The sequence below is a fragment of the Eleutherodactylus coqui genome, chromosome 7, assembly GCF_035609145.1.
Source record: "Eleutherodactylus coqui strain aEleCoq1 chromosome 7, aEleCoq1.hap1, whole genome shotgun sequence".
In the NCBI taxonomy this organism is placed as follows: Eukaryota; Metazoa; Chordata; class Amphibia; order Anura; family Eleutherodactylidae; genus Eleutherodactylus; species Eleutherodactylus coqui.
In genome coordinates, this window is record NC_089843.1 from 208,254,605 (window position 1) to 208,326,164 (window position 71,560).

General features: G+C 46.6%; 6 non-coding genes and 2 pseudogenes across 6 annotated transcripts; all 8 read left to right on the plus strand.

The window, feature by feature from the left end:
• Positions 1-3,787: 3,787 nt before the first annotated feature.
• LOC136573899 (U2 spliceosomal RNA) lies at positions 3,788-3,975 on the plus strand. Its single transcript, XR_010786111.1, has one exon. It is a non-coding gene; the product is annotated as a U2 spliceosomal RNA (small nuclear RNA).
• Positions 3,976-12,275: 8,300 nt separating this feature from the next.
• LOC136574123 (U2 spliceosomal RNA) lies at positions 12,276-12,452 on the plus strand (annotated as a pseudogene).
• An 8,085-nt stretch (positions 12,453-20,537) lies between these two features.
• On the plus strand, positions 20,538-20,723 carry LOC136573855 (U2 spliceosomal RNA). The gene has a single exon (XR_010786072.1). It is a non-coding gene; the product is annotated as a U2 spliceosomal RNA (small nuclear RNA).
• An 11,929-nt stretch (positions 20,724-32,652) lies between these two features.
• On the plus strand, positions 32,653-32,849 carry LOC136574021 (U2 spliceosomal RNA). Its single transcript, XR_010786197.1, has one exon. It is a non-coding gene; the product is annotated as a U2 spliceosomal RNA (small nuclear RNA).
• An 8,285-nt stretch (positions 32,850-41,134) lies between these two features.
• Positions 41,135-41,319, plus strand: LOC136573904 (U2 spliceosomal RNA). Its single transcript, XR_010786115.1, has one exon. It is a non-coding gene; the product is annotated as a U2 spliceosomal RNA (small nuclear RNA).
• An 8,276-nt stretch (positions 41,320-49,595) lies between these two features.
• Positions 49,596-49,787, plus strand: LOC136573954 (U2 spliceosomal RNA). The gene has a single exon (XR_010786153.1). It is a non-coding gene; the product is annotated as a U2 spliceosomal RNA (small nuclear RNA).
• Positions 49,788-58,142: 8,355 nt separating this feature from the next.
• LOC136574116 (U2 spliceosomal RNA) lies at positions 58,143-58,319 on the plus strand (annotated as a pseudogene).
• A 10,036-nt stretch (positions 58,320-68,355) lies between these two features.
• On the plus strand, positions 68,356-68,549 carry LOC136574113 (U2 spliceosomal RNA). The gene has a single exon (XR_010786240.1). It is a non-coding gene; the product is annotated as a U2 spliceosomal RNA (small nuclear RNA).
• The last annotated feature ends 3,011 nt before the right edge of the window (positions 68,550-71,560 follow it).

Here is a 71,560-nt window from a genome sequence, read left to right on the forward strand (position 1 = left end):
AGCCCCCATGGAGATTCCGGAGGTGATCGAGGCGATTTGGGATCTTACGCAGATCCCTCTCTCGGGCACCGTAGGGGGCCCACTAAGTGAGGTAGGTTCCTCTCCAGCATCACCGTTCACGATAGATTCGGATGCGGGGGGGTGTGAGAGTGCCAGCGAGGTCTTTGGCTTGCCCGGAGACTTCTAAGGAAAGGACCCACGCATATCCCTAGTCTCTAATGGCTGCTCTATCGGGACTCACTTTTAATGTCAGAAGCATCGAGAGCCACGTGAGGAGGGTCGCCCTCTTCAGCTATCTGACTATTTTTGCTGCTTCCGTTTTTTTCCTACAGGAGTGCGGGATCCCGCATAGGGCCCAGTATAAAAAATACCAAGATGACTGGGTACATGGACCGTCGGTCTGGTCCGGCTCTAACGAGACCAGATCGGCGGGGGTCACCATTCTTTTTAAGGGTAACGTTTTAATTGACGTTATTAATGAAATTTTACCAGGCAGAGTTTTATTGGTCAAAGCTTTTATCAATGGTATTAAGTGGCAGTTTTTAAACTTTTATGGTGCAACAGACAAAAACACGCGAGCAGAAATGCTAGAGATTTTACCCCTTTTTATTAACGATTCAGAACCCCTGATTTTAGCAGGTGATTTTAATTGTATTTTAAAGGGGGAACGCCGGCTTTCTAGCTCAGTGAGCAGGAACTACGACAAGACCTCTTCCATACTAAAAAATGTGATTTTAGACAGTAAGCTCACTGATGCTTTTAAAAAATGTAATCCTAACGCATCAGAGGAAGCCGGCGTTACCTGGAGCAACAGACTGTGCAGCTCCAGGATAGATTTTATGTTCTGCTCGTACCAAGTACTGCCTTTTAGATGTGACCTTTTTACCAATGTTTTCTCTGACCATAAGCTTTTATATTTTAAAGTTGATACCGTTTTTAAGAGAAAATCCGGTAAGAATGCCTGGAAGTTTAACGTGTCCCTTTTAGAAGATCCGCAGGTTTTATCTGATTTTATCACTTTTTATAAAGACTGCAGGCGAGTAAAGGATCCCAACACTCCCACCAGCCAGTGGTGGGAGATGATGAAGCTAAAAATTAAAAACTTTTTTATCAAGGTTGGGATCAATAAAGCAAAAGAAAAACGTACATTTTATTCTAACCTGAACACTCGCCTGCAGACCCTGTATAAGTTCCGTGAACATGACATAGAGGTGGACCACGAGATCATCGAGGTGAAGAAGGAGATCGCCCGGTGCCTGGAGCAGAGGGGAAAAGAAATCATCTTCCGTTCCAAAGTACAACACCTAGAGGAGAACGAGACCTGCTCCAGGTACTTCTTTAAGAAGATAAGAGACAAGCGGACAGTCCTCGATGATCTCGATGGCACCAAGGACATACAGGGTATTTTAAAGAAAGTGTATGAGTTTTATGCGGATCTTTTTAATACTAAGTCTGTTGACATTGATTTTATGAATGACTCGTTGAAGGAGATCACTGACGTTTTAGATCCTGGTTCTCGTGAGATTTTATTAAGGGACATCACAGAACAGGAGATTTTAGACACTATTAAGAGTTTTAAACCAGGCAAGGTGCCCGGGCCCGATGGTATACCCATAGAGTTTTATGTCACCTTTTTTGGTATTTTTAAGGATGACCTCTTCTCCCTTTTTACGGAAGTTTTTATGTCTAAAGCCCTCCCGGGGTCCTGGAAGAAGGGTGACGTGTCTCTCCTGTACAAAAAAGGAGACAAGACCGACATCAAAAACTGGAGACCGATCACCCTTCTGAACAGCGACTACAAGATAATGGCAAAAATATGTGCGAACAGAATAAAGACCGTAGTAAGCAAAGTTGTACACCCCAACCAGGTCTGTGGGGTGCCCGGGAGGGCAATATGGGAGAATCTTAACCTTTTAAAAGATTGTATTAGCGACACAAAGTCCAGGAACGGGAAAATGGCTATATTAACTATCGACTTTGAAAAAGCCTTTGACCGTGTGTCCCACTTTTATCTTTTTAAGGTTTTAGAGAGAATGGGTATACCGGAAGGTTTTTTATTGTCTTTAAAAGCGTTTTACAACAACTGCACGAGCAAAATTTTAGTCAATGGTTTTAGGACACAGGAAGTACTTTTAAACTCCGGGGTGAAGCAGGGGTGTCCCTTGTCCCCACTACTTTTTATATGCGCATTAGAGCCTCTTTTATGCACCATACGTCGGGACAAGCAGATCCGTGGGATCCCCCTGCCCGGCGGGGGGGGATCGAGGCTAAAGTAGTGGGGTACATGGACGATGTGGCAATACTTGGAAGGGACACCCTGTCGATCCAGAAGGCTGTAAGGCAGATTGAGTTTTATTGCTGCGCCTCGGGTTTTAAGGTAAATCTTAACAAAAGTAGTATTTTAAATATTGGGGACCTGCCCTTGCCAGATGTCCCCATTCCTGTGTCCGACTCGGTGCAGATTTTAGGTGTCTCCTTCAACGAGGACAACAGAGGTCTTAACAGCTGGGACTTGGTGGCACAAAAGATAAATAAGAAAATCTGTATGTGGAGCATGCGGCAGCTGACCATGGAGGGGAAGGTTTTAATCACAAAGTCAGTGATTTTACCTATTTTATTGTACCTGAGTTTAGTGTTTCCCCCTCCTGGCAGAGTTTTTAATAAAATTGTAAAGGCATGCTTCACATTTTTATGGAACTCCAAGATGGAAAAACTAAGCAGGGAAATAGTGATGAAGCCAAAGACAATGGGCGGAAAAGATTTCCCTGATTTTAAAGCTTTTTTATATACAAAGTATTTTAGTATGTGTATTGGTGCTCTTTTTAAAAACCACTATTGGTCTTATTTTATACGATATAATACTGGCTATTTTATGAGGAGGAATGGATGGTTTAAAACAGTTTTAAATTCCCCTTATTCTTTTAATCTGTCCCATGAGTACAAGATTTTAGAAAAAATAGCCATTTTATATGATTTTACTGGGAAAAGCCCACAAGTTTTAATGAACAGTAAAAGTATTTTAAAGAACATTAAAGAAAGTGGTTTTTATGTGCAAGTAAGCAATTTTAACGAAAAGAAAAGCAAAGAGACCTGGACAATGGTTAACCATTATATTTTTAATTCACAGAAAGACCTGGCCTGGAGCTGCGTCCATGACTGTCTTCCATGCCCGGCATTCCAGCATCGTAGAGGTTTGACCAACATTGCCGCATGCCCAAGACCCAGATGTGGAGAAGACGAGACGACGACCCATCTGTTATGGACTTGTTTTATTGCCAAGAGAGTTTGGACCAAGATGTTGCCGTTAATGGACAAAATAACCGGAATAAAGAGACTTACGCTGGACGCTGTTTTATATGGATGCCTGGAATGCCCCACACAGACGCAGAGAATTATGGCATGGAAGATGGTCAACTCGGTCAAAGCAGCTCTATGGAAGGCCAGGAACATTTTAGTTTTTAAACACGAGATTTTATCTGTGAAGGACATTTTATCCATCAGTCTTAACGAGATGCACCAATACTACATAGTGGATAGGAAAAACTTTCCAATTTTAGCAAGGAAATGGTTTTTATCAGAATGGAGTTCCATAATATGATGTCACCAAGTGCCCTTTTACGTGAATTTTAAACTGTTTTGGTATGGTTTTTACAACGTGTATTATATGTAGACAGATGTTTTAAATGGTATGTTTTAAAGATGTTATTTAATGTGTTTTTAATGTACTATGGACAAACACTTGGAAAAAAAGTCTATGTATATATATATGTTGTGTAAATAAATACACCCCCCATTTGGAGGGTTTGTCAACTTAAAAAAAAATCTGTTCTTATCAGTTTAATATCTGATACGTCCCCTATCTGGGGACCATATATTAAATGGATTTTTAGAACAGGGAGCTGGAAAAAGAGCTTGCTCTGTCCACTCCGCGCATTGACCTGGTATTGCAGTACCTCCAGGACCGGTGCACCCCCTTTCCTACAGCAGTTTCCAAAAGCAGAAAAACAAAACTGACGAGCAAGAGGTGCAGCGCAGCTGTGGCTGCTTCTGCTGCTAACAAACGAGCACTTTGATTGACACTCAGCCCGTCTGCTGCCGTGGAGCTCGCAACATTGTATCCACTGAGCAGCTGCGTCTGCCAGAGTGTGCACAGCACAGGTACAACTGGAAGCAAAACAACACACACCAGTTCATATGCCAGCCGCACTCTATAGTTCGTACCTACCGCTGCGCTAATAGCCAAGTTGGAAACATCGGGCAGGCACAGCGTATCCTGGCAGCCTGCGTCTGTATGCTCCACGTATTCGGGTCATGGGTGTATGTGCTGGGGGTGCGGTCGTACCTGGGGCCCGGAGCCCTAGGGGGCCCATAAAGTCTCTCTTCCCCACATTGTAAACCAATGCTATCAATGAAGCTTTATAGTTTGGGGGCCCAGTCCCAGACTTTGTACTGGGGCCCCGCAGCTTCAAGTTACACCTCCGGATCAGGATAATGCTAGGCCATTCCAACCAGCCTGTGTGAGTGACCTGCAGTCGCTGGTAGTCGAAAAGCGGCCGGCCGGCCCCGGATGCGCGCTTCAGAGTGGACAGACAGCAGTGGACCCCCAATCACACAGGCCCGAGGCTTGCTATGCAGCACGGAATACCTCATTGGACTGCAGCGCTCCACGTGGGCTGAGATACACGCTCCACGTGGGATGGGCAGTATTCCGTCCATGAAGATCCAGGCCAACGCTTACAGATGGAGCAACACCCGGGGAGCAAAGAACTCCAACGAACGGACGTCTACTTTAAAAGGATGTATTGCTTTATTCAATGCATGGACACAGAAACAGTTCAACCGCTCGCTAAAGACCGCAGTCAATACAGTAAAGAAAGAAATGTGTCTGTTTAATGTAAACTTGCACGGATCTCGTTTGTGAGCCACTGACTGAATGAATGCTGCTGCTGCCGCAGCTGCATGTCTGAAACGTGGTCTGACGTTACATGCACCAGCAGGGATAAGGCCTTGCCTATAAGCATTCCCCAGCTGGCAAAAACGGAACCTCCCTGCCTATTCCTCACCGTGGAAGAACGGAACCTACCTTTTTTTTAAAAAAAAGAAAGCCACAGCAGCAGCCAACTAGATTTTGGTAGGCCGCTGTCTCCCCCTTGTGTGCTGCATTAAAAATGCACTCCGCTAAAAATAACTGATCCACGAAATAGAGCGTAGGGAGAGAATGAGGCTTCGAGATGAGCCGTCAGGCTATGATAAATTGTATCACACCTGGGCGATATGGATAGATGCCCGGAGCTCACCCCTATTTACTAGGTGGTTACAGACAGGGACATGTGAGTAACACGTTTAAACCACAATCGTAAAGAGAAACAACAATCCCGGAGCCCGCCCCCCCCCTTTTTGTTTTATTTTCTCTTTCTCCCGTGTCATAGATACCTACCCTCCCTTACCGCTCCCCCCCCCCCCTTCCCCTGTTTGTAGACCTTATAAAATATCACAGACAAACATGATATAGTTCAACTCGAAATTTATTTATTAAGTTTCATTGTCAAAGTTATTTTTACATTGCTTTGAGATAAGGCAAAAGTTTCCCCCCCCCTCCATGAAACCAATAAAACCTATATTGAATAAAATAAAAATGATGCAGTTACCGGTAGTTCTGCAGTTGCCGGTAGGTAGTTCTGCAGTTGCCGGTAGGTAGTTCTGCAGTTGCCGGTAGGTAGTTCTGCAGTTGCCGGTAGGTAGTTTTGCAGTTGCCGGTAGGTAGTTCTGCAGTTGCCGGTAGGTAGTTCTGCAGTTGCCGGTAGGTAGTTCTGCAGTTGCCGGTAGTTTTGCAGTTACCGGTAGTTCTGCAGCTTCTTGGTAGAGATAAAGACCATCTCCCGTCTCCCAGCTGCAGCAGAGACTGACTAAAATCGCTGCCAAGCCTGGTATTTATGCTTCTAAATTGATGACATCACAATGGAGTGACATCAGCCTGCCATACACCTGGCTCATGACATCACAAGGGAGTGACATCATCAGCATTCCAAACAGCTGGCTCATTTGCATACAGTATGTATGTATGTATGACATCACAAGGGAGTGACATCATCAGCATTCCAAACAGCTGGCTCATTTGCATACAGTATGTATGTATGACATCACAAGGGAGTGACATCATCAGCATTCCAAATACCTGGCTCATTTGCATACAGTATGTATGCATGTATGTGTCTATCTATCCTATCCTATCCTATCTAATCTATCTTTATTAATTACGTAGAATATAGATATGGATTATTTCTGAATTATAGATTTTGTAGATATAGATTAAAGATAGATTTAGGATTGTGTGTGTGTGTGTGTGTGTGTGTGTGTGATATAGATATATATATATAGATATATATATAGATATGTAAAAAAAATATAAAATCTGTAGTTATGTATGTATGGCGGGAAAAAAAGGCCTGCTGTATGTTTTTAAGTTCTTCGGATGACCATGCCGTTCTAGTATTCTCCTTACTAGGGTCTACTAATGCCGGCCCAGGGAAAGGCAATAAAGCCCTATGGGGCCGAAGCCAATTTCCCTCATTTCAGGTAAAAAGTTTCCATCCGTCCCCACTCGAAATGCGGCCGGCCGAAGAGATCCCTCCAACCGACCGGCCGACGCACCTTCAGAGACAAAATAGTGCTTGCTTCTAGTGTCATCGCCGGCTTAACCATCCTGGGTAGGGAGGTGACGAGTCCTGCAGCAGCAGCAGGCTCTACAAGCCTAGGATGCGTGAGCACGGTGCAAGAGGAAGGACTGAGGGGGGGAGGGCGCGGTTGAGAAGGCGTGGGGCGGGGCTATGCAAAACTCTCCCAGCTGCCTGGGTGCATTGTGGGTGCGCCCAGAGTGCCGGCTGAGCCTGTTGCCTCAAGCCTTGGAAGTGGAGTTGGGTGGGCCGGGCTGCAGGTGAAACCTATTTCGGGTTATCGCTTCTCGGCCTTTTGGCTAAGATCAAGTGTACCTAGTACAGGCGGTCTTAGTCAGGAGGTAACTCGGGTACCCCTCTCCTTTGCCTGGCGGGATCGCCCACTTCGGTGGGCTTCACCCGCCTGCTGCCATCAGGGAGAGGGATTAGTCCCAGGGTAAACGGGTTGCGATCCCCCTGCCTCTTCTGGTCTCCGGGCCAGAGGAGGGCGCTCACCAACAATCATCACAAAAGCGGTTTTTGTGATACCCACCAAAAATGGGCGAGGGCCCACACGATATACGCGGATCAAGAACACTGTACGTGTTTCTTTTACAGATAGTGCGGACACACGTGGTCTGAAGTATGTGGTCGAGGACGTGCTACAAGGAGTATTCAAGGTACAAAAGCGAGAGATCCTTGCGATCCAAGATTACCCCAAGCGACGGATCTATGACGTGACCCTGACCGAGGCGGGCATCTTCAGAGACTTGGTCTCCGCCATTCCAATCAGAAAAGATCCGAAGCTTGAGGGTGTCTTGCTGGTCGAGCACGTCCTCGACATAACCAAACTCGTGGTGATTAAAATGTATTCTCCCTACACTGATGTAAAAGAGGTCGAGGACTTCCTTTTACGTTATTTTAAATCGGTCAGATGTATGGGAAAGATTATGAACGAGTTTGGTATTTGGACCTCGAAGTGGCGATTCCAGGCCACGTGTGTAAGTGACCCCAGTTGGCCCGGGGGAGTGATCTTACCGCCCGCGCGTTTTAAATTGGGGAAAGTGAATGGCGACCTGTACTTTGCGGGAATGCCTGACTTCTGCAGGATCTGCTCACAATACGGTCACCAAAAAGAAAATTGCGCAAGTACATGTAAGAAATGTGGGGGCACAGACCATGAAACAAGTCAATGTAAGAAAGGAAAAGGGTGCTTTTTTTGCAGCGGTGTTGGTCACCTCTACTCGTCTTGTCCCCACAGAGCACAGAAAGCGGAGCAGCAAGGGCGACCCAGACCCGAGGAGCGGCCAGGGCAGCCAGAGAACCGAACAACACCCCCCCAGGGAGAGGAACCTGAGGAGATGGAGGTCTCCAGTGGACCCCCCAAGAAGGACGGTTTAGAGCAGCGGAACATCAAGCGGAGGGTGAGTGACCGGCGGACAGGCTCTCCCTCCCGGGAAACCGGTGGAGGTAGTAGGGCCAAGGAAGCCGGTCCGGACCCTCCCAAGATGCCCGCTCAAGCGGTGCCTGAGGCGGAGGACCCGGGGGGCACGGCGGCAGCAGCAGCAAACAAAAGGAGGAAAGGCTCGGGCGGAAGGTCATACTCGGAGGTGGTGCAGGGGGGAACTCCGGAGATCCCGGCGGAGCCGGAGGACCCGGAGAAAGTACCCCCTGCGGTGTCATCACAGAGGGCCCCTCCCCCTCCCCGGCAGGAGGGGGCGGGGGGAGCCACCTCCGAGAACGGTGGATCAGGAACGAGCCGAGTACCCACCCCGACAGAAGGGGAAGAGATGGAGACGGGAGCTGGCCTGCTAGCCCCCTTGGAGATTCCGGAGGGAATACAGGCGATATGGGATCTCACGCAGATCCCTCTCTCGGGCACCGTAGGGGGTCCACTTAGTGAGGTAGGTTCCTCTCCAGCATCCCCGCTTACGATGGATTCGGATGTGGGGGGGTGCGAGAGTGCCAGCGAGGTCTTTGGCTTGCCCGGAGACTTCTAAGAGAAGACCCTCGTTATCACCTAGTCTCCAATGGCTGCTCTATCGGGACTCACTTTTAATGTCAGAAGCATCGAGAGCCACGTGAGGAGGGTCGCCCTCTTCAGCTATCTGACTATTTTTGCTGCCTCCGTTTTTTTCCTGCAGGAGTGCGGGATCCCGCATAGGGCCCAGTATAAAAAATACCAAGATGACTGGGTACATGGACCGTCGGTCTGGTCCGGCTCTAACGAGACCAGATCGGCGGGGGTCGCCATTCTTTTTAAGGGTAACGTTTTAATTGACGTTATTAATGAAATTTTACCAGGCAGAGTTTTATTGGTCAAAGCTTTTATCAATGGTATTAAGTGGCAGTTTTTAAACTTTTATGGTGCAACAGACAAAAACACGCGAGCAGAAATGCTAGAGATTTTACCCCTTTTTATTAACGATTCAGAACCCCTGATTTTAGCAGGTGATTTTAATTGTATTTTAAAGGGGGAACGCCGGCTTTCTAGCTCAGTGAGCAGGAACTACGACAAGACCTCTTCCATACTAAAAAATGTGATTTTAGACAGTAAGCTCACTGATGCTTTTAAAAAATGTAATCCTAACGCATCAGAGGAAGCCGGCGTTACCTGGAGCAACAGACTGTGCAGCTCCAGGATAGATTTTATGTTCTGCTCGTACCAAGTACTGCCTTTTAGATGTGACCTTTTTACCAATGTTTTCTCTGACCATAAGCTTTTATATTTTAAAGTTGATACCGTTTTTAAGAGAAAATCCGGTAAGAATGCCTGGAAGTTTAACGTGTCCCTTTTAGAAGATCCGCAGGTTTTATCTGATTTTATCACTTTTTATAAAGACTGCAGGCGAGTAAAGGATCCCAACACTCCCACCAGCCAGTGGTGGGAGATGATGAAGCTAAAAATTAAAAACTTTTTTATCAAGGTTGGGATCAATAAAGCAAAAGAAAAACGTACATTTTATTCTAACCTGAACACTCGCCTGCAGACCCTGTATAAGTTCCGTGAACATGATATAGAGGTGGACCACGAGATCATCGAGGTGAAGAAGGAGATCGCCCGGTGCCTGGAGCAGAGGGGAAAAGAAATCATCTTCCGTTCCAAAGTACAACACCTAGAGGAGAACGAGACCTGCTCCAGGTACTTCTTTAAGAAGATAAGAGACAAGCGGACAGTCCTCGATGATCTCGATGGCACCAAGGACATACAGGGTATTTTAAAGAAAGTGTATGAGTTTTATGCGGATCTTTTTAATACTAAGTCTGTTGACATTGATTTTATGAATGACTCGTTGAAGGAGATCACTGACGTTTTAGATCCTGGTTCTCGTGAGATTTTATTAAGGGACATCACAGAACAGGAGATTTTAGACACTATTAAGAGTTTTAAACCAGGTAAGGTGCCTGGGCCCGATGGTATACCCATAGAGTTTTATGTCACCTTTTTTGGTATTTTTAAGGATGACCTCTTCTCCCTTTTTACGGAAGTTTTTATGTCTAAAGCCCTCCCGGGGTCCTGGAAGAAGGGTGACGTGTCTCTCCTGTACAAAAAAGGAGACAAGACCGACATCAAAAACTGGAGACCGATCACCCTTCTGAACAGCGACTACAAGATAATGGCAAAAATATGTGCGAACAGACTAAAGACCGTAGTAAGCAAAGTTGTACACCCCAACCAGGTCTGTGGGGTGCCCGGGAGGGCAATATGGGAGAATCTTAACCTTTTAAAAGATTGTATTAGCGACACAAAGTCCAGGAACGGGAAAATGGCTATATTAACTATCGACTTTGAAAAAGCCTTTGACCGTGTGTCCCACTTTTATCTTTTTAAGGTCTTAGAGAGAATGGGTATACCGGAAGGTTTTTTATTGTCTTTAAAAGCGTTTTACAACAACTGCACGAGCAAAATTTTAGTCAATGGTTTTAGGACACAGGAAGTACTTTTAAACTCCGGGGTGAAGCAGGGGTGTCCCTTGTCCCCACTACTTTTTATATGCGCATTAGAGCCTCTTTTATGTACCATACGGCGGGACAAGCAGATCCGTGGGATCCCCCTGCCCGGCGGGGGGGGGATCGAGGCTAAAGTAGTGGGGTACATGGACGATGTGGCAATCCTCGGAAGGGACACCCTGTCGATCCAGAAGGCTATTAGACAAATTGAGTTTTATTGCTGCGCCTCGGGTTTTAAAGTCAATTTTAACAAAAGTAGTGTTTTAAATATTGGGGACCTGCCCTTGCCAGATGTCCCCATTCCTGTGTCCGACTCGGTGCAGATTTTAGGTGTCTCCTTCAACGAGGACAACAGAGGTCTTAACAGCTGGGACTTGGTGGCACAAAAGATAAATAAGAAAATCTGTATGTGGAGCATGCGGCAGCTGACCATGGAGGGGAAGGTTTTAATCACAAAGTCAGTGATTTTACCTATTTTATTGTACCTGAGTTTAGTGTTTCCCCCTCCTGGCAGAGTTTTTAATAAAATTGTAAAGGCATGCTTCACATTTTTATGGAACTCCAAGATGGAAAAACTAAGCAGGGAAATAGTGATGAAGCCAAAGACAATGGGCGGAAAAGATTTCCCTGATTTTAAAGCTTTTTTATACACGAAGTATTTTAGTTTGTGTATTGGTGCTCTTTTTAAAAACCACTACTGGTCTTATTTTATACGATATAATACTGGCTATTTTATGAGGAGGAATGGATGGTTTAAAACAGTTTTAAATTCCCCTTATTCTTTTAATCTGTCCCATGAGTATAAGATTTTAGAAAAAATAGCCATTTTATATGATTTTACTGGGAAAAGCCCACAAGTTTTAATGAACAGTAAAATTATTTTAAAGAACATTAAAGAAAGTGGTTTTTATGTGCAAGTAAGCAATTTTAACGAAAAGAAAAGCAAAGAGACCTGGACAATGGTTAACCATTATATTTTTAATTCACAGAAAGACCTGGCCTGGAGCTGCGTCCATGACTGTCTTCCATGCCGGGCATTCCAGCATCGTAGAGGTTTGACCAACATTGCCGCATGCCCAAGACCCAGATGTGGAGAAGACGAGACGACGACCCATCTGTTATGGACTTGTTTTATTGCCAAGAGAGTTTGGACCAAGATTTTGCCGTTAATGATCAAAATAACCGGAATAAAGAGACTTACGCTGGACGCTGTTTTATATGGATGCCTGGAATGCCCCACACAGACGCAGAGAATTATGGCATGGAAGATGGTCAACTCGGTCAAAGCAGCTCTATGGAAGGCCAGGAACATTTTAGTTTTTAAACACGAGATTTTATCTGTGAAGGACATTTTATCCATCAGTCTTAACGAGATGCACCAATACTACATAGTGGATAGGAAAAACTTTCCAATTTTAGCAAGGAAATGGTTTTTATCAGAATGGAGTTCCATAATATGATGTCACCAAGTGCCCTTTTTACGTGAATTTTAAACTGTTTTGGTATGGTTTTTACAACGTGTATTATATGTAGACAGATGTTTTAAATGGTATGTTTTAAAGATGTTATTTAATGTGTTTTTAATGTACTATGGACAAACACTTGGAAAAAAAGTCTATGTATATATATATATGTTGTGTGAATAAATACACCCCCCATATGGAGGGTTTGTCAACTTAAAAAAAAAAAAAAAAATCTGTTCTTATCAGTTTAATATCTGATACGTCCCCTATCTGGGGACCATATATTAAATGGATTTTTAGAACAGGGAGCTGGAAAAAGAGCTTGCTCTGTCCACTCCGCGCATTGACCTGGTATTGCAGTACCTCCAGGACCGGTGCACCCCCTTTCCTACAGCAGTTTCCAAAAGCAGAAAAACAAAACTGACGAGCAAGAGGTGCAGCGCAGCTGTGGCTGCTTCTGCTGCTAACAAACGAGCACTTTGATTGACACTCAGCCCGTCTGCTGCCGTGGAGCTCGCAACATTGTATCCACTGAGCAGCTGCGTCTGCCAGAGTGTGCACAGCACAGGTACAACTGGAAGCAAAACAACACACACCAGTTCATATGCCAGCCGCACTCTATAGTTCGTACCTACCGCTGCGCTAATAGCCAAGTTGGAAACATCGGGCAGGCACAGCGTATCCTGGCAGCCTGCGTCTGTATGCTCCACGTATTCGGGTCATGGGTGTATGTGCTGGGGGTGCGGTCGTACCTGGGGCCCGGAGCCCTAGGGGGCCCATAAAGTCTCTCTTCCCCACATTGTAAACCAATGCTATCAATGAAGCTTTATAGTTTGGGGGCCCAGTCCCAGACTTTGTACTGGGGCCCCGCAGCTTCAAGTTACACCTCCGGATCAGGATAATGCTAGGCCATTCCAACCAGCCTGTGTGAGTGACCTGCAGTCGCTGGTAGTCGAAAAGCGGCCGCCCGGCCGGCCGGCCCCGGATGCGCGCTTCAGAGTGGACAGACAGCAGTGGACCCCCAATCACACAGGCCCGAGGCTTGCTATGCAGCACGGAATACCTCATTGGACTGCAGCGCTCCACGCGGGCTGAGATACACGCTCCACGTGGGATGGGCAGTATTCCGTCCATGAAGATCCAGGCCAACGCTTACAGATGGAGCAACACCCGGGGAGCAAAGAACTCCAACGAACGGACGTCTACTTTAAAAGGATGTATTGCTTTATTCAATGCATGGACACAGAAACAGTTCAACCGCTCGCTAAAGACCGCAGTCAATACAGTAAAGAAAGAAATGTGTCTGTTTAATGTAAACTTGCACGGATCTCGTTTGTGAGCCACTGACTGAATGAATGCTGCTGCTGCCGCAGCTGCATGTCTGAAACGTGGTCTGACGTTACATGCACCAGCAGGGATAAGGCCTTGCCTATAAGCATTCCCCAGCTGGCAAAAACGGAACCTCCCTGCCTATTCCTCACCGTGGAAGAACGGAACCTACCTTTTTTTTAAAAAAAAGAAAGCCACAGCAGCAGCCAACTAGATTTTGGTAGGCCGCTGTCTCCCCCTTGTGTGCTGCATTAAAAATGCACTCCGCTAAAAATAACTGATCCACGAAATAGAGCGTAGGGAGAGAATGAGGCTTCAAGATGAGCCGTCAGGCTATGATAAATTGTATCACACCTGGGCGATATGGATAGATGCCCGGAGCTCACCCCTATTTACTAGGTGGTTACAGACAGGGACATGTGAGTAACACGTTTAAACCACAATCGTAAAGAGAAACAACAATCCCGGAGCCCGCCCCCCCCCCCCTTTTTGTTTTATTTTCTCTTTCTCCCGTGTCATAGATACCTACCCTCCCTTACCGCTCCCCCCCCCCTTCCCCTGTTTGTAGACCTTATAAAATATCACAGACAAACATGATATAGTTCAACTCGAAATTTATTTATTAAGTTTCATTGTCAAAGTTATTTTTACATTGCTTTGAGATAAGGCAAAAGTTTCCCCCCCCCCCCCTCCATGAAACCAATAAAACCTATATTGAATAAAATAAAAATGATGCAGTTACCGGTAGTTCTGCAGTTGCCGGTAGGTAGTTCTGCAGTTGCCGGTAGGTAGTTCTGCAGTTGCCGGTAGGTAGTTTTGCAGTTACCGGTAGTTTTGCAGTTACCGGTAGTTCTGCAGTTGCCGGTAGGTAGTTCTGCAGTTGCCGGTAGGTAGTTCTGCAGTTGCCGGTAGGTAGTTCTGCAGTTGCCGGTAGTTTTGCAGTTACCGGTAGTTCTGCAGCTTCTTGGTAGAGATAAAGACCATCTCCCGTCTCCCAGCTGCAGCAGAGACTGACTAAAATCGCTGCCAAGCCCGGTATTTATGCTTCTAAATTGATGACATCACAATGGAGTGACATCAGCCTGCCATACACCTGGCTCATGACATCACAAGGGAGTGACATCATCAGCATTCCAAACAGCTGGCTCATTTGCATACAGTATGTATGTATTTATGACATCACAAGGGAGTGACATCATCAGCATTCCAAACAGCTGGCTCATTTGCATACAGTATGTATGTATGACATCACAAGGGAGTGACATCATCAGCATTCCAAATACCTGGCTCATTTGCATACAGTATGTATGCATGTATGTGTCTATCTATCCTATCCTATCCTATCTAATCTATCTTTATTAATTACGTAGAATATAGATATGGATTATTTCTGAATTATAGATTTTGTAGATATAGATTAAAGATAGATTTAGGATTGTGTGTGTGTGTGTGTGTGTGTGTGATATAGATATATATATAGATATATATATAGATATAGATATGTAAAAAAAATATAAAATCTGTAGTTATGTATGTATGGCGGGAAAAAAAGGCCTGCTGTATGTTTTTAAGTTCTTCGGATGACCATGCCGTTCTATTATTCTCCTTACTAGGGTCTACTAATGCCGGCCCAGGGAAAGGCAATAAAGCCCTATGGGGCCGAAGCCAATTTCCCTCATTTCAGGTAAAAAGTTTCCATCCGTCCCCACTCGAAATGCGGCCGGCCGAAGAGATCCCTCCAACCGACCGGCCGACGCACCTTCAGAGACAAACTAGTGCTTGCTTCTAGTGTCATCGCCGGCTTAACCATCCTGGGTAGGGAGGTGACGAGTCCTGCAGCAGCAGCAGGCTCTACAAGCCTAGGATGCGTGAGCACGGTGCAAGAGGAAGGACTGAGGGGGGGGAGGGCGCGGTTGAGAAGGCGTGGGGCGGGGCTATGCAAAACTCTCCCAGCTGCCTGGGTGCATTGTGGGTGCGCCCAGAGTGCCGGCTGAGCCTGTTGCCTCAAGCCTTGGAAGTGGAGTTGGGTGGGCCGGGCTGCAGGTGAAACCTATTTCGGGTTATCGCTTCTCGGCCTTTTGGCTACGATCAAGTGCAGTTGATCTAGCCGGAGGGCTTAGTGATCCCCTTACTGCTTGGCAGTATACGTTCCTGTGATTCGTGAGATCGACAGGTTTATTGAAGATGGCTGGCTTACAGAACACAATTCGTTTTATGGTGGACCCGAGGAGTGGAACAAAGAATACCATCGTCTACGTTGTCCGGGACATTATTATGGTGGAGATCGGTGTACCAAAAGACGAGATCTTCTGTGTCCAAGACTTCCCAAGACTCGGACAATATGATGTCACTTTCTGCGGAGAAGGCGTCTGCCTGAATGTCTACGAGTGGTTGAGGAGCCATAAAGACATCCCACTACTAGATGGAGTCAAGGTATTACCTCTTTTCGGCATTCAAGAGAAGCCACTCATACTGCATGTGTATAACCCATATACAGACAGAGATATGATTGTAAATTTTCTCAAGCGCTATTGCGATGTCGTAAAAGGCGGAGAAAGGATGACAAATATTCTGGGTATATTCAATTCAAAATATAAGTTTTGGGTCCGACTCAGAATGGACGCAACTAAGCTGGGCGGCGTGACACACCCCCCTGCAAACTTTACAATTGCAGGGAACAGGGGATACCTGTACTATCCGGGGCAACCCACTTTCTGCAGAAACTGTAATCAGTTTGGGCACACCAAAGAGGACTGTGTTAGTGGCCTGGTGTGCAGGAACTGCCAGGAGTCGGGACACCACGCTGGCAGTTGCCCCAGACCAAAAAGTTGTGACCTTTGTGGAGAGACCGACCACATGTGTAAGGATTGCCCGTTAAACCTACCATCCAGAGGTGCCTGGAGAACCAAGGTTGGTGCGGCTCCTACCGGCCGTGAGACTATGGTCAGTCGTGTGGCGTCAGCTGAGAATGGGCCCTCTACTAGCGGCATTGCATCTGTTGCTGCGGGTGAGACTGCTGGTAGCTGTGCGACTCCTATCGATGGTGCGGCCTCTACCAGTGGTGGTGCATCTGGTGCTGCGAGTGAGGTTACTACCGCCACCAAACCTGTGGTGACTGCAGCAAAGTCTGAAAGACCTTCTCAGACTTCTGAGAAGGATAAAGCTGATGTGCGTAAAAAGTCCATGACCGCAGAGGTGGAAACCAAAGAGGTGGAGGATGGCATCAGAAGGATTAGAAGCCAGAAGCCACAGATTGGGAGTGGCACGCCCAAGGAGCAGGTGTGTGGGGTGATTAGAGCAATGGAGGAAATCATTGGGGAGGTGGACAGTCCCATTAACCCCTCTGAGAATATTGAAGAGTTTTCCTCCCCAGACACAGCCCCAGGTAAGAGGGAGGGGGCCAGTGATATCATTGACTCCAGCGAGGAGGACTTTGTGACTGTTGAGGGAAAAAATGTTGCAAAGAAAAGAAAATGCATAAAAAGTAAAGAGACTCCCATGGATGTAAGTAATCCCTTTGAGATCCTGGCGCAGGACTTGGAGGTTTCTGCGGAAAGTGGCGTGGACTGAGAGTGAGCCACCATGAGATTGCATCTTACCTAAGTATCATGTGGTTTAGCCACCTTAAGTGGAGAGGTATATAATGCATAATGGTTCTTTATATGTCCTGTTTGCATAATATGATGATAATGTTGCTATAGGCGTCCTTTTATATTATGATTTCGGTGTGTTCCCAGAACGTACGTGTTCTTAAATCGAAGGCCAGGAGAACAGCGATTTTTAGTTTATTACGGCAAGAAAAGGCCGATATATTTTGTTTGCAGGAGTGCGGCACAGACGCTGATATTAATTCCGCTGAATGGCCTTACGGTGACGCGGTATGGTCCGGGAGCACGCAAAATAAGAATGATGGGGTCGGTATCCTAACGAACTCCAAAGAGTTAACACTACATAGTAGTGAAGTGATAGAAGCGGGGAGATGTATCTCCGCAGTAGTATTATATAGAGATATACCGCTCCGGGTTATTAATATATATGCACCAGTGGAGAAACAAGAAAGGTGCGCTTTGTTTGAAAAAATAATGGTTTTTTTACAGGGCAGGTCACCTACTATTCTGGTGGGTGACATGAATTGCGATATGTCAAAGAGAGCATTTGACGTGTCCGCTAAGCTATTATATGAAATGGTCAGTGACTTTCATTTGACGGATATGCAACAAGCGTGCGGCATATCCCCTCGTTTGAACACCTACCACGCAGACAGGGGAGGGGTTCACTCCTGTCTGGACTATTGTTTTATTTCACATGAGTTTTCTGCTATTAGTTATACACAAAAACCGGTGTTATTTTCTGACCATGAGGGCGTGTTGTGTGAGATTGCTGTTAGGGAGAGTGCAGTGTGTGGGAGGGGTGTATGGAAGCTGAATGTGAGCCATCTGGAGTGTGAGGATGTGAGAGTGCAGTATGAATGTGAGTACAAAAGATGGAGTAGGAGGAAGGCGGAGTTTGATAACATCCTGGCCTGGTGGGAGTGGGTAAGGAAAAAAACAAAATCCTTTTTCAAGTCCATAGGATATAAAAAAGCGAGCGAAAGAAGAAAGGAGTATGCAAGACTTAATGCTCGGTTATGCTTCCTCGCAAAGCTGCGTGAAAGCGGCATGGAGGTCCAGCAGGACATAATACAAGTCAAAAGAGAGATTAACAACTATCTAATACAGAAAGGCAAGAGTATTGTGTATAGAGCGAAGGTAGAAAAGCTGGAGCAGGATGAAAAGTGTACGCGTTTCTTTTTCAAAAAAGCCTTCGCTAAGAGACCTACCTTTGAGTGTGTGGTGAATGAGGATGAGTGTGAGGTGAGGGGGGAGGGGGTGCATGAGGTGATTGCGGGGTTCTATGAGGAGTTGTATGTGGATAAATGGAGGGATGAATGTTTGGAGCATAAGGTTTTGAGTGAGGTTGAGAGTAAGCTTGGGGATGTGGAGCGAGTGTCTATTATGAGAGAGGTGTCTACAACAGAAGTCTTCTATGTGATACAGAGCTTGGCTCTGAACAAGACACCGGGTGCGGATGGGTTGCCTGCAGAATTTTATCGGATGTTGTGGAATGTGGTGGGGAAGGATGTGTGTGAGGTATGTAGGTATATGTGGGTGAATGCGGAGATGGCTGATAGTATGCGTGAGGGTGTGGTTGTGCTGATCCCAAAGAAAGGGGACCTGAAGAGGTTAAAGAACTGGCGTCCCATCACATTACTAAATTGTGACTATAAAATCTACGCTAAGTTGATCGCCAACCGTATGCGTGATGTGATTGAGTGTGTTGTGAATGATGATCAGTATTGTGCGGTGCCTGGGAGACGTGTGCATGAGAGTTTGTGTCTGATGAGGGATGTGTTGTGGGACTGCAAGAAGAGGAAGAAGAGTGTGTATGTGGTGAGTGTGGACTTTGAGAAAGCGTATGATAGGTTGTCGCATGGGTTTCTGTTTAGTGTATTGTTACGTATGGGATTTCCGGCTGAGTTTGTGTGTAGAGTGAGGAGTTTGTATGAAAGTATCTTCAGTAGAATGTTGGTGAATGGGAAGGTTGGAAGGAGAGTGAATGTGATGTCTGGTGTGCGTCAGGGATGTCCGTTGTCTCCGATTGTGTTTATTTGTGCCATGGAGCCACTACTCTGTATGTTTAGAAAAGATAAAGTGGTGCGGGGCATTCATATCCCCGGTAGTAATGGGCGAGAATGGAAGGTGAGTGCATATATGGATGATGTGTGTGTGTGATGTGTGAGTCTGAGTGTGCTGTGAGGAGGGTGAAACTGTTGGTGTCCGTGTTTTGTGGTGCGTCTGCTTTTCGTGTGAATTGGGAGAAGAGTGAATGTAAGGTGTTTGGTGAGGTTGAGTTGAGTGCGGATGTGGGATTGAATAGAGTGAGAGGCCCTATTAAAATCCTGGGGACCAAGTTTAATGACAGCCTGGACGGGAGAGAGAGTTGGAAGGATGTGAGGCAGAAGGTGGAGAGTCGTTTAAATTTTTGGAGGCTGCGGAGCCTTACCTACATAGGTAAGACCCTGGTAATAAAAAGTGTAGTCTTACCAATTTTCTTATATGTAGCGATGGTCTTTCCGCCAGATTACATGACCCTCAGGGGTCTAAATAGGATCCTTTTCACCTTTTTCTGGAGGTCGCGGATGGAACGGCTGAGGAGAGAAGTGGTCATGAGAAACTGGAGAAAGGGGGGAGCGGGTTTCCCCAACCTTGAAATTTATTTTGGTTGTAATATTATAGTTTTTTTACTAACATCACTCCAGAAAGATTCGAAAGGTGTGTGTATGATGAGATACTTGGCTGGGAGACTGTGTGTGCGGATGAAGTGGTGTGAGTATGATTTACGTAAGCCTGTGTCGTTTGAAAGTCCAAAGTGGTATGAATGGGTTGTCAGTTTTGTAGTGAAGTATGAGTTGAGCGAGTGTGAGGCGAGCGTGCTGAGGAATAAGCGGATGGTCCAGAGAATGATTGAGAGTAAGGATGTGGTGTGTGATATCAGTTCTGTGAGGGGAGCGGATGTGGAGAGCGTGTGGAAGAAAGTGCGGATGGATGGGATGAGTAATAGGCAGAGTGAGATTGTATGGCAGAGTTTGCATGGAGTGTTACCGGTGAGAGAGTTCCAGCGTGTGAGAGGTTTGGTGAGGAGTGAAAGGTGTCCGAGAGAGAGGTGCGGTGGATGTGAGAATGTGATACATATCTTCTGGAATTGTAGTTACGCGCAGAACGTACTGCGGAGGTTAGGCCCCTTGTGTAAGGAGATCACAGGAGCCACGTTTATTAATTATAGTTTAGTTACGTTCGGGTTTGGTGTGAGTGATTGCGTGAGGCAGAGATTGTTGTGGCTGTTTATGGCGTGTGTGAAGGAAGTGTTGTGGGATGTAAGGAATGTGTATGTGTTTAAGCGGAAGGAACTAAGTGTGAGGGACAGTGTGAGAATGGTGCTGGGGAAATTGTACTTTATTTATTTGTGGGATAAAAGCAAGAGGGGGGGTGGATGCGGAGGGTTTATGGAAAGTTAAAAAATGGATTGAGTTAGTTGATTTATCATGAGTGTAATGTATTTATGTTGTGGTTATGTGATGAATGTATTGTGTAAAAATTAAATAAAAACCTTTGGTTTATAAAAAAAAAATAAAAAATCTGTTCTTATCAGTTTAATATCTGATACGTCCCCTATCTGGGGACCATATATTAAATAGATTTTTAGAACAGGGAGCTGGAAAAAGAGCTTGCTCTGTCCACTCCGCGCATTGACCTGGTATTGCAGTACCTCCAGGACCGGTGCACCCCCTTTCCTACAGCAGTTTCCAAAAGCAGAAAAACAAAACTGACGAGCAAGAGGTGCAGCGCAGCTGTGGCTGCTTCTGCTGCTAACAAACGAGCACTTTGATTGACACTCAGCCCGTCTGCTGCCGTGGAGCTCGCAACATTGTATCCACTGTGCACAGCACAGGTACAACTGGAAGCAAAACAACACACACCAGTTCATATGCCAGCCGCACTCTATAGTTCGTACCTACCGCTGCGCTAATAGCCAAGTTGGAAACATCGGGCAGGCACAGCGTATCCTGGCAGCCTGCATCTGTATGCTCCATGTATTCGGGTCATGGGTGTATGTGCTGGGGGTGCGGTCGCACCTGGGGCCCGGAGCCCTAGGGGGCCCATAAAGTCTCTCTTCCCCACATTGTAAACCAATGCTATCAATGAAGCTTTAAAGTTTGGGGGCCCAGTCCCAGACTTTGTACTGGGGCCCCGCAGCTTCAAGTTACACCTCCGGATCAGGATAATGCTAGGCCATTCCAACCAGCCTGTGTGAGTGACCTGCAGTCGCTGGCAGTCGAAAAGCGGCCGGCCCCGGATGTGCGCTTCAGAGTGGACAGACAGCAGTGGACCCCCAATCACACAGGCTCGAGGCTTGCTATGCAGCACGGAATACCTCATTGGACTGCAGCGCTCCACGCGGGCTGAGATACACGCTCCACGTGGGATGGGCAGTATTCCGTCCATGAGGATCCAGGCCAACGCTTACAGATGGAGCAACACCCGGGGAGCAAAGAACTCCAACGAACGGACGTCTACTATAAAAGGATGTATTGCTTTATTCAATGCATGGACACAGAAACAGTTCAACCGCTCGCTAAAGACCGCAGTCAATACAGTAAAGAAAGAAATGTGTCTGTTTAATGTAAACTTGCACGGAGCTCGTTTGTGAGCCACTGACTGAATGAATGCTGCCGCTGCCGCTGCTGCATGTCTGAAACGTGGTCTGACGTTACATGCACCAGCAGGGAGAAGGCCTTGCCTATAAGCATTCCCCAGCTGGCAAAAACGGAACCTCCCTGCCTATTCCTCACCGTGGAAGAACGGAACCTACCTTTTTTTTTAAAAAAAGAAAGCCACAGCAGCAGCCAACTAGATTTTGGTAGGCCGCTGTCTCCCCCTTGTGTGCTGCATTAAAAATGCACTCCGCTAAAAATAACTGATCCACGAAATAGAGCGTAGGGAGAGAATGAGGCTTCTAGATGAGCCGTCAGGCTATGATAAATTGTATCACACCTGGGCGATATGGATAGATGCCCGGAGCTCACCCCTATTTACTAGGTGGTTACAGACAGGGACATGTGAGTAACACGTTTAAATCACAATCGTAAAGAGAAACAACAATCCCGGAGTGCCCCCCCCCCCTTTTTGTTTTATTTTCTCTTTCTCCCGTGTCATAGATACCTACCCTCCCTTACCGCTCCCCCTCTTACCCTCCCCTCATTCCCCTGTTTGTAGACCTTATAAAATATCACAGACAAACATGATATAGTTCAACTCGAAATTTATTTATTAAGTTTCATTGTCAAAGTTATTTTTACATTGCTTTGAGATAAGGCAAAAGTTTTCCCCCCCTCCATGAAACCAATAAAACCTATATTGAATAAAATAAAAATGATGCAGTTACCGGTAGTTCTGCAGTTACCGGTAGTTCTGCAGTTACCGGTAGTTCTGCAGTTACCGGTAGTTCTGCAGTTACCGGTAGTTCTGCAGTTGCCGGTAGTTCTGCAGTTGCCGGTAGTTTTGCACTTGCCGGTAGTTCTGCAGTTACCGGTAGTTCTGCAGTTACCGGTAGTTCTGCAGTTGCCGGTAGTTCTGCAGTTGCCGGTAGTTCTGCAGTTGCCGGTAGTTCTGCAGTTGCCGGTAGTTCTGCAGTTGCCGGTAGTTTTGCAGTTGCCGGTAGTTTTGCAGTTGCCGGTAGTTTTGCAGTTGCCGGTAGTTTTGCAGTTGCCGGTAGTTTTGCAGTTGCCGGTAGTTTTGCAGTTGCCGGTAGTTTTGCAGTTGCCGGTAGTTTTGCAGTTGCCGGTAGTTCTGCAGCTTCTTGGTAGAGATAAAGACCATCTCCCGTCTCCCAGCTGCAGCAGAGACTGACTAAAATCGCTGCCAAGCCCGGTATTTATGCTTCTAAATTGATGACATCACAATGGAGTGACATCAGCCTGCCATACACCTGGCTCATGACATCACAAGGGAGTGACATCATCAGCATTCCAAACACCTGGCTCATTTGCATACAGTATGTATGTATGACATCACAAGGGAGTGACATCATCAGCATTCCAAACACCTGGCTCATTTGCATACAGTATGTATGTATGACATCACAAGGGAGTGACATCATCAGCATTCCAAATACCTGGCTCATTTGCATACAGTATGTATGCATGTATGTGTCTATCTATCCTATCCTATCCTATCTAATCTATCTTTATTAATTACGTAGAATATAGATATGGATTATTTCTGAATTATAGATTTTGTAGATATAGATTAAAGATAGATTTAAGATTGTGTGTGTGTGTGTGTGTGTGTGTGTGTTTTCATATATATATATATATATATATATATATATATATATATATATATATATATATATATATGAAAAAAAATATAAAATCTGTAGTTATGTATGTATGGCGGGAAAAAAAGGCCTGCTGTATGTTTTTAAGTTCTTCGGATGACCATGCCGTTCTATTACTCTCCTTACTAGGGTCTACTAATGCCGGCCCAGGGAAAGGCAATAAAGCCCTATGGGGCCGAAGCCAATTTCCCTCATTTCAGGTAAAAAGTTTCCATCCGTCCCCACTCGAAATGCGGCCGGCCGAAGAGATCCCTCCAACCGACCGGCCGACGCACCTTCAGAGACAAACTAGTGCTTGCTTCTTGTGTCATCGCCGGCTTAACCATCCTGGGTAGGGAGGTGACGAGTCCTGCAGCAGCAGCAGCAGCAGCAGGCTCTACAAGCCTAGGATGCGTGAGCACGGTGCAAGAGGAAGGACTGAGGGGGGGAGGGCGCGGTTGAGAAGGCGTGGGGCGGGGCTATGCAAAACTCTTCCATCTCCCTGGGTGCATTGTGGGTGCGCCCAGAGTGCAGGCTGAGCGTGTTGCCTCAAGCCTTGGAAGTGGAGTTGGGCGGGCCGGGCTGCAGGTGAAACCTATTTCGGGTTATCGCTTCTCGGCCTTTTGGCTAGATCAAGTGTACTTGGTACAGGAGATTTAGTCAGAAGGTACTCAGGCACCCCTCTCCTCGGCCTTGCGGGATCGCCCACCTCGGTGGGCTTAACCCGCATGCTGCTATTGGGGAGAGGGACTAGTCCTAGGGTAACGAGCAGCGATCCCCCCAGCCTCTTTTGGTTCGCAGACCAAGAGAGGGCAATTGCAACACACTGGTGGAGCAAATTGCACTAAAAACATGGGTGAAAACCCAGATTTCATACAGGCTTATGCCCGGATTTTAAACTCTGTTCGTGTCATCCTAGCAGAGAATACGGCGGAAGCACGTGGCCTGACGTACGTCGTTAAAGGGGTTGTCCCGCGGCAGCAAGTGGGTCTATACACTTCTGTATGGCCATAATAATGCACTTTGTAATATACATTGTGCATTAATTATGAGCCATACAGAAGTTATAAAAAGTTTTTTACTTACCTGCTCCGTTGCTAGCGTCCTCGTTCCCATGGAGCCGACTAATTTTCGCCCTCCGATGGCCAAATTAGCCGCGCTTGCGCAGTCCGGGTCTTCTGCAGTCTTCTATGGAGCCGCTCGTGCCAGAGAGCGGCTCCGTGTAGCTCCGCCCCGTCACGTGCCGATTCCAGCCAATCAGGAGGCTGGAATCGGCAATGGACCGCACAGAAGAGCTGCGGTCCACGAAGACAGAGGATCCCGGCGGCCATCTTCAGCGGTAAGTATTGAAGTCACCGGAGCGCGGGGATTAAGGTAAGCGCTCCGGTAAACTTTCTTTACTTCCCTGCATCGGGGTTGTCTCGCGCCGAACGGGGGGGGGGGTTGAAAAAAAAAAAACCCGTTTCGGCGCGGGACAACCCCTTTAAGGACGTGCTCATGGGCGTTTTCAACGTCCAATTACACGAAATTCTGGCGATTCAGGACTACCCTAAGAGACGGACGTATGATGTGACATTTACGCAGAAAGGTATCTTCCGTGACCTGATTTCTGCTTTACCAACCAAGAAGGATCCCAGGTTGGAGGGAGTCCAGATAATCGAGCACGTCCTTGATGTCACCAAACTCGTAGTGATTAAAATGTATTCCCCTTACACGAACGTTGAAGAGGTGCAATCCTTCCTACAAGAGTACTTCAAATCAGTTCGTTGTGTTGGGAAGATTATGAACGAGTTGGGAATATGGACATCAAAATGGCGTTTCCAGGTCACGTGCATAAGAGATCCCAGCTACCCAGGGGACATAAGACTTCCGCCGGAACGTTTTAAACTGGGTAATGTGAGTGGCGACCTCTACTTTGCGGGGATGCCTGACTTCTGCAGGGTTTGTCAAAAATACGGCCATCACAAAGAGCAATGTGGTAGCACCTGTAAGAAGTGTGGGGGTGCAGACCACGAGACAAACCTGTGCCAAATGGGGAAGAAATGTCATTTTTGCGGCAGAGTTGGTCATCTTTATAATTCTTGTCCCCATAGAGCACAGAACCAGGAGCAGCAGGGGCAGCCCAGACGCAGCCAGAGCCAGCCCAGGCGGCCAGCAGACTCAAGTGTACCCCCCCAAGGAGAGGAACCCGAGGAGATGGACACCACAACCAGACCCCCCGAAACGGAAGAGAGCGCGCCAAAAGAGCAAAAGCGCCACAAAAGAAGGGCGAGTGATCGGCAGACGGGTAAACCTTCCCAGGAATCTGGGAAGCCGGATGAAGCTGGTCCAAGCCCTCAGGTGGCGCCTGCTCAAAAGGTGCCTGAGGCAGAGGACCCTGGGGGAGCGACAGCCGCAATGAAAAGGAGGAAAGGGTCAGTACAGAAGCTATATTCGGAGGTAGTGCAGGGGGAGCAGCAGGGAGTATCTGCTTATGCAGAGAAACCTAGCATTCCCCCGGAGAGGCCACCGCACAATGCCCCTCCCCCACCCTGCCAGGTGGGGGACTCGGGGGTTACCTCCGATAAGCAAGCTGAAGACCAAGTACTCGCCCCTATGGAGGGGAATCAAACGGAAGAGAAGGCTGACTCGTTGGCCCCCGGGGAGGGCGTACTCCCAATGGAGTCTGTGTGGGACATCTCGCAGATTCCAGCCTCAGGTACCGTGGGGGGTCAGTTGAGCGAAGGGAGCACCTCTCCGTTGTCCTCATTATACACCGTGGACTCGGACGCGGGGGGGTATGACGGTTCCAGCGATGTCTCTGGCTTAGCCGGAGAGTTATAGGATGGCAGGGGTCCTGAGTTACGCAACCAGGACTAGGATAACATCTCCCTATACTCTCAAACACCCATGGCTGAGCTATCTGGCATTACACTAAATGTACGGAGTCTGGAAACGCAAGTGCGAAGGGCTGCCCTCTTTAATTACCTGACGATTTTCGCTGCTTCTGTGTTCTTTTTGCAGGAGTGTGGCATCCCGCATCGAGCACAATATAAAAAGTATGAAGCTGATTGGGTACACGGCCCATCAGTGTGGTCTGGATCAAACGAGTCCAGATCAGCAGGGGTCGCCATTCTTTTTAAAGGGAACGTTTTTATTGATTTTATCAACGAAATTTTACCAGGCAGAATTTTATTGGTTAAAGCTTTTATTAACGGTGTGAAATGGCAGTTTTTAAACTTTTATGGTTCTCCAGAAAAAAACGAAAGAGCAAGAATGTTAGAGATTTTACCCTTATTTATCAGTGATGCCGAACCTTTGGTTTTAGCAGGCGATTTTAACTGTATTTTAAGAGGGGAACGCCGGTTCTCGAACGCAGTAAGTCGCAATTATGATAAAACCTCGAATATGTTAAAAAATTTACTGTTGGATTTTAGACTTACTGATGTTTTTAAAAAATGCAACCTCCACCTTCCAGAAGAGGCCGGCGTTACCTGGAGCAATGTGAATTGTAGCTCCAGGATAGATTTTATTCTTTGCTCTGATCAAGTACTGCCTTTTAAATGTGACCGTTTTACTAATGTGTTTTCAGACCATAAGTTATTGTTTTTTAAAGTAAAAAGTGAAACAAAAAGAAGCACCGGTAGAAACGCCTGGAAATTAAACGTGTCCCTGTTACAAGATCCGCGGGTTTTATCAGATTTTATTGCCTTTTATAGAGATTGCAGACGGATGAGAGATCCCAGCATTCCCATCAGCGTTTGGTGGGAAAAAATGAAATTTAAGATAAAGCAATTCTTCATAAATGTTGGGATGTCCCAAGGCCAAAGCGAAGCGCGCCTTTTATACTAATCTGAACATCCGTCTGCAAACCCTGTACAAATTCCGAGACCATGGTATTAATGTGGAGAAAGAGCTCATAGACATAAAGAAAGAGATTGCCAAATGCCTGGAGCAGAAGGGAAAGGAGATTATCTTCCGCTCAAGAGTCCAGCACCTGGAAGAAAACGAGACCTGCTCCAGGTATTTCTTCAAGAAGACCAGAGGAAGGCAATCTCTTAACGAGCTACATGGTACTCGGGATGTACAGGGGATTTTAAAAAAGGTTTATGAGTTTTATGCGGATCTTTTTAATACAAAGAATGTTGATAACAGTTTTATGGAAGACTCATTGAAGGAGATTACCGATATTTTAGATCCTGCCTCCCAAAAGCTTTTATTAAGAAAAATCACGGAACAGGAGGTTTTAGAGACGATTAAGAGTTTTAAACCAGGTAAGGTGCCTGGCCCGGATGGTATACCCATCGAGTTTTATGTCACCTTTTATGGGCTTTTAAAAGATGATTTGTTCTCCCTTTTTACCGAGGTTTTTAATTCTAAAGCCCTCCCAGGGTCATGGAAGAAGGGTGACGTCTCCTTGCTGTACAAGAAAGGAGACAAAGCTGACCTAAAGAACTGGAGACCGATCACCCTCTTAAACTGTGATTATAAGATTATGGCCAAGATATGTGCGAGCAGACTTAAAACAGTCATACAGAAAATCATCCACTCCAACCAAGTCTGCGGAGTCCCTGGGAGGAGCATATGGGAGAACCTAAACCTTATTAAAGACGTGATCAGCGACACAAAGTCTAGAAAAGGAAAGATGGCCGTTTTATCGATAGATTTTGAAAAAGCTTTTGACCGAGTGTCCCACTTTTATCTTTTTAAGGTTTTAGAGAAGATGGGTATACCGGAGGGTTTTTTATTGTCTCTTAAAGCATTTTATGATAATTGTACAAGTAAAGTTTTAGTGAATGGTTTTAAGACACAGGACGTGCTTTTAAACTCCGGGGTAAAGCAGGGGTGTCCCTTGTCCCCACTACTCTTCATATGTGCATTGGAGCCTCTGATGTGTGCACTACGGCGTGACAAGCAAATCCGTGGAATCCCCCTGCCAGGAGGAGGGGGGATAGAGGCGAAGGTAGTGGGGTACATGGATGACGTAGCAGTATTGTGCAGGGACACCCTATCCATACAAAAGACCCTTAGACAGATAGAATATTTTAGCTGCGCCTCGGGTTTTAAAGTAAATTTTAGTAAAAGCAATATTTTAAACATCGGTGAAATGCTTTTAGCGGATATTCCGGTTCCTGTGTCTCCATCTGTACAAATTTTAGGTATCTCCTTCGATGAGTCCAATAATGGTTTTAACAGTTGGGACTTGGTGGCACAGAAAATAAATCAGAAACTTTGCATGTGGAAGCTGAGAGAGCTGACGATGGAGGGGAAGATTTTAGTTACTAAAATGGTTATTCTACCGATCCTGTTGTTTTTAAGCATGGTGTTCCCCCCTCCAGAGCGGCTCCTCAAAAAGATTACTAAAGCTTGTTTTACCTTTTTATGGAACTCCAGGATGGAAAAACTCAGGCGAGAGATTGTTTTAAAACCCAAAGCGATGGGCGGGAAGGATTTCCCAGATTTTAAAGCATTCCTCTTAATTAAGTTTTTTAGCCTGTGTATTTCTGCGCTTTTTAAAGATAATTACTGGTCCTATTTTATGCGTTTTAACACCGGATATTTTATGAGGCGTAATGGCTGGTTTACCACAGTTTTAAATTCACCTTATGCTTTTAATATGCCGGATGAGTATAAGATTTTAGAGTCTATTATAGTTTTATACAATTTTAATGGGAAAAACGTACAAATTTTAAAAGATAGTAAAAAATTGCTCAAGAATATTAAAGAAAACTCCCTAACAGAGACGGTGAGCAATTTTAATGAGCAACAAAGCAAAAAGATTTGGCAAATTATTAACAGCAACTATCTTTTTAATTCACAGAAAGACCTGGCCTGGAGCTGCGTACATCAGTGTCTTCCATGCCGGGCATTCCAGCACCGGAGAGGCTTGACCAACTCAGCCGCCTGCCCAAGACAAAGATGTGGAGATGACGAAACGACGACCCATCTGATGTGGACCTGCAACTTCGCTAAAGAAATATGGAAGAAGATAACACCTCTGATGACAAGGATAACTGGAGTAAAGCAACTAAGCCTCAATATAATAATAATAATAATCTTTATTTGTATAGCGCCAACTTATTCCGCAGCGCTTTCAGGCATGGATAAATGCAAAACAATACAACAATTACAATATAAGGTACATTGGGTTAGACACAAATGGGTTGGGGGTGGTACAGGAGGTGCAGGGGTTGGGGAACATAGGCAATAGGAAATTTTATGTACAGATCATTTATCAGAAGGCAAACAGGGTGGAGCACCATAGGGAGGGGCGAGGGACTAGGTCAGGAGATTTGGTATGCTTCCCTAAAGAGGTGCGTTTTTAAGGCACGTCTGAAATTTCGTGCATCGGGAATTGTCCGGATGCCTTGGGGTAGAGCGTTCCAGAGGATGGGTGCTGCTCTGGTGAAGTCCTGTAGGCGAGCATGTGAGGTTCGTATTACAGGGGTGTTTAGTCTGAGTGTGTTAGCCGATCGGAGTGAGCGCGCTGGGTGGTATACTGAAAGTAGGGAGGTGATGTATGGTGGCGCAGCGCCATGCAGAGCTTTGTGAGTGAGGCAGAGGAGTTTAAATTTAGTTCTGCAGTGGATGGGCAGCCAATGCAGCGACTGGCATAATGCAGAGGCGTCTGAATAACGACTGGATAGAAAAATGAGTCTAGCTGCTGCATTTAGTATGGATTGGAGCGGAGCGAGTCTAGTGCGGGGGAGGCCAGTGAGTAGCGAGTTGCAGTAGTCAAGCCGGGAGTGGATGAGCGCAACCACGAGCGTCTTTAGCGTGTCCGTGGTTAGGAACGGACGTATTTTAGCAATATTTCTGAGGTGCATGTGGCATGTTTGGGCCAGAGATTGGATATGGGGGGTAAAGGAGAGGTCAGAGTCCAGTGTGACCCCAAGGCATCGGGCATGCCGTCGGGGGGTTATGATGGTGCCAGACACTGGAATGGAGATGTTGAGGGGAGGTCGGTTAGAAGGTGGAAAGACAAGGAGGTCAGTTTTAGAGAGGTTTAGTTTGAGAAAAAGGGAGGACATAGTGTTAGAGACAGCGGACAGACAGTCGGTGATATTTTGGAGGAATGGTCCAGAGATCTCACGAGAGGAGGTGTATAGTTGGGTGTCGTCAGCATAGAGATGGTATTGGAGGCCGAATCTGTGGATTGTTTGTCCAATTGGGGCAGTATAGATAGAGAAAAGAAGGGGACCAAGGACCGAGCCCTGGGGTACCCCGACAGCGAGAGGAAGTGGAGCAGAGATAGAACCAGCAAAGGAAACACTGAAAGAGCGGTCAGAGAGGTAGGAGGAGAACCAGGAGAGAGCAGTATCCTTTAGGCCAATAGAGTGGAGCATAGTGAGAAGGAGATTATGGTCGACAGTGTCAAATGCAGCAGACAGGTCAAGGAGGATTAGTAGGGAGTAATCACCTCTCGACTTTGCAGTCATCAGGTCATTTGTTACTTTTGTAAGGGCAGTTTCGGTCGAGTGTAGAGAGCGGAAACCAGACTGGAGGGGGTCGAGGAGTGAGTTGTCAGAGAGAAAGCGAGTAAGCCGAGAGTAGACCAGGCGTTCCAGTAATTTGGAGATAAAGGGGAGGTTTGAGACGGGTCGGTAGTTAGCAGCATTAGTCGGGTCCAGAGTTGGTTTTTTAAGCAGAGGGGATATAATGGAGTGTTTGAATAAGGAGGGAAAAGTGCCAGAGGTTAGGGAGAGGTTGCAGATTGTGGTAAGGTGAGTAATGAGAGCTGGGGAAAGGGAGCGGAGGAGGTGAGAGGGGAGAGGGTCGCTGGCGCAGGTGGTAGGGCGGGCAGTGGAAAGGAGCCTGGAGACTTCTTCCTCTGTCGTTGGTTCTAGCGTAGATAGTGAGTAGGTGCTGGGTGCAGTGCTGATGGAGCTGGGATCAGGGCTAACCATGCAGCTTTCAGAGATTTCTTTTCGAATGTGGTCGATTTTTTCTTTGAAATAGGCAGCTAGTTCTCCAGCAGTCAGGTCTGTCGCAGGGGCCTGTTCCTTGGGGCTGAGGAGGGAGTGAAAGGTCTCAAAGAGTTGTTTGGGGTTGTGGGATAGTGAGGAGACAAGGGAGGTGAAATAGACTTGTTTGGCATGGTGAAGGGCTAGGTTATACATTTTAAGCATGAATTTGAAGTGGAGGAAGTCAGCTGGCAGCTTTGACTTTCTCCACAGCCGCTCGGCGCACCTAGAGCACCGCCGGATGAAGCGCGTTTGGGACGTGAGCCAGGGTTGCCGTGGTCTGCGTTTGACAGCTCGCGTCACGGGCGGTGCCACTTCATCCAGGGCACGGCTGAGGGTGGTGTGGTAGTATTCGGCTGCCAGGTTAGGGCAGGGGAGGCGAGAGATGGGCGATAGGGAGGACTGAATAGTTTCAGCAAACTGTTTAGTGCGGACAGACTGGAGGTTCCTAGAGGTGCGATAGATAGGAGGGTCAGGAGAGATGCTAGGGTGCCTGATGGAGAAAGAGAGAAGGTTGTGATCCGAGAGTGGAAGTGGGGAGTTAGTAAAGTGAGAAGCAGAGCAGAGACGGAGGAAAACTAAATCGAGAGTGTTACCATCTCTATGAGTGGGGGAGTCAGAGATTAGCGATAGGCCAAGGGAGGAGGTAAGTGTTAAGAGCCGGGAGGCAGATGAGGAGCTAGAGTCGTTAGTAGGAATGTTGAAATCACCAAAGATGAGGGTTGGGATTTCACAGGATAGGAAGTGGGGGAGCCAGGCAGCAAAGTGGTCTAGGAACAGGCGGGTAGGACCTGGGGGGCGGTAAATAACTGCGACACGCAGAGGCAGTGGGCGGAAGAGTCGCAGGGTGTGGACTTCGAAGGAGTGAAAGGTAAGCGAGGGAGCTGCGGGAATGACCTGGAAGGTACAGTTTGGGGAGAGGATGATGCCTACTCCTCCACCGCGTCTGTCATCCGATCTGGGGGTGTGGGAGAACTGCAAGCCATCATAGGACAATGCAGCGGGGGAGGTAGAATATAGTGATGTACGGTGGTCTGGAATGCCCAACACGGACTCAAAATATCATGGCATGGAAGATGATAAACTGTACTAAAGCAGCTCTGTGGAAGGCCAGGAATATTTTATTATTCAAACACGAGTTTTTATCTGTGAATGAGGTTTTATCCATTTTTCTTAATGAGTTATACCAGTATTATCTAATAGACCGGAAAAATTTTCCCATTTTATCCAGAAAGTGGTTTTTAAGCGAATGGAGTTCCATAATTTGATGCCACCAAGTGCCCATTTTATGTGAATGTAATTATTTCATATTTTAAATAGTGTTGAAATATTGTGTTTGTATTTATAATGTTCTTCAGAATATTTCTTGTAAATCTGTTTTGATATGAATAAAAAGTCACCCCTTTGTAAGGGGTAGTCAACTTAAAAAAAAATAAAAAAAATCTGTTCTTATCAGTTTAATATCTGATACGTCCCCTATCTGGGGACCATATATTAAATGGATTTTTAGAACAGGGAGCTGGAAAAAGAGCTTGCTCTGTCCACTCCGCGCATTGACCTGGTATTGCAGTACCTCCAGGACCGGTGCACCCCCTTTCCTACAGCAGTTTCCAAAAGCAGAAAAACAAAACTGGCGAGCAAGAGGTGCAGCGCAGCTGTGGCGGCTGCTGCTGCTAACAAACGAGCACTTTGATTGACACTCAGCCCGTCTGCTGCCGTGGAGCTCGCAACATTGTATCCACTGTGCACAGCACAGGTACAACTGGAAGCAAAACAACACACACCAGTTCATATGCCAGCCGCACTCTATAGTTCGTACCTACCGCTGCGCTAATAGCCAAGTTGGAAACATCGGGCAGGCACAGCGTATCCTGGCAGCCTGCATCTGTATGCTCCACGTATTCGGGTCATGGGTGTATGTGCTGGGGGTGCGGTCGCACCTGGGGCCCGGAGCCCTAGGGGGCCCATAAAGTCTCTCTTCCTCACATTGTAAACCAATGCTATCAATGAAGCTTTATAGTTTGGGGGCCCAGTCCCAGACTTTGTACTGGGGCCCCGCAGCTTCAAGTTACACCTCCGGATCAGGATAATGCTAGGCCATTCCAACCAGCCTGTGTGAGTGACCTGCAGTCGCTGGCAGTCGAAAAGCGGCCGGCCCCGGATGTGCGCTTCAGAGTGGACAGACAGCAGTGGACCCCCAAATCACACAGGCCCGAGGCTTGCTATGCAGCACGGAATACCTCATTGGACTGCAGCGCTCCACGCGGGCTGAGATACACGCTCCACGTGGGATGGGCAGTATTCCGTCCATGAGGATCCAGGCCAACGCTTACAGATGGAGCAACACCCGGGGAGCAAAGAACTCCAACGAACGGACGTCTACTTTAAAAGGATGTATTGCTTTATTCAATGCATGGACACAGAAACAGTTCAACCGCTCGCTAAAGACCGCAGTCAATACAGTAAAGAAAGAAATGTGTCTGTTTAATGTAAACTTGCACGGAGCTCGTTTGTGAGCCACTGACTGAATGAATGCTGCTGCTGCCGCTGCCGCTGCTGCATGTCTGAAACGTGGTCTGACGTTACATGCACCAGCAGGGGGAAGGCCTTGCCTATAAGCATTCCCCAGCTGGCAAAAACGGAACCTCCCTGCCTCTTCCTCACCGTGGAAGAACGGAACCTACCTTTTTTTTTAAAAAAAGAAAGCCACAGCAGCAGCCAACTAGATTTTGGTAGGCTGCTGTCTCCCCCTTGTGTGCTGCATTAAAAATGCACTCCGCTAAAAATAACTGATCCACGAAATAGAGCGTAGGGAGAGAATGAGGCTTCTAGATGAGCCGTCAGGCTATGATAAATTGTATCACACCTGGGCGATATGGATAGATGCCCGGAGCTCACCCCTATTTACTAGGTGGTTACAGACAGGGACATGTGAGTAACACGTTTAAACCACAATCGTAAAGAGAAACAACAATCCCGGAGTGCCCCCCCCCCCTTTTTGTTTTATTTTCTCTTTCTCCCGTGTCATAGATACCTACCCTCCCTTACCGCTCCCCCTCTTACCCTCCCCTCATTCCCCTGTTTGTAGACCTTATAAAATATCACAGACAAACATGATATAGTTCAACTCGAAATTTATTTATTAAGTTTCATTGTCAAAGTTATTTTTACATTGCTTTGAGATAAGGCAAAAGTTTCCCCCCCCTCCATGAAACCAATAAAACCTATATTGAATAAAATAAAAATGATGCAGTTGCCGGTAGTTTTGCAGTTGCCGGTAGTTTTGCAGTTGCCGGTAGTTTTGCAGTTACCGGTAGTTCTGCAGCTTCTTGGTAGAGATAAAGACCATCTCCCGTCTCCCAGCTGCAGCAGAGACTGACTAAAATCGCTGCCAAGCCCGGTATTTATGCTTCTAAATTGATGACATCACAATGGAGTGACATCAGCCTGCCATACACCTGGCTCATGACATCACAAGGGAGTGACATCATCAGCATTCCAAACAGCTGGCTCATTTGCATACAGTATGTATGTATGACATCACAAGGGAGTGACATCATCAGCATTCCAAACACCTGGCTCATTTGCATACAGTATGTATGTATGACATCACAAGGGAGTGACATCATCAGCATTCCAAATACCTGGCTTATTTGCATACAGTATGTATGCATGTATGTGTCTATCTATCCTATCCTATCTAATCTATCTTTATTAATTACGTAGACTATAGATATGGATTATTTCTGAATTATAGATTTTGTAGATATAGATTAAAGATAGATTTAAGATTGTGTGTGTGTGTGTGTGTGTGTGTGTGATATATATATATATGTAAAAAAAATATAAAATCTGTAGTTATGTATGTATGGCGGGGAAAAAAGGCCTGCTGTATGTTTTTAAGTTCTTCGGATGACCATGCCGTTCTATTACTCTCCTTACTAGGGTCTACTAATGCCGGCCCAGGGAAAGGCAATAAAGCCCTATGGGGCCGAAGCCAATTTCCCTCATTTCAGGTAAAAAGTTTCCATCCGTCCCCACTCGAAATGCGGCCGGCCGAAGAGATCCCTCCAACCGACCGGCCGACGCACCTTCAGAGACAAACTAGTGCTTGCTTCTAGTGTCATCGCCGGCTTAACCATCCTGGGTAGGGAGGTGACGAGTCCTGCAGCAGCAGCAGCAGCAGGCTCTACAAGCCTAGGATGCGTGAGCACGGTGCAAGAGGAAGGACTGAGGGGGGGAGGGCGCGGTTGAGAAGGCGTGGGGCGGGGCTATGCAAAACTCTTCCATCTCCCTGGGTGCATTGTGGGTGCGCCCAGAGTGCAGGCTGAGCGTGTTGCCTCAAGCCTTGGAAGTGGAGTTGGGCGGGCCGGGCTGCAGGTGAAACCTATTTCGGGTTATCGCTTCTCGGCCTTTTGGCAAAGATCAAGTGTAAAGCTTGGTCTGAGCTGTGGGCCGTGGGTTTGCTGGGGTTCACCCAGTGAGAAGGATCACTTTTTCTGTGGTGTTACACCGACAGTTACCTTGCAGGATGTACGGCATCAAGAACACGATCCGGTTTGAGGTGGAGTCCAAGAGCAGCCTAAAGAACAACCTGGTTTACATCGTCCGGGACGTACTGTTGGAGAAAGGTGATGTACCTGTGGAGGAGATTTATAGTGTCCAGGACTTTCCCCGTCAGGGGCAATATGATGTCACTTTTTGTGATGAAGGGGCATGCCTAAATGTTTTTGAATGGCTGCGAACCCAGAGAGACACTGAGCTCCTTAACGGGGTTAAAATAACCCCCCTGCTTGGCTTGCAGGAGAAGCTAGTGACTGTGCACGTGTTTAACCCTTACACGGATGTGGGCCTCCTTTTCAGTTTCCTTGAGCAGTATTGCGACCACGTACGAGGTGGTGAAAAACAAAAGAATATCCTAGGAATATTTAACTGTAAATATAAATTCATGGTGAGACTGAAGAGGAACCCAAGTCGTATCGGGGGAGTGATGCACCCCCCTGCCAATTTTTCCATTGCTGGCTACTGTGGCTACTTACATTATGCAGGACAGCCGACCTATTGCCGGAATTGCGAGCAGTTTGGTCACATTAAAGCGGACTGTACCAAAGGCCTTGTGTGCAGAAACTGCAAGGGTGTTGGGCACCATGCTGGCGACTGCCCTAAGCCAAAGAGGTGCGATCTTTGTGGGTCGTCTGAGCACGTGGTGAAAGATTGCCCGGCGAACGGTGGTTTTGGTGGCTGGCGGCGACCCCCTGAGGAGGGAGCAGCAGCCAGCAAGGCGAGCACGTCTGCAGGTGCGGCTGCTGCAGAACCTCGGCCATCAGTTGCAGCTAAAGAGGTGTCTGTCCAGCCTGAGCAGGGAACTGCTGAAAGTATTACACATGTTGTTCCCGTGAGAGCCAAGGCAATGAGAGTTGCGTCTGTGTCTGCGGCTGCTAAAGCAGGAAAAGAGGAGGAAATTAAGAGGAAGGTGGATACCCAAAAAGTACCTGAGACGCCGCATGTTGGGAGTGCTACTCCTGAAGAGCAGGTGGTTGGGGTTATCAGACAGTTGGAGGAGATCATCAAGGAAGTGGACAGCCCCATTAACCCCTCAGGGAACATTGAGGAGTTTTCCTCCCCTGAGACAGTCCTGAGTAAGAGGGAGGGGGGAGGTGGTGGACTGAATGACTCCAGTGAGGAGGAGTTTGTGGAGGTGGCTGGAAAGAACACAGCCAAAAAAAGAAGATGCACAAAAAGTAAAGAGACGCTCATGGAGGTTAGTAACCCTTTCGAGACTTTGGCGCAAGACCTGGAGTGCTCGGGTGAGAGTGGCGAGGACTGATAAAATGAGCCACCATGTGTTTATATATCCTGTGTATTTCGTGGTTTAGCCACTTTAAGTGAAAAACATATAAGTGTATGACATTTGTTAAAAGGTCTTTGGGTGAACTAAGACATTTTTCTGCAAAGGTATAACAATTATGGTTTTGAATATATGTTCCCAGAACGTGCGCGTTTTTAAATCAAAGGCCAGAAGGGCAGCAATTTTTAGTTTTTTGCATCAGAAAAATGCTGATTTATTTTGCTTGCAGGAGTGTGGTATAGACACTGATGTCAGCCCGTCAGAATGGCCTTATGGTGCTGCTGTGTGGTCGGGGAGTACATATAACAAAAACGACGGAGTCGGTATACTTATTAACTCCAGAGAGTTGGCGCTACAGAGTAGCGAAATAATTGAGGCTGGAAGATGCATCTCCGCGGTGTTATTATATAGAGGTACGCAATTCCGTGTTATTAATGTGTATGCACCTGCGGAGAAGCAGGAGAGGAGCGCTCTATTCAACAAAATAAAGTTTTTCATGCAAGGAAGGACACCTACCGTCCTCATAGGGGACATGAATTGTGACCTCTCAAAAAAAGCGTTTGACGTGTCTGCAAAATGTTATTTGAACTATGCTCTGATTTTCACCTGAGGGATATCCAGCAGGCGTGTGGCATATCCCCTCAGCTTAATACATACCATGCGGACAGGGGTGGAGTCCACTCCAAAACTGATTATTGTTTTTTATCAGAGGGTTTATCTGCCACAAGTTATGTTCAAGAGATGGCGCTATTCTCAGATCATGAGTGTCTGTTATGTGGGGTGGAGGTAGGGAACGGTGTTGTGTGGGGGAGGGGAGTCTGGAAGCTAAATCTGAAACTTCTAGAGAGACAGGACATAAAAAAACAATATGAAAGTCTGTATAGGAAGTGGAGGGATAGAAAGGGGGACTTTGTAAATGTCTTAGATTGGTGGGATTGGGTAAAGGGGAAAACTAAAACCTTTTTCAAGTCGGCAGGATACAAAGTAGCCAGGGAAAGGAAGGCAGAGTACGTCAGGCTGGGCAACAGACTAAGCCTGTTGATAAAATTGCGCGATAACGGAAGAGATGTGCAAGAAGACATCTTGAAAACCAGAAGAGAGATAAATAATTATCTAGTGGAAAAAGGGAAGAGCATAATGTACCGCGCTAAATTGGACAAGATGCTGCATGATGAGACATGTTCGCGGTTCTTTTTTAAAAAAGTGTTTTCTAAAAAACCTACCTTCGAAGTAATAGAGAGAGAGACAGGAGGGGAGGTGAGGGGGGAGGAGGTGTACGAAGAGGTAGCATCCTTCTATGAGGACTTATATAAGGTAAAATGGAGGGATGAAGTCCTGGAGGATGACGTGTTAACTACACTTGAAAACAAGTTAGGGGAGGCGGAGCAAGTGTCCGTCACACATGACATCACCGCTAAAGAAGTGTGGGAGGCGGTCCAGAGTATGGCCGCTAATAAAACGCCTGGTATGGATGGGTTACCGATTAAATATTATCGTATGCTGTGGAGTGTGATAGGGAAAGATGTGTGTGAAGTGTGCCAGTACATGTGGGTGAATGTGGATGTAGCTGAAAGTATGCGAGGTGGACTGGTTGTTTTAATCCCCAAAAAGGGCAATCTGAAAAATTTAAAAAATTGGCGCCCGATTACGCTTCTTAATGCTGACTATAAAATTTATGCTAAAATCATTGCAAATCGGATGCGTGCGGTAGTGGAGAGTGTGGTGAGTGAGGACCAGTACTGTGCGGTGCCTGGTAGGAGAGTGCATGAGAGTCTGTGTCTGGTGCGGGATTGTCTGGGTGATTGTAAGGAGCGAAAGAAGAGTGTGTATGTGGTGAGCTTGGATTTTGAAAAAGCGTATGATAGGTTGTCGCATGGTTTCTTGTTCCGAGTGTTGGTGCGCATGGGGTTCCCGGGTATGTTTGTAGAGAGAGTGAGGAGCCTGTATGAAAGGATTTATAGTAGTATGTTAGTGAATGGGAAGGTTGGAAGGAGAGTGAACGTGATGTCTGGTGTCCGCTGTCGGCCGTGGTTTTCATCTGCGCCATGGAGCTGTTATTATGCCTGATAAGACAGGATAAGATGGTGAGGGGGATCCACATCCCAGGTAGTGACGGCAGAGAGCTAAAGGTATGTGCGTATATGGATGATGTGTGTGTGATGTGTGAGTCTGAGAGTGCAGTGAGGAGAGTGAAGCTGTTAGTGTCTGTGTTTTGTGGTGCGTCTGCGTTCCGTGTCAACTGGGATAAAAGTGAGTGCAAGGTGTTTGGTGAGACTGGAGTGAATGCAGATATAGGTTTAAATATTGTGTCCGGGCCAATTAAAATTCTAGGCATTAGGTTTAATAACAATTTACAGGGGGAAGAGAGCTGGGAGGAGGCAAGACAGAAGGTGGAGAACCGGTTAAATGTTTGGAAATTACGCAACCTGACTATGATAGGCAAAATCGTAATATTAAAGAGCGTAATTTTGCCCATTTTCTTATACGTGGCATTAGTTTTCCCTCCGGGATACATGGGTCAGAGGAGGCTGAACAGGGTCATGTTTCTGTTCTTCTGGGGGTCCAAAATGGAACGTCTGAGGAGGGAGGCAGTGTACAAGAGTTGGGAGAGAGGAGGGATGGGCTTTCCCAATTTAGAGTCATACTTTGGATGCAACAGCGTAGTTTTCCTACTAAGCATGTTGCAAAAAACCACAAAAGGGGCGTGCATGATGAGGTATCTAGCAGGGAGATGGTTTGTACGTATGAAATGGTGCGAATACGACTTGGGGAAACCAGTTGCTTTCCAGATCCCCAAGTGGTATGAATGGACGGTGTGTTTTGTGGCGAAGTTTGAGTTGGATGGCTGTGAAGTGAACGTACTTAAGAATAAGCGAATGGTTAAACGAATGATTGAGAGTAAGGATGAGGTGTCTGATATTAAAGGAGATGTCCCGAGGCAGCAAGTGGGGTTATACACTTCTGTATGGCCATAATAATGCACTTTGTAATGTACATTGTGCATTAATTATGAGCCATACAGAAGTTATAAAAAGTTTTTTACTTACCTGCTCCGTTGCTAGCGTCCTGGTCTCCATGGTGCCGACTAATTTTTGGCCTCCGATGGCCAAATTAGCCGCGCTTGCGCAGTCCGGGTCTTCTGCTGTTCTCTATGGGGCTCCGTGTAGCTCCGTGTAGCTCCGCCCCGTCACGTGCCGATTCCAGCCAATCAGGAGGCTGGAATCGGCAGTGGACCGCACAGAAGAGCTGCGGTCCACGGAGGAAGAGGCCATCTTCAGCGGTGAGTAGAGAAGTCACCGGAGCGCCGGGATTCAGGTAAGCGCTGTGCGGGTGGTTTTTTTAACCCCTGCATCGGGGTTGTCTCGCGCCGAACGGGGGGGGGGTTTAAAAAAAAAAAAACCCGTTTCGGCGCGGGACATCTCCTTTAATTCTGTTAGCAGAGTGAATGTGGAGAGAGTGTGGAAGAAAGTGCGGATGGATGGGATGAGCAATAGGCAGAGTGAGATTGTATGGCAGAGTCTGCATGGTGTGTTACCGGTGCGAGAGTTTCAGCGTGTGAGAGGCTTGGTGAGGAGTGAGAGATGTCCGAGAGAGGGGTGCGGTGGATGTGAGAACGTGGTTCATTTATTTTGGAACTGCAGCCATGCACAAAATGTGCTGCGGAGACTTGGGCCGTTATGTAAGGAGATAGCAGGAGTTAATTTCATGTCCTTTGAGTTAGTTATGTTTGGTTTAGGTGTGAGAGGCAGTGTGAGAGAGAGACTGTTGTGGTTGTTTATGGCGTGTGAAGGAAGTGTTGTGGGATGTAAGGAATGTGTATGTGTTCAAGAGGAAGGATGTAAGTGAGAGGGACAGCGTGCGAATGGTGTTGGGGAAATTATACTTCATTTATTTATGGGACAAAAGAAAAGATGGAGTCGATGCAGAAGGAATATGGAAGGTTAAAAAATGGATACAATTAATTGATTTGTCATGACTTGTAATGTATTTCTGTTGTTTAATGTGATGAATTTATTATGTTGTGAATAAATAAAAACCTTTGGTTTATAAAAAAAAAAAAAAAATCTGTTCTTATCAGTTTAATATCTGATACGTCCCCTATCTGGGGACCATATATTAAATGGATTTTTAGAACAGGGAGCTGGAAAAAGAGCTTGCTCTGTCCACTCCGCGCATTGACCTGGTATTGCAGTACCTCCAGGACCGGTGCACCCCCTTTCCTACAGCAGTTTCCAAAAGCAGAAAAACAAAACTGACGAGCAAGAGGTGCAGCGCAGCTGTGGCTGCTTCTGCTGCTAACAAACGAGCACTTTGATTGACACTCAGCCCGTCTGCTGCCGTGGAGCTCGCAACATTGTATCCACTGTGCACAGCACAGGTACAACTGGAAGCAAAACAACACACACCAGTTCATATGCCAGCCACACTCTATAGTTCGTACCTACCGCTGCGCTAATAGCCAAGTTGGAAACATCGGGCAGGCACAGCGTATCCTGGCAGCCTGCATCTGTATGCTCCACGTATTCGGGTCATGGGTGTATGTGCTGGGGGTGCGGTCGCACCTGGGGCCCGGAGCCCTAGGGGGCCCATAAAGTCTCTCTTCCCCACATTGTAAACCAATGCTATCAATGAAGCTTTATAGTTTGGGGGCCCAGTCCCAGACTTTGTACTGGGGCCCCGCAGCTTCAAGTTACACCTCCGGATCAGGATAATGCTAGGCCATTCCAACCAGCCTGTGTGAGTGACCTGCAGTCGCTGGCAGTCGAAAAGCGGCCGGCCCCGGATGTGCGCTTCAGAGTGGACAGACAGCAGTGGACCCCCAATCACACAGGCCCGAGGCTTGCTATGCAGCACGGAATACCTCATTAAACTGCAGCGCTCCACACGGGCTGAGATACACGCTCCACGTGGGATGGGCAGTATTCCGTCCATGAGGATCCAGGCCAACGCTTACAGATGGAGCAACACCCGGGGAGCAAAGAACTCCAACGAACGGACGTCTACTTTAAAAGGATGTATTGCTTTATTCAATGCATGGACACAGAAACAGTTCAACCGCTCGCTAAAGACCGCAGTCAATACAGTAAAGAAAGAAATGTGTCTGTTTAATGTAAACTTGCACGGAGCTCGTTTGTGAGCCACTGACTGAATGAATGCTGCTGCTGCCGCTGCCGCTGCTGCATGTCTGAAACGTGGTCTGACGTTACATGCACCAGCAGGGATAAGGCCTTGCCTATAAGCATTCCCCAGCTGGCAAAAACGGAACCTCCCTGCCTATTCCTCACCGTGGAAGAACGGAACCTACCTTTTTTTTAAAAAAAAGAAAGCCACAGCAGCAGCCAACTAGATTTTGGTAGGCCGCTGTCTCCCCCTTGTGTGCTGCATTAAAAATGCACTCCGCTAAAAATAACTGATCCACGAAATAGAGCGTAGGGAGATAATGAGGCTTCTAGATGAGCCGTCAGGCTATGATAAATTGTATCACACCTGGGCGATATGGATAGATGCCCGGAGCTCACCCCTATTTACTAGGTGGTTACAGACAGGGACATGTGAGTAACACGTTTAAACCACAATCGTAAAGAGAAACAACAATCCCGGAGCGCCCCCCCCCCCCCTTTTTGTTTTATTTTCTCTTTCTCCCGTGTCATAGATACCTACCCTCCCTTACCGCTCCCCCCCCCCCCTTCCCCTGTTTGTAGACCTTATAAAATATCACAGACAAACATGATATAGTTCAACTCGAAATTTATTTATTAAGTTTCATTGTCAAAGTTATTTTTACATTGCTTTGAGATAAGGCAAAAGTTTTCCCCCCCTCCATGAAACCAATAAAACCTATATTGAATAAAATAAAAATGATGCAGTTACCGGTAGTTTTGCAGTTGCCGGTAGTTTTGCAGTTACCGGTAGTTCTGCAGTTACCGGTAGTTCTGCAGTTACCGGTAGTTTTGCAGTTGCCGGTAGTTTTGCAGTTGCCGGTAGTTTTGCAGTTGCCGGTAGTTTTGCAGTTGCCGGTAGTTTTGCAGTTGCCGGTAGTTTTGCAGTTGCCGGTAGTTTTGCAGTTACCGGTAGTTTTGCAGTTACCGGTAGTTCTGCAGCTTCTTGGTAGAGATAAAGACCATCTCCCGTCTCCCAGCTGCAGCAGAGACTGACTAAAATCGCTGCCAAGCCCGGTATTTATGCTTCTAAATTGATGACATCACAATGGAGTGACATCAGCCTGCCATACACCTGGCTCATGACATCACAAGGGAGTGACATCATCAGCATTCCAAACAGCTGGCTCATTTGCATACAGTATGTATGTATGACATCACAAGGGAGTGACATCATCAGCATTCCAAACACCTGGCTCATTTGCATACAGTATGTATGTATGACATCACAAGGGAGTGACATCATCAGCATTCCAAATACCTGGCTCATTTGCATACAGTATGTATGCATGTATGTGTCTATCTATCCTATCCTATCTAATCTATCTTTATTAATTACGTAGAATATAGATATGGATTATTTCTGAATTATAGATTTTGTAGATATAGATTAAAGATAGATTTAGGATTGTGTGTGTGTGTGTGTGTGTGTGTCTGTGTGTGTGTGTGTGTGATATATATGTGTGTGTGTGATATATTTTTTTTCATATATATATATATATGAAAAAAAATATAAAATCTGTAGTTATGTATGTATGGCGGGAAAAAAAGGCCTGCTGTATGTTTTTAAGTTCTTCGGATGACCATGCCGTTCTATTATTCTCCTTACTAGGGTCTACTAATGCCGGCCCAGGGAAAGGCAATAAAGCCCTATGGGGCCGAAGCCAATTTCCCTCATTTCAGGTAAAAAGTTTCCATCCGTCCCCACTCGAAATGCGGCCGGCCGAAGAGATCCCTCCAACCGACCGGCCGACGCACCTTCAGAGACAAACTAGTGCTTGCTTCTAGTGTCATCGCCGGCTTAACCATCCTGGGTAGGGAGGTGACGAGTCCTGCAGCAGCAACAGCAGCAGGCTCTACAAGCCTAGGATGCGTGAGCACGGTGCAAGAGGAAGGACTGAGGGGGGGAGGGCGCGGTTGAGAAGGCGTGGGGCGGGGCTATGCAAAACTCTTCCATCTCCCTGGGTGCATTGTGGGTGCGCCCAGAGTGCAGGCTGAGCGTGTTGCCTCAAGCCTTGGAAGTGGAGTTGGGCGGGCCGGGCTGCAGGTGAAACCTATTTCGGGTTATCGCTTCTCGGCCTTTTGGCTAGATCAAGTGTACTTGGTACAGGAGATTTAGTCGGAAGGTACTCAGGCACCCCTCTCCTCGGCCTTGCGGGATCGCCCACCTCGGTGGGCTTAACCCGCATGCTGCTATTGGGGAGAGGGACTAGTCCTAGAGTAACGAGCAGCGATCCCCCTAGCCTCTTTTGGTTCGCAGACCAAGAGAGGGCAATTGCAACACACTGGTGGAGCAAATTGCGCTAAAAACATGGGTGAAAACCCAGATTTCATACCGGCTTATGCCCGGATTTTAAACTCTGTTCGTGTCATCCTAGCAGAGAATACGGCGGAAGCACGTGGCCTGACGTACGTCGTTAAGGACGTGCTCATGGGCGTTTTCAACGTCCAATTACACGAAATTCTGGCGATTCAGGACTACCCTAAGAGACGGACGTATGATGTGACATTTACGCAGAAAGGTATCTTCCGTGACCTGATTTCTGCTTTACCAACCAAGAAGGATCCCAGGTTGGAGGGAGTCCAGATAATCGAGCACGTCCTTGATGTCCCCAAACTCGTAGTGATTAAAATGTATTCCCCTTACACGAACGTTGAAGAGGTGCAATCCTTCCTACAAGAGTACTTCAAATCAGTTCGTTGTGTTGGGAAGATTATGAACGAGTTAGGAATATGGACATCAAAATGGCGTTTCCAGGTCACGTGCATAAGAGATCCCAGCTACCCAGGGGACATAAGACTTCCGCCGCCACGTTTTAAATTGGGTAATGTGAGTGGCGACCTCTACTTTGCGGGGATGCCTGACTTCTGCAGGGTTTGTCAAAAATACGGCCATCACAAAGAGCAATGTGGTAGCACCTGTAAGAAGTGTGGGGGTGCAGACCACGAGACAAACCAGTGCCAAATGGGGAAGAAATGTCATTTTTGCGGCAGAGTTGGTCATCTTTATAATTCTTGTCCCCATAGAGCACAGAACCAGGAGCAGCAGGGGCAGCCCAGACGCAGCCAGAGCCAGCCCAGGCGGCCAGCAGACTCAAGTGTACCCCCCCAAGGAGAGGAACCCGAGGAGATGGACACCACAACCAGACCCCCCGAAACGGAAGAGAGCGCGCCAAAAGAGCAAAAGCGCCACAAAAGAAGGGCGAGTGATCGGCAGACGGGTAAACCTTCCCAGGAATCTGGGAAGCCGGATGAAACTGGTCCAAGCCCTCAGGTGGCGCCTGCTCAAAAGGTGCCTGAGGCAGAGGACCCTGGGGGAGCGACAGCCGCCATGAAAAGGAGGAAAGGGTCAGTACAGAAGCTATATTCGGAGGTAGTGCAGGGGGAGCAGCAGGGAGTATCTGCTTATGCAGAGAAACCTAGCATTCCCCCAGAGAGGCCACCGCACAATGCCCCTCCCCCACCCTGCCAGGTGGGGGACTCGGGGGTTACCTCCGATAAGCAAGCTGAAGACCAAGTACTCGCCCCTATGGAGGGGAATCAGGCGGAAGAGATGGCTGACTTGCTGGCCCCCGGGGAGGGCGTACTACCAATGGAGTCTGTGTGGGACATCTCGCAGATTCCAGCCTCAGGTACCGTGGGGGGTCAGTTGAGCGAAGGGAGCACCTCTCCGTTGTCCTCATTATACACCGTGGACTCGGACGCGGGGGGGTATGACGGTTCCAGCGATGTCTCTGGCTTAGCCGGAGAGTTATAGGATGGCAGGGGTCCTGAGTTGCGCAACCAGGACTAGGATAACATCTCCCTATACTCTCAAACATCCATGGCTGAGCTATCTGGCATTACACTAAATGTACGGAGTCTGGAAACGCAAGTGCGAAGGGCTGCCCTCTTTAATTACCTGACGATTTTCGCTGCTTCTGTGTTCTTTTTGCAGGAGTGTGGCATCCCGCATCGAGCACAATATAAAAAGTATGAAGCTGATTGGGTACACGGCCCATCAGTGTGGTCTGGATCAAACGAGTCCAGATCAGCAGGGGTCGCCATTCTTTTTAAAGGGAACGTTTTTATTGATTTTATCAACGAAATTTTACCAGGCAGAATTTTATTGGTTAAAGCTTTTATTAACGGTGTGAAATGGCAGTTTTTAAACTTTTATGGTTCTCCAGATAAAAACGAAAGAGCAAGAATGTTAGAGATTTTACCCTTTTATATCAGTGATGCCGAACCTTTGGTTTTAGCAGGAGATTTTAACTGTATTTTAAGAGGGGAACGCCGGTTCTCGAACGCAGTAAGTCGCAATTATGATAAAACCTCGAATATGTTAAAAAATTTACTGTTGGATTTTAGACTTACTGATGTTTTTAAAAAATGCAACCTCCACCTTCCAGAAGAGGCCGGCGTTACCTGGAGCAATGTGAATTGTAGCTCCAGGATAGATTTTATTCTTTGCTCTTATCAAGTACTGCCTTTTAAATGTGACCTTTTTACTAATGTGTTTTCAGACCATAAGTTATTGTTTTTTAAAGTAAAAAGTGAAACAAAAAGAAGCACCGGTAGAAAAGCCTGGAAATTAAACGTGTCCCTGTTACAAGATCCGCGGGTTTTATCAGATTTTATTGCCTTTTATAGAGATTGCAGACGGATGAGAGATCCCAGCATTCCCATCAGCGTTTGGTGGGAAAAAATGAAACTTAAGATAAAGCAATTCTTCATAAATGTTGGGATCTCCAAGGCCAAAGCGAAGCGCGCCTTTTATACTAATCTGAACATCCGTCTGCAAACCCTGTACAAATTCTGAGACCATGGTATTAATGTGGAGAAAGAGCTCATAGACATAAAGAAAGAGATTGCCAAATGCCTGGAGCAGAAGGGAAAGGAAATCATCTTCCGATCAAGAGTCCAGCACCTGGAGGAAAACGAGACCTGCTCCAGGTATTTCTTCAAGAAGACCAGAGGAAGGCAATCTCTTAACGAGCTACATGGTACTCGGGATGTGCAGGGGATTTTAAAAAAGGTTTATGAGTTTTATGCGGATCTTTTTAATACAAAGAATGTTGATAACAGTTTTATGGAAGACTCATTGAAGGAGATTACCGATATTTTAGATCCTGCCTCCCAAAAGCTTTTATTAAGAAAAATCACGGAGCAGGAGGTTTTAGAGATGATTAAGAGTTTTAAACCAGGTAAGGTGCCTGGCCCGGATGGTATACCCATCGAGTTTTATGTCACCTTTTATGGGCTTTTAAAAGATGATTTGTTCTCCCTTTTTACCGAGGTTTTTAATTCTAAAGCCCTCCCAGGGACATGGAAGAAGGGTGACGTCTCCTTGCTGTACAAGAAAGGAGACAAAGCTGACCTAAAGAACTGGAGACCGATCACCCTCTTAAACTGTGATTATAAGATTATGGCTAAGATATGTGCGAGCAGACTTAAAACAGTCATACAGAAAATCATCCACTCCAACCAAGTCTGCGGAGTCCCTGGGAGGAGCATATGGGAGAACCTAAACCTTATTAAAGACGTGATCAGCGACACAAAGTCTAGAAAAGGAAAGATGGCCGTTTTATCGATAGATTTTGAAAAAGCTTTTGACCGAGTGTCCCACTTTTATCTTTTTAAGGTTTTAGAGAAGATGGGTATACCGGAGGGTTTTTTATTGTCTCTTAAAGCATTTTATGATAATTGTACAAGTAAAGTTTTAGTGAATGGTTTTAAGACACAGGACGTGCTTTTAAACTCCGGGGTAAAGCAGGGGTGTCCCTTGTCCCCACTACTCTTCATATGTGCATTGGAGCCTCTGATGTGTGCGCTACGGCGTGACAAGCAAATCCGTGGAATCCCCCTGCCAGGAGGAGGGGGGATAGAGGCGAAGGTAGTGGGGTACATGGATGACGTAGCAGTATTGTGCAGGGACACCCTATCCATACAAAAGACCCTTAGACAGATAGAATATTTTAGCTGCGCCTCGGGTTTTAAAGTAAATTTTAGTAAAAGCAATATTTTAAACATCGGTGAAATGCTTTTAGCGGATATTCCGGTTCCTGTGTCTCCATCTGTACAAATTTTAGGTATCTCCTTCGATGAGTCCAATAATGGTTTTAACAGTTGGGACTTGGTGGCACAGAAAATAAATCAGAAACTTTGCATGTGGAAGCTGAGAGAGCTGACGATGGAGGGGAAGATTTTAGTTACTAAAATGGTTATTCTACCGATCCTGTTGTTTTTAAGCATGGTGTTCCCCCCTCCAGAGCGGCTCCTCAAAAAGATTACTAAAGCTTGTTTTACCTTTTTATGGAACTCCAGGATGGAAAAACTCAGGCGAGAGATTGTTTTAAAACCCAAAGCGATGGGCGGGAAGGATTTCCCAGATTTTAAAGCATTCCTCTTAATTAAGTTTTTTAGCCTGTGTATTTCTGCGCTTTTTAAAGATAATTACTGGTCCTATTTTATGCGTTTTAACACCGGATATTTTATGAGGCGTAATGGCTGGTTTACCACAGTTTTAAATTCACCTTATGCTTTTAATATGCCGGATGAGTATAAGATTTTAGAGTCTATTATAGTTTTATACAATTTTAATGGAAAAAACGTACAAATTTTAAAAGATAGTAAAAAATTGCTCAAGAATATTAAAGAAAACTCCCTAACGGAGACGGTGAGCAATTTTAACGAGCAACAAAGCAAAAAGATTTGGCAAATTATTAACAGCAACTATCTTTTTAATTCACAGAAGGACCTGGCCTGGAGCTGCGTACATCAGTGTCTTCCATGCCGGGCATTCCAGCACCGGAGAGGCTTGACCAACTCTGCCGCCTGCCCAAGACAAAGATGTGGAGATGACGAAACGACGACCCATCTGATGTGGACCTGCAACTTCGCTAAAGAAATATGGAAGAAGATAACACCTCTGATGACAAGGATAACTGGAGTATAGCAACTAAGCCTCAATATAGTGATGTACGGTGGTCTGGAATGCCCAACACGGACTCAAAATATCATGGCATGGAAGATGATAAACTGTACTAAAGCAGCTCTGTGGAAGGCCAGGAATATTTTATTATTCAAACACGAGTTTTTATCTGTGAATGAGGTTTTATCCATTTTTCTTAATGAGTTATACCAGTACTATCTAATAGACCGGAAAAATTTTCCCATTTCATCCAGAAAGTGGTTTTTAAGCGAATGGAGTTCCATAATTTGATGCCACCAAGTGCCCATTTTATGTGAATGTAATTATTTTATATTTTAAACAGTGTTGAAATATTGTGTTTGTATTTATAATGTTCTTCAGAATATTTCTTGTAAATCTGTTTTGATATGAATAAAAAGTCACCCCTTTTGTAAGGGGTAGTCAATTTAAAAAAAAAAAATCTGTTCTTATCAGTTTAATATCTGATACGTCCCCTATCTGGGGACCATATATTAAATGGATTTTTAGAACAGGGAGCTGGAAAAAGAGCTTGCTCTGTCCACTCCGCGCATTGACCTGGTATTGCAGTACCTCCAGGACCGGTGCACCCCCTTTCCTACAGCAGTTTCCAAAAGCAGAAAAACAAAACTGGCGAGCAAGAGGTGCAGCGCAGCTGTGGCGGCTGCTGCTGCTAACAAACGAGCACTTTGATTGACACTCAGCCCGTCTGCTGCCGTGGAGCTCGCAACATTGTATCCACTGTGCACAGCACAGGTACAACTGGAAGCAAAACAACACACACCAGTTCATATGCCAGCCGCACTCTATAGTTCGTACCTACCGCTGCGCTAATAGCCAAGTTGGAAACATCGGGCAGGCACAGCGTATCCTGGCAGCCTGCATCTGTATGCTCCACGTATTCGGGTCATGGGTGTATGTGCTGGGGGTGCGGTCGCACCTGGGGCCCGGAGCCCTAGGGGGCCCATAAAGTCTCTCTTCCCCACATTGTAAACCAATGCTATCAATGAAGCTTTATAGTTTGGGGGCCCAGTCCCAGACTTTGTACTGGGGCCCCGCAGCTTCAAGTTACACCTCCGGATCAGGATAATGCTAGGCCATTCCAACCAGCCTGTGTGAGTGACCTGCAGTCGCTGGTAGTCGAAAAGCGGCCGGCCCCGGATGTGCGCTTCAGAGTGGACAGACAGCAGTGGACCCCCAATCACACAGGCCCGAGGCTTGCTATGCAGCACGGAATACCTCATTAAACTGCAGCGCTCCACGCGGGCTGAGATACACGCTCCACGTGGGATGGGCAGTATTCCGTCCATGAGGATCCAGGCCAACGCTTACAGATGGAGCAACACCCGGGGAGCAAAGAACTCCAACGGACGGACGTCTACTTTAAAAGGATGTATTGCTTTATTCAATGCATGGACACAGAAACAGTTCAACCGCTCGCTAAAGACCGCAGTCAATACAGTAAAGAAAGAAATGTGTCTGTTTAATGTAAACTTGCACGGAGCTCGTTTGTGAGCCACTGACTGAATGAATGCTGCTGCTGCCGCTGCCGCTACCGCTGCTGCATGTCTGAGACGTGGTCTGACGTTACATGCACCAGCAGGGAGAAGGCCTTGCCTATAAGCATTCCCCAGCTGGCAAAAACGGAACCTCCCTGCCTATTCCTCACCGTGGAAGAACGGAACCTACCTTTTTTTTAAAAAAAAGGAAGCCACAGCAGCAGCCAACTAGATTTTGGTAGGCCGCTGTCTCCCCCTTGTGTGCTGCATTAAAAATGCACTCCGCTAAAAATAACTGATCCACGAAATAGAGCGTAGGGAGAGAATAAGGGTTCGAGATGAGCCGTCAGGCTATGATAAATTGTATCACACCTGGGCGATATGGATAGATGCCCGGAGCTCACCCCTATTTACTAGGTGGTTACAGACAGGGACATGTGAGTAACACGTTTAAACCACAATCGTAAAGAGAAACAACAATCCCGGAGTGCCCCCCCCCCCCCCTTTTTGTTTTATTTTCTCTTTCTCCCGTGTCATAGATACCTACCCTCCCTTACCGCTCCCCCTCTTACCCTCCCCTCATTCCCCTGTTTGTAGACCTTATAAAATATCACAGACAAACATGATATAGTTCAACTCGAAATTTATTTATTAAGTTTCATTGTCAAAGTTATTTTTACATTGCTTTGAGATAAGGCAAAAGTTTCCCCCCCTCCATGAAACCAATAAAACCTATATTGAATAAAATAAAAATGATGCAGTTACCGGTAGTTCTGCAGTTGCCGGTAGTTTTGCAGTTGCCAGTAGTTCTGCAGTTGCCGGTAGTTCTGCAGTTGCCGGTAGTTTTGCAGTTGCCGGTAGTTTTGCAGTTGCCGGTAGTTTTGCAGTTACCGGTAGTTTTGCAGTTGCCGGTAGTTTTGCAGTTGCCGATAGTTTTGCAGTTGCCGATAGTTTTGCAGTTGCCGGTAGTTCTGCAGTTGCCGGTAGTTCTGCAGTTGCCGGTAGTTTTGCAGTTGCCGGTAGTTCTGCAGCTTCTTGGTAGAGATAAAGACCATCTCCCGTCTCCCAGCTGCAGCAGAGACTGACTAAAATCGCTGCCAAGCCCGGTATTTATGCTTCTAAATTGATGACATCACAATGGAGTGACATCAGCCTGCCATACACCTGGCTCATGACATCACAAGGGAGTGACATCATCAGCATTCCAAACAGCTGGCTCATTTGCATACAGTATGTATGTATGACATCACAAGGGAGTGACATCATCAGCATTCCAAACACCTGGCTCATTTGCATACAGTATGTATGTATGACATCACAAGGGAGTGACATCATCAGCATTCCAAATACCTGGCTCATTTGCATACAGTATGTATGCATGTATGTGTCTATCTATCCTATCCTATCCTATCTAATCTATCTTTATTAATTACGTAGAATATAGATATGGATTATTTCTGAATTATAGATTTTGTAGATATAGATTAAAGATAGATTTAGGATTGTGTGTGTGTGTGTCTGTGTGTGTGTGTGATATATGTGTGTGTGTGTGTGATATATTTTTTTTCATATATATATATATATGAAAAAAAATATAAAATCTGTAGTTATGTATGTATGGCGGGAAAAAAAGGCCTGCTGTATGTTTTTAAGTTCTTCGGATGACCATGCCGTTCTATTATTCTCCTTACTAGGGTCTACTAATGCCGGCCCAGGGAAAGGCAATAAAGCCCTATGGGGCCGAAGCCAATTTCCCTCATTTCAGGTAAAAAGTTTCCATCCGTCCCCACTCGAAATGCGGCCGGCCGAAGAGATCCCTCCAACCGACCGGCCGACGCACCTTCAGAGACAAACTAGTGCTTGCTTCTAGTGTCATCGCCGGCTTAACCATCCTGGGTAGGGAGGTGACGAGTCCTGCAGCAGCAGCAGCAGGCTCTACAAGCCTAGGATGCGTGAGCACGGTGCAAGAGGAAGGACTGAGGGGGGGAGGGCGCGGTTGAGAAGGCGTGGGGCGGGGCTATGCAAAACTCTTCCATCTCCCTGGGTGCATTGTGGGTGCGCCCAGAGTGCAGGCTGAGCGTGTTGCCTCAAGCCTTGGAAGTGGAGTTGGGCGGGCCGGCCTGCAGGTGAAACCTATTTCGGGTTATCGCTTCTCGGCCTTTTGGCTAAGATCAAGTGTACCTGGTACAGGCGGTCTTAGTCAGAAGGTAACTCGGGTACCCCTCTCCTCTGCCTGGCGGGATCGCCCACTCCGGTGGGCTTCACCCGCCTGCTGCTATCGGGGAGAGGGATTAGTCCCAGGGTAAACGGGTTGCGATCCCCCTGCCTCTTCTGGTCTCCGGGCCAGAGGAGGGCGCTATATTTTGTGGTGTCACAAAGCGGTTTTGTGACTTACCCTTTCTACAAACATGGGCGAAAGCCCACAAGAAATACCGGCATATGCGCGGATTATGAACACAGTACGTGTCTCTTTTACGAATAGTGCGGATACACGTGGCCTGAGGTATGTGGTTGAGGACGTGCTACAAGGAGTATTTAATGTGCAAAAGAGAGAGATTCTAGCGATCCAAGACTACCCCAAGCGACGGATCTATGACGTTACCCTAACTGAAACTGGCATATTTCGAGATCTGGTGGCGGCCATCCCAGAGAAGAAAGATCCGAAGCTTGAGGGGGTCTTGCTGGTCGAGCACGTCCTCGACATAACTAAACTCGTGGTGATTAAGATGTATTCTCCTTACATTGACGTGAAAGAGGTTGAGGCTTTCCTATCACGATATTTTAAATCCGTCAGATGTATGGGAAAAATTATGAATGAGTTTGGTATCTGGACCTCAAAGTGGCGTTTCCAGGCCACGTGTATAAGTGACCCCAGTTGGCCGGGGGGAGTGATCTTACCGCCCGCGCGTTTTAAATTGGGCAAAGTGAATGGCGACCTGTACTTTGCGGGAATGCCCGACTTCTGCAGGGTTTGTTCAACATACGGTCACCAAAAAGAAAACTGTGCGAGTACTTGCAAGAAATGTGGGGGCACTGATCACGAGACAAGCGAGTGCAAAAAAGGCAAAGGTTGTTATTTCTGCGGCAGTGTTGGTCACCTCTACACGTTTTGCCCCCACAGAGCACAGAAGACGGAGCAGCAAGGGCGACCCGGACCGAAGGAGCAGCCAGGGCAGCCAGATGACCGGAACGCACCCCCCCAGGGAGAGGAACCTGAGGAGATGGAGGTCTCCAGTGGACCCCCCCAGACCGGTAAGGAGCAGCGGAGCATAAAGAGGAGGGTGAGTGACCGGCGGACAGGCTCTCCCTCCCGGGAAACCGGTGGAGGTGGTAGAGCCGGGGAAGCCGGTCCAGGCCCTCCCAAGATGCCCGCTCAAGCGGTGCCTGAGGTGGAGGACCCAGGGGGCACGGCGGCAGCAACACAAAAAAGGCGGAAAGGCTCAGGAGGCAGGCTCTATTCGGAGGTGGTGCAGGGGGGAACCCCGGAGATCCCGACGAAGTCGGAGGACCCGGGGGAAGTACCCCCTGCGGAGTCATCGCAGAAGGCCCCTCCCCCTCCCAGCCAGGAGGGGGCGCGGGGTGCCACCTCCGTGAGCACAGAGACACGTGAGAGCCAAGTACCCACCCCGGCGGAGGGGACAGATATGAGCATGGGAGCTGGCCTGCTAGCCCCCTTGGAGTTCCCAGTAGGAATAGAATCAGTATGGGACTTTACGCAAATCCCTCTCTCGGGCACCGTAGGGGGTCCACTAAGCGAGGTAGGTTCCTCTCCAGCATCGACATTCACGATGGACTCGGATGCGGGGGGGTGTGAGAGTGTCAGCGAGGTCTTTGGCTTGCCCGGGGACTTCTGAGCAGAGACCCACACATTTCCTAGTCCCCCATGGCTGCTCTATCGGGACTCACGTTTAACGTCAGAAGTATCGAGAGCCACGTGAGGAGGGTCGCCCTCTTCAACTATCTGACGATTTTCGCTGCCTCCGTCTTTTTCCTGCAGGAGTGCGGGATCCCGCATAGAGCCCAGTACAAAAAATACCAAGAGGACTGGGTACATGGACCGTCGGTCTGGTCCGGCTCTAACGAGACCAGATCGGCGGGGGTCGCCATTCTTTTTAAAGGAAACGTTTTAATTGACGTTATTAACGAAATTTTACCAGGCAGAATTTTATTGGTCAAAGCTTTTATTAACGGAGTAAAGTGGCAGTTTTTAAATTTTTATGGTGCAACAGATAAAAACACCCGAGCAGAAATGTTAGAGATTTTACCCCTTTTTTTAAACGATTCAGATCCTCTGATTTTAGCGGGAGATTTTAATTGTATTTTAAAGGGGGAACGCCGGCTTTCAAGCTCAGTGAGCAGAAATTATGATAAAACCTCAGCCTTGCTAAAAAACATCATCTCAGACGCCAAGCTCACTGATGCTTACAAAAAATGCAACCCCAACGCATCAGAGGAAGCCGGCGTTACCTGGAGCAACAGACTGTGCAGCTCCAGGATCGATTTTATGTTCTGCTCTTACCAAGTACTGCCTTTTAGATGTGACCTTTTTACCAATGTTTTCTCGGATCATAAGCTTTTATATTTTAAAGTTGATTCAGTTTTAAAGAGAAAATCCGGTAAGAATGCCTGGAAGTTTAACGTGTCCCTTTTAGAAGATCCGCAGGTTTTATCTGATTTTATCACTTTTTATAAAGACTGCAGGCGAGTAAAAGATCCCAACACTCCCACCAGCCAGTGGTGGGAGAAGATGAAACTGAAAATAAAAACATTTTTTATTAAGGTTGGGATCGCTAAAGCTAAAGCAAAACGTACATTTTATTCTAATCTGAATACTCGCCTGCAGACCCTGTATAAGTTCCGTGAACATGACATAGAGGTGGACCACGAGATCATCGAGGTGAAGAAAGAGATCGCCCGGTGCCTGGAGCAGAGGGGAAAAGAAATTATATTCCGTTCGAAAGTGCAACACCTGGAGGAGAACGAGACCTGCTCCAGGTACTTCTTCAAGAAGATAAGAGACAAGCGGACAGTCCTCGATGATCTCGATGGCACCAAGGACATACAGGGTATTTTAAAGAAAGTGTATGGTTTTTATGCGGATCTTTTTAATACTAAACCTGTTGACAGTGATTTTATGAATGACTCGTTGAAGGAGATTACCGACGTTTTAGATCCTGGTTCTCGTGAGATTTTACTAAGGGACATCACAGAACAGGAGATTTTAGACACTATTAAAAGTTTTAAACCAGGCAAGGTGCCTGGGCCCGATGGTATACCCATAGAGTTTTATGTCACCTTTTTTGGTATTTTTAAGGATGACCTTTTCTCCCTTTTTACTGAGGTTTTTATGTCTAAAGCCCTCCCGGGGTCCTGGAAGAAGGGTGACGTGTCTCTTTTATACAAGAAAGGAGACAAGACGGACATCAAGAACTGGAGACCGATCACCCTTCTGAACAGTGACTACAAGATAATGGCCAAAATATGTGCAAACCGCCTCAAGACCGTAATAAGCAAAGTTGTACACCCCAACCAGGTCTGTGGGGTGCCCGGGAGGGCAATATGGGAGAATCTTAACCTGATCAAAGATTGTATTAGCGACACAAAATCAAGAAGCGGAAAAATGGCAATTTTAACTATCGACTTTGAAAAAGCCTTTGACCGCGTGTCGCATTTTTATCTTTTTAAGGTTTTAGAGAGAATGGGTATACCGGAAGGTTTTTTATTGTCTTTAAAAGCATTTTACAACAACTGCACGAGTAGAATTTTAGTCAACGGTTTTAGGACACAGGAAGTGCTTTTAAACTCCGGGGTGAAGCAGGGGTGTCCCTTGTCCCCACTACTTTTTATATGCGCATTAGAGCCTCTTTTATGCACCATACGGCGGGACAAGCAGATCCGTGGGATCCCCCTGCCCGGCGGGGGGGGGATCGAGGCTAAAGTAGTGGGGTACATGGACGATGTGGCAATCCTCGGAAGGGACACCCTGTCGATCCAGAAGGCTATTAGACAAATTGAGTTTTATTGCTGCGCCTCGGGTTTTAAAGTCAATTTTAACAAAAGTAGTGTTTTAAACATCGGGGACCTGCCATTGTCAGATGTCCCCATTCCTGTGTCCGACTCGGTGCAGATTTTAGGAGTCTCCTTCAACGAGGATAACAGAGGTCTTAACAGCTGGGACTTGGTGGCACAAAAGATAAACAAGAAAATCTGTATGTGGAGCATGCGGCAGCTGACCATGGAGGGGAAGGTTTTAATCACCAAATCTGTGATTTTACCTATTTTATTGTATCTGAGCTTAGTGTTTCCCCCTCCTGGCAGAGTTTTTAATAAAATTGTTAAAGCATGCTTCACATTTTTATGGAGCTCCAAGATGGAGAAACTAAGCAGGGAAATCGTGATGAAGCCGAAGGAGATGGGAGGAAAAGATTTCCCTGATTTTAAAGCCTTTTTATATACAAAGTATTTTAGTTTATGTATTGGTGCTCTTTTTAAAAACCACTATTGGTCCTATTTTATCCGGTATAACACAGGCTATTTTATGAGGAGGAACAATTGGTTCAAGACGGTTTTAAATTCCCCTTACTCTTTTAATCTGCCCGGAGAATACAAGATTTTAGAGAAAATAGCGATTTTATATGATTTTACTGGCAAAAGCCCACAAGTTTTAATGAATAGTAAAGTCATTTTAAAGGATATTAAGAAAAGTGGTTTTTATGTTCAAGTAAGTAATTTTAACGAAAGACAAAGCAAAGAAACTTGGACAATGGTTAATTATTATATTTTTAATTCACAGAAAGATCTGGCCTGGAGCTGCGCCCATGACTGTCTTCCGTGCCGGGCATTCCAGCATCGTAGAGGTTTGACCAGCACTGCCGCGTGCCCAAGACCAGGATGTGCAGGAGAAGAAACAACGACCCACCTGATGTGGACCTGCTATATCACAAAGAAAGTATGGACTAAGATATTGCCGCTACTGATTAAGATAACAGGACTGAAGAGACTAACATTGGATGCCGTCCTGTATGGATGTCTGGAATGCCCCACACGGACTCAGAAAATTATGGCATGGAAGATGGTCAATTCGGTCAAAGCAGCTCTATGGAAATCCAGAAACATTTTAGTTTTTAAACATGAAATTTTAACTGTGAAGGACATTTTAGCCATTACTCTTAATAAGATGCACCAGTACTTTTTAGTGGATAAGAAAAATTTCCCAGTTTTAGCGAGAAAATGGCTTTTATCAGAATGGAGCTCCATAATATGATGCCACCAAGGGCCCTTTTATGTGATATTATCTTGTTCTGTATTTTTAACATGTATTTTATGTAGACGAATGTTTTAAATGGTATGTTTTAATGTGTTGTTTAATATGTTTTAATGTACTGTTTTTAACAATTGCAAAAACGTCTATGTAAATATGTGTTGGACAAATAAAAACACCCCCCATATGGAGGGCTTGTCAACTTAAAAAAAAATCTGTTCTTATCAGTTTAATATCTGATACGTCCCCTATCTGGGGACCATATATTAAATGGATTTTTAGAACAGGGAGCTGGAAAAAGAGCTTGCTCTGTCCACTCCGCGCATTGACCTGGTATTGCAGTACCTCCAGGACCGGTGCACCCCCTTTCCTACAGCAGTTTCCAAAAGCAGAAAAACAAAAATGACGAGCAAGAGGTGCAGCGCAGCTGTGGCTGCTTCTGCTGCTAACAAACGAGCACTTTGATTGACACTCAGCCCGTCTGCTGCCGTGGAGCTCGCAACATTGTATCCACTGAGCAGCTGCGTCTGCCAGAGTGTGCACAGCACAGGTACAACTGGAAGCAAAACAACACACACCAGTTCATATGCCAGCCGCACTCTATAGTTCGTACCTACCGCTGCGCTAATAGCCAAGTTGGAAACATCGGGCAGGCACAGCGTATCCTGGCAGCCTGCGTCTGTATGCTCCACGTATTCGGGTCATGGGTGTATGTGCTGGGGGTGCGGTCGTACCTGGGGCCCGGAGCCCTAGGGGGCCCATAAAGTCTCTCTTCCCCACATTGTAAACCAATGCTATCAATGAAGCTTTATAGTTTGGGGGCCCAGTCCCAGACTTTGTACTGGGGCCCCGCAGCTTCAAGTTACACCTCCGGATCAGGATAATGCTAGGCCATTCCAACCAGCCTGTGTGAGTGACCTGCAGTCGCTGGTAGTCGAAAAACTGCAGCGCTCCACGCGGGCTGAGATACACGCTCCACGTGGGATGATCCAGGCCAACGCTTACAGATGGAGCAACACCCGGGGAGCAAAGAACTCCAACGAACGGACGTCTACTTTAAAAGGATGTATTGCTTTATTCAATGCATGGACACAGAAACAGTTCAACCGCTCGCTAAAGACCGCAGTCAATACAGTAAAGAAAGAAATGTGTCTGTTTAATGTAAACTTGCACGGAGCTCGTTTGTGAGCCACTGACTGAATGAATGCTGCTGCTGCCGCTGCCGCTGCTGCATGTCTGAAACGTGGTCTGACGTTACATGCACCAGCAGGGATAAGGCCTTGCCTATAAGCATTCCCCAGCTGGCAAAAACGGAACCTCCCTGCCTATTCCTCACCGTGGAAGAACGGAACCTACCTTTTTTTTAAAAAAAAGAAAGCCACAGCAGCAGCCAACTAGATTTTGGTAGGCCGCTGTCTCCCCCTTGTGTGCTGCATTAAAAATGCACTCCGCTAAAAATAACTGATCCACGAAATAGAGCGTAGGGAGAGAATGAGGCTTCGAGATGAGCCGTCAGGCTATGATAAATTGTATCACACCTGGGCGATATGGATAGATGCCCGGAGCTCACCCCTATTTACTAGGTGGTTACAGACAGGGACATGTGAGTAACACGTTTAAACCACAATCGTAAAGAGAAACAACAATCCCGGAGCCCGCCCCCCCCCCCTTTTTGTTTTATTTTCTCTTTCTCCCGTGTCATAGATACCTACCCTCCCTTACCGCTCCCCCCCCCTTCCCCTGTTTGTAGACCTTATAAAATATCACAGACAAACATGATATAGTTCAACTCGAAATTTATTTATTAAGTTTCATTGTCAAAGTTATTTTTACATTGCTTTGAGATAAGGCAAAAGTTTCCCCCCCTCCATGAAACCAATAAAACCTATATTGAATAAAATAAAAATGATGCAGTTACCGGTAGTTCTGCAGTTGCCGGTAGGTAGTTCTGCAGTTGCCGGTAGGTAGTTCTGCAGTTGCCGGTAGGTAGTTCTGCAGTTGCCGGTAGGTAGTTTTGCAGTTACCGGTAGTTTTGCAGTTACCGGTAGTTTTGCAGTTACCGGTAGTTTTACAGTTACCGGTAGTTTTGCAGTTACCGGTAGTTCTGCAGTTGACGGTAGTTTTGCAGTTACCGGTAGTTCTGCAGCTTCTTGGTAGAGATAAAGACCATCTCCCGTCTCCCAGCTGCAGCAGAGACTGACTAAAATCGCTGCCAAGCCCGGTATTTATGCTTCTAAATTGATGACATCACAATGGAGTGACATCAGCCTGCCATACACCTGGCTCATGACATCACAAGGGAGTGACATCATCAGCATTCCAAACAGCTGGCTCATTTGCATACAGTATGTATGTATGACATCACAAGGGAGTGACATCATCAGCATTCCAAACACCTGGCTCATTTGCATACAGTATGTATGTATGACATCACAAGGGAGTGACATCATCAGCATTCCAAATACCTGGCTCATTTGCATACAGTATGTATGCATGTATGTGTCTATCTATCCTATCCTATCTAATCTATCTTTATTAATTACGTAGAATATAGATATGGATTATTTCTGAATTATAGATTTTTTAGATATAGATTAAAGATAGATTTAAGATTGTGTGTGTGTGTGTGTGTGATATATATATATATATATATATATGTAAAAAAAATATAAAATCTGTAGTTATGTATGTATGGTGGGAAAAAAAGGCCTGCTGTATGTTTTTAAGTTCTTCGGATGACCATGCCGTTCTATTACTCTCCTTACTAGGGTCTACTAATGCCGGCCCAGGGAAAGGCAATAAAGCCCTATGGGGCCGAAGCCAATTTCCCTCATTTCAGGTAAAAAGTTTCCATCCGTCCCCACTCGAAATGCGGCCGGCCGAAGAGATCCCTCCAACCGACCGGCCGACGCACCTTCAGAGACAAACTAGTGCTTGCTTCTAGTGTCATCGCCGGCTTAACCATCCTGGGTAGGGAGGTGACGAGTCCTGCAGCAGCAGCAGGCTCTACAAGCCTAGGATGCGTGAGCACGGTGCAAGAGGAAGGACTGAGGGGGGGAGGGCACGGTTGAGAAGGCGTGGGGCGGGGCTATGCAAAACTCTTCCATCTCCCTGGGTGCATTGTGGGTGCGCCCAGAGTGCAGGCTGAGCGTGTTGCCTCAAGCCTTGGAAGTGGAGTTGGGCGGGCCGGGCTGCAGGTGAAACCTATTTCGGGTTATCGCTTCTCGGCCTTTTGGCTAAGACCAAGTGTAAAGCTTGGTCTTGGCTGAGGGCTGTGGGTGTGCTGGGGTTTTCCCAGTGAGAAGGATCGCTTTATCTGTGGTGTTACACCGACAGTTACCTGGCAGAATGTATGGCATTAAGAACACTATCCGGTTTGAGGTGGAGTCCACGAGCAGCCTGAAGAATAATGTGGTTTATATCGTCCGGGACATACTGGAAAAAGGTGATGTACCATTGGAGGAGATTTATAGTGTCCAGGACTTTCCCCGTCAGGGCCAATACGATGTCACTTTTTGTGATGAAGGGGCATGTCTAAACGTGTTTGAATGGCTGCGAAGTCAGAGAGACACTGAGCTCCTTAACGGGGTTAAAATAACCCCCCTGTTCGGCTTGCAGGAGAAGCTAGTGACTGTTCATGTGTTTAACCCTTACACGGATGTGGGCCTTCTCTTCAGCTTCCTAGAGCAATATTGTGACCATGTGCGTGGAGGCGAAAAACAAAAGAACATTTTGGGAATTTTCAACTGCAAATATAAGTTTATTGTGAGACTGAAGAGGAACCCAAGTCGCATTGGGGGAGTGATGCACCCCCCTGCAAATTTTTCTATCGCTGGCTACCGTGGCTACTTACATTATGCAGGACAGCCGACCTATTGCCGGAATTGTGAACAGTTTGGCCACATTAAAGCTGACTGTACCAAGGGCCTGGTGTGCAGAAACTGCAAGGGCGTGGGGCACCATGCTGGTGACTGCCCTAAGCCAAGGCGGTGTGACCTATGTGGGTCCTCTGAACATATGGTGAAAGATTGCCCGGCGAATGGTGGTTTTGGTGGCTGGCGGCGACCCCCTGAGGAAGGAGCAGCCAGCAAATTGAACACGTTTGCAAGTGTGGCTGCTGCAGAACCCCGACCATCAGCTGCAACTAACGAGGTGCCTGTTCAGCCTGAGCAGGGTGCTGCTGAGAGAATTGCACCAGGTGTTCCAGTCAGAGCTAAGGCAGTGAGAGCCGCAGCTGCGTCTGTGTCTGGTAAAGCAGGAAAAGAGGAGGAAATTAAGAGAAAGGTGAATGCTGCTGCAGGTGTGGCAGCTGCAAAACCTCAGCCATCAGCTGCGGCTAACGAGGTGCCTGTCCAGCCTGAGCAGGGAGCTGCTGAGAGAGTTGCACCTGGTGTTCCAGTCAGAGCTAAGGCAGTGAGAGCCGCAGCTGCGTCTGTCTCTGGTAAAGCAGGAAAAGAGGAGGAAATTAAGAGAAAGGTGAATGCTGCTGCAGGTGTGGCAGCTGCAAAACCTCAGCCATCAGCTGCGGCTAACGAGGTGCCTGTCCAGCCTGAGCAGGGAGCTGCTGAGAGAGTTGCACCTGGTGTTCCAGTCAGAGCTAAGGCAGTGAGAGCTGCAGCTGCGTCTGTGTCTGGTAAAGCAGGAAAAGAGGAGGACATAAAGAGGAAAGTGGATACCCAGAAAGTACCTGAGAGGCCGCATGTTGGGAGTGCTACTCCTGAAGAGCAGGTGGTTGGATTTATCAGACAGCTGGAGGAGATTATTGAGGAGGTGGACAGCCCCATTAACCCTTCAGGGAACATTGAGGAGTTTTCCTCTCCTGAGACAGTCCTGAGTAAGAGGGAGGGGGGAGGTGGTGGACTGAATGACTCCAGTGAGGAGGAGTTTGTGGAGGTGGCTGGAAAGAACACAGCCAAAAAAAGAAGATGCACCAAAAGCAAAGAGGAAAAAGAACAAATGGAAAGTGCGCCACAAGGTCCTGATGTTCCCTTTAAAATCACCTTTCTCAAATCACCTAAACATAGGGAGAGCTGCAGGGTGGAGAGGGGTTTCTCAGTTGAGAGCCCCCCAAGGAAGACAAGAAAACAATAAACTGTTAAAAACACTCTGCGCTGCCAGAGATGGTGAGCAAAAAAAGATTTTAGCCTCTATTTCATAAGTAAGGTAAAAAATAAACACTTACTCTATAGGAGGGGGGTATGTGATGCAGAATCCCCCTCCTTGTAGTGAAGACTCCAGATAATCAAACCAATCCTATTTACGCCCAATGTAAAAGAAGGTTCTTCAAAGGTTTATTCTCCTCCTCCAAACCCGGATGCCGTGTAAACACAACACCCAAGTTAAGAGCGGACAAATACAAATGCCGTAAGCGTATAAAACACAGATGCAGAACGGACAACGCGTTTCAGTACCTCCACGGTACCTTTCTCAAGTCCAGTACATAGTACATAAAACACAACAATATATATACCTTAATGAACGGAGATGTCTTCACTCCGGTCGGTCCCTGGGTCGCGCCATATTAGTGGGAGGAGTTAATGACATCACATATGGGCGGGGTTATTGACGTAGCAGAGGAAGCTCTCTTTTGCTTTCAGTCATTACTCCGTTACACGGGGATGCCCAAGGCGGAGCCCCTGACGTGGGATTTACGTCAGTCGGGGGCGGGACTCGTCACACAAAGATGTGTGAGGGGGAATTCCTGACGTGAAGCATACGTCATCCGTGGGCCGACCTTCAGACCCTAGGGGCACGTCATACAAGGGGCAAGGTTGTTTCTTTAGATGAAGGTTTAAACCCATGTATGAAAAAACTCAATGGAAGAAGCATTAGCCATCGGGATAAAATTCATTCCTTAAGGGAAAACTGTTAAAGGGCATGGATGGAAAGGAGTCCAGACATCTCCCTTTCAACTTGGCATTAATGCCAAGTTGAAAGGGAGATGTCTGGACTCCTTTCCATCCATGCCCTTTAACAGTTTTCCCTTAAGGAATGAATTTTATCCCGATGGCTAATGCTTCTTCCATTGAGTTTTTTCATACATGGGTTTAAACCTTCATCTAAAGAAACAACCTTGCCCCTTGTATGACGTGCCCCTAGGGTCTGAAGGTCGGCCCACGGATGACGTATGCTTCACGTCAGGAATTCCCCCTCACACATCTTTGTGTGACGAGTCCCGCCCCCGACTGACGTAAATCCCACGTCAGGGGCTCCGCCTTGGGCATCCCCGTGTAACGGAGTAATGACTGAAAGCAAAAGAGAGCTTCCTCTGCTACGTCAATAACCCCGCCCATATGTGATGTCATTAACTCCTCCCACTAATATGGCGCGACCCAGGGACCGACCGGAGTGAAGACATCTCCGTTCATTAAGGTATATATATTGTTGTGTTTTATGTACTATGTACTGGACTTGAGAAAGGTACCGTGGAGGTACTGAAACGCGTTGTCCGTTCTGCATCTGTGTTTTATACGCTTACGGCATTTGTATTTGTCCGCTCTTAACTTGGGTGTTGTGTTTACACGGCATCCGGGTTTGGAGGAGGAGAATAAACCTTTGAAGAACCTTCTTTTACATTGGGCGTAAATAGGATTGGTTTGATTATCTGGAGTCTTCACTACAAGGAGGGGGATTCTGCATCACATACCCCCCTCCTATAGAGTAAGTGTTTATTTTTTACCTTACTTATGAAATAGAGGCTAAAATCTTTTTTTGCTCACCATCTCTGGCAGCGCAGAGTGTTTTCCAAAAGCAAAGAGACGCTCATGGAGGTCAGTAATCCTTTTGAGACCCTGGCGCAAGACCTGGAGTGCTCAGATGAGAGTGGCGAGGACTGATAAAATGAGCCACCATGTGGTTATATATCCTGTGTATTTAGTGGTTTAGCCACTTTAAGTGGAAGGCATATAAGTGTATGACATTTATTGTGAGGTTTTCGCATGAAGTAAGATATTTTTCTGCAAAAGTATATTAATTATGGTTTTGAATATATGTTCCCAGAACGTGCGCGTTTTTAAATCAAAGGCCAGAAGGGCAGCAATTTTTAGTTTTTTGCATCAGAAAAATGCTGATTTGCTTTGTTTGCAGGAGTGTGGTATAGACACTGATGTCAGCCCGTCAGAATGGCCTTATGGTGCTGCTGTGTGGTCTGGGAGTACATATAACAAAAACGATGGAGTCGGCATACTTATTAACTCCAGAGAGTTGGCGCTACAGAGTAGCGAAATAATTGAGGCGGGAAGATGCATTTCTGCAGTACTGTTATATAGAGGTACGCAATTCCGCGTTATTAATGTGTATGCACCTGCGGAGAAGCAGGAGAGGAGCGCTCTATTCAACAAAATTAAGTTATTTATGCAGGGAAGAATACCCACCGTCCTCATAGGGGACATGAATTGCGACATCTCTAAGAAAGCATTTGATGTATCTGCAAAAGTTTTATTTGAATTGTGTTCTGATTTTCGTTTGAGGGATATCCAGCAGGCGTGTGGCATATCCCCTCAGTTAAACACTTACCATGCGGACAGGGGTGGAGTCCACTCCAAGATTGATTATTGTTTTTTATCAGAGAGTATATCTGCTACAAGTTATGTTCAAGAGATGGCGCTATTCTCAGACCATGAGTGCTTGTTATGTGGGGTGGAGGTGGGGAACAGTGTTGTGTGGGGGAGGGGAGTCTGGAAGCTGAACATCAAGCTTCTGGAGGGACAGGACATAAAAAAGCAATATGAAGGTCTGTATAGGAAGTGGAGAGAAAGAAAGGAGGATTTTGTAAATATCTTAGACTGGTGGGACTGGGTAAAGAGGAAAACTAAAGCCTTTTTCAAGTCGGTAGGATACAGAGTAGCCAGGGAAAGGAAGGCAGAGTACGTCAGGCTGGGCAACAGACTAAGCCTGTTGATAAAATTGCGCGATAGCGGAAAAGACGTGCAAGAAGACATCTTGAAAACCAGAAGACAGATAAATAATTTTCTAGTGGAAAAAGGGAAGAGCATAATGTACCGCGCTAAATTAGACAAGATGCTGCATGATGAGACATGTTCGCGGTTTTTCTTTAAAAAAGTGTTCTCAAAAAAACCTACCTTTGAAATAATAGAGAAGGAGACAGGAGGAGAAGTGAGGGGGGAGGAGGTGCATGAAGAGATAGCATCCTTCTATGAGGAGTTGTACAAAGAAAAATGGAGGGATGAAGTCCTGGAGGGTGACGTGTTAACTACACTTGAAAACAAATTGGGGGAGGCGGAGCAAGTGTCCGTCACACGTGATATTACTGCTAAAGAGGTGTGGGAGGCGGTCCAGAGTATGGCCGCTAACAAAACCCCCGGTATGGATGGGTTACCCATTGAATTCTACCGTATGTTGTGGAGTGTGATAGGGAAAGATGTGTGTGAAGTGTGCCAGTACATGTGGGTGAATGTGGATGTAGCTGAAAGTATGCGAGGTGGACTGGTTGTATTAATACCCAAGAAGGGCAATCTGAAGAATTTAAAGAATTGGCGCCCGATTACGCTTCTAAATGTGGATTATAAAATTTATGCTAAGATCATTGCAAACCGGATGCGTGCGGTAGTGGAGAGCGTGGTGAGTGAGGACCAGTACTGTGCGGTGCCTGGTAGGAGAGTGCATGAGAGTCTGTGTCTGGTGCGGGATTGTCTGGGTGATTGTAAGGAGCGAAAGAAGAGTGTGTATGTGGTGAGCTTGGACTTTGAAAAAGCGTATGATAGGTTGTCGCATGGGTTCTTGTTTCGAGTGTTGGTGCGCATGGGGTTCCCGGGTATGTTTGTAGAGCGAGTGAGGAGTCTGTATGAAAGGATTTATAGTAGTATGTTAGTGAATGGGAAGGTTGGAAGGAGAGTGAATGTGATGTCTGGTGTGCGTCAGGGGTGTCCGCTGTCGGCCGTGGTTTTCATCTGTGCCATGGAGCCGTTACTATGCCTGATAAGACAGGATAAGATGGTGAGGGGGATCCACATCCCAGGTAGTGACGGCAGAGAGCTAAAGGTGTGTGCGTATATGGATGATGTGTGTGTGATGTGTGAGTCTGAGAGTGCAGTGAGGAGAGTGAAGCTGTTAGTGTCTGTGTTTTGTGGTGCGTCTGCGTTCCGTATTAACTGGGACAAAAGCGAGTGCAAGGTGTTTGGTGAGACTGGAGTGAGTGCAGATATAGGTTTAAAAAATGTGTCCGGGCCAATTAAAATCTTAGGTATTAAGTTCAATAACAATTTAAAGGGGGAAGAGAGCTGGGAGGAGGCAAGACAGACAGTGGAGAATAGGCTAAATTTTTGGAAATTACGCAATCTCACTATGATTGGCAAAATTGTAATAATAAAGAGCGTAATTTTGCCCATTTTCCTATATGTAGCATTAGTCTTCCCTCCGGGATACATGGGTCAGAGGAGGCTGAGCAGAACTTTGTTTCTTTTTTTCTGGGGGTCCAAAATGGAACGTCTGAGGAGGGAGGTAGTGTATAAGAGTTGGGAGAGAGGAGGAATGGGCTTCCCAAATCTGGAGGCATACTTTGGATGCAACAGCGTAGTTTTTCTCTTAAGCATGTTGCAAAAAACCACCAAAGGGGCGTGCATGATGCGGTATTTAGCAGGGAGATGGTTTGTGCGCATGAAATGGTGTGAATATGACTTGAGGAAACCAGTTGCTTTCCAGATCCCCAAGTGGTATGAATGGACAGTATGTTTCGTGGCGAAGTTTGAGTTGGATGATTGTGAAGTGAATGTACTTAAAAATAAGCGAATGGTGAAACAAATGATTGAGAGTAAGGATGTAGTGTCTGATATTAATTCTGTTAGCAGAGTGAATGTGGAGAGAGTGTGGAAGAAAGTGCGGATGGATGGGATGAGCAATAGGCAGAGTGAGATTGTATGGCAGAGTCTGCATGGCGTGTTACCGGTGCGAGAGTTTCAGCGTGTGAGAGGTTTGGTGAGGAGTGAGAGATGTCCGAGAGAGGGGTGCGGTGGATGTGAGAATGTGGTTCATTTATTTTGGAATTGCAGCCATGCACAAAATGTGCTGCGGAGACTTGGGCCGTTATGTAAGGAAATAACAGGAGCTAATTTCATATCCTTTGAGTTAGTTATGTTTGGTTTGAGTGTGAGAGGCAGTGTGAGAGAGAGACTGTTGTGGTTGTTTATGGCGTGTGTGAAGGAGGTGTTGTGGGATGTAAGGAATGTGTATGTGTTCAAGAGGAAGGATATAAGTGAGAGGGACAGCGTGCGAATGGTGCTGGGGAAATTATACTTCATTTATTTATGGGACAAAAGAAAAGATGGAGTCGATGCAGAAGGCATATGGAAGGTTAAAAAATGGATACAATTAGTTGATTTGTCATGATTTGTAATGTATTTCTGTTGTATAAATGTGATGGATTTATTATGTTGGAGAATAAATAAAGACCTTTGGTTTATAAAAAAAAAAAAAAAAAAAAAAAAAATCTGTTCTTATCAGTTTAATATCTGATACGTCCCCTATCTGGGGACCATATATTAAATGGATTTTTAGAACAGGGAGCTGGAAAAAGAGCTTGCTCTGTCCACTCCGCGCATTGACCTGGTATTGCAGTACCTCCAGGACCGGTGCACCCCCTTTCCTACAGCAGTTTCCAAAAGCAGAAAAACAAAACTGACGAGCAAGAGGTGCAGCGCAGCTGTGGCTGCTTCTGCTGCTAACAAACGAGCACTTTGATTGACACTCAGCCCGTCTGCTGACGTGGAGCTCGCAACATTGTATCCACTGAGCAGCTGCGTCTGCCAGAGTGTGCACAGCACAGGTACAACTGGAAGCAAAACAACACACACCAGTTCATATGCCAGCCGCACTCTATAGTTCGTACCTACCGCTGCGCTAATAGCCAAGTTGGAAACATCGGGCAGGCACAGCGTATCCTGGCAGCCTGCATCTGTATGCTCCACGTATTCGGGTCATGGGTGTATGTGCTGGGGGTGCGGTCGCACCTGGGGCCCGGAGCCCTAGGGGGCCCATAAAGTCTCTCTTCCCCACATTGTAAACCAATGCTATCAATGAAGCTTTATAGTTTGGGGGCCCAGTCCCAGACTTTGTACTGGGGCCCCGCAGCTTCAAGTTACACCTCCGGATCAGGATAATGCTAGGCCATTCCAACCAGCCTGTGTGAGTGACCTGCAGTCGCTGGTAGTCGAAAAGCGGCCGGCCCCGGATGCGCGCTTCAGAGTGGACAGACAGCAGTGGACCCCCAATCACACAGGCCCGAGGCTTGCTATGCAGCACGGAATACCTCATTGGACTGCAGCGCTCCACGCGGGCTGAGATACACGCTCCACGTGGGATGGGCAGTATTCCGTCCATGAGGATCCAGGCCAACGCTTACAGATGGAGCAACACCCGGGGAGCAAAGAACTCCAACGAACGGACGTCTACTTTAAAAGGATGTATTGCTTTATTCAATGCATGGACACAGAAACAGTTCAACCGCTCGCTAAAGACCGCAGTCAATACAGTAAAGAAAGAAATGTGTCTGTTTAATGTAAACTTGCACGGAGCTCGTTTGTGAGCCACTGACTGAATGAATGCTGCTGCTGCTGCCGCTGCCGCATGTCTGAAACGTGGTCTGACGTTACATGCACCAGCAGGGAGAAGGCCTTGCCTATAAGCATTCCCCAGCTGGCAAAAACGGAACCTCCCTGCCTATTCCTCACCGTGGAAGAACGGAACCTACCTTTTTTTTAAAAAAAAGAAAGCCACAGCAGCAGCCAACTAGATTTTGGTAGGCCGCTGTCTTCCCCCTTGTGTGCTGCATTAAAAATGCACTCCGCTAAAAATAACTGATCCACAAAATAGAGCGTAGGGAGAGAATGAGGCTTCTAGATGAGCCGCCAGGCTATGATAAATTGTATCACACCTGGGCGATATGGATAGATGCCCGGAGCTCACCCCTATTTACTAGGTGGTTACAGACAGGGACATGTGAGTAACACGTTTAAACCACAATCGTAAAGAGAAACAACAATCCCGGAGCGCCCCCCCCCCCTTTTTGTTTTATTTTCTTTCTCCCGTGTCATAGATACCTACCCTCCCTTACCGCTCCCCCCCCTTCCCCTGTTTGTAGACCTTATAAAATATCACAGACAAACATGATATAGTTCAACTCGAAATTTATTTATTAAGTTTCATTGTCAAAGTTATTTTTACATTGCTTTGAGATAAAGCAAAAGTTTCCCCCCCCCCCCCTCCATGAAACCAATAAAACCTATATTGAATAAAATAAAAATGATGCAGTTACCGGTAGTTCTGCAGTTGCCAATAGTTTTGCAGTTACCGGTAGTTTTGCAGTTACCAGTAGTTTTGCAGTTACCGGTAGTTTTGCAGTTACCAGTAGTTTTGCAGTTACCGGTAGTTTTGCAGTTACCGGTAGTTTTGCAGTTACCGGTAGTTCTGCAGTTGCCGGTAGTTTTGCAGTTACCGGTAGTTTTGCAGTTACCGGTAGTTTTGCAGTTGCCGGTAGTTTTGCAGTTGCCGGTAGTTTTGCAGTTACCGGTAGTTTTGCAGTTACCGGTAGTTCTGCAGCTTCTTGGTAGAGATAAAGACCATCTCCCGTCTCCCAGCTGCAGCAGAGACTGACTAAAATCGCTGCCAAGCCCGGTATTTATGCTTCTAAATTGATGACATCACAATGGAGTGACATCAGCCTGCCATACACCTGGCTCATGACATCACAAGGGAGTGACATCATCAGCATTCCAAACAGCTGGCTCATTTGCATACAGTATGTATGTATGACATCACAAGGGAGTGACATCATCAGCATTCCAAACACCTGGCTCATTTGCATACAGTATGTATGTATGACATCACAAGGGAGTGACATCATCAGCATTCCAAATACCTGGCTCATTTGCATACAGTATGTATGCATGTATGTGTCTATCTATCCTATCCTATCTAATCTATCTTTATTAATTACGTAGAATATAGATATGGATTATTTCTGAATTATAGATTTTGTAGATATAGATTAAAGATAGATTTAGGATTGTGTGTGTGTGTGTGTGTGTGTGTCTGTGTGTGTGATATATATATGTGTGTGTGTGTGTGTGTGACATATATTTTTTCATATATATATATATATATATATATATATATATATATGAAAAAAAATATAAAATCTGTAGTTATGTATGTATGGCGGGAAAAAAAGGCCTGCTGTATGTTTTTAAGTTCTTCGGATGACCATGCCGTTCTATTACTCTCCTTACTAGGGTCTACTAATGCCGGCCCAGGGAAAGGCAATAAAGCCCTATGGGGCCGAAGCCAATTTCCCTCATTTCAGGTAAAAAGTTTCCATCCGTCCCCACTCGAAATGCGGCCGGCCGAAGAGATCCCTCCAACCGACCGGCCGACGCACCTTCAGAGACAAACTAGTGCTTGCTTCTAGTGTCATCGCCGGCTTAACCATCCTGGGTAGGGAGGTGACGAGTCCTGCAGCAGCAGCAGCAGCAGGCTCTACAAGCCTAGGATGCGTGAGCACGGTGCAAGAGGAAGGACTGAGGGGGGGAGGGCGCGGTTGAGAAGGCGTGGGGCGGGGCTATGCAAAACTCTTCCATCTCCCTGGGTGCATTGTGG